Source organism: Dendronephthya gigantea, unplaced genomic scaffold (genome assembly GCF_004324835.1).
Source record: "Dendronephthya gigantea isolate DGI-Jeju-01 unplaced genomic scaffold, DenGig_1.0 000002F, whole genome shotgun sequence".
Lineage (NCBI taxonomy): Eukaryota > Metazoa > Cnidaria > Anthozoa > Malacalcyonacea > Nephtheidae > Dendronephthya > Dendronephthya gigantea.
The window spans coordinates 4,059,788-4,131,876 of NW_021163012.1; the positions used below are offsets into that span (position 1 = coordinate 4,059,788).

Consider the following 72,089-nt stretch of genomic DNA (forward strand, 5'->3'; position numbering starts at 1 on the left):
AAGCAATCACACAATTATGACAGAAAATAACATTAGTTTTCATAAAGTTTTAGAGTTTCTGGTAGTCACTCATCTGAATTGGTGCAGTAGATGTAGACACATTATCATCATGATAAAAACGATTGGAAGGTGCACGAGGAGCTGATGATTCAAGTTGCATCCAATGTTGCCTTGGTTGTGGTAAATTCTACAAAATTCTGCTGTTGTTTTTGCTGCTGGTGTTCTTGTTGAAGAGTTAGTGATGAGTTCTGGGCGTATGGATATGGTCCTTGAGACTGACCAGCTAGAAGCTTCAGTAGCTCGATCTCACTTTGCCTGGATTTCTCAGCATCTTCCTTCATGAATGCGAGAAGTTCCTTGGTTGGATCGTTTTTCACCATCGCCTCCAAAACATTCACAACTTTTGTGACTTGCTCCACCACGTCGTTCTTTCTTTTGCGTTTTTTGGTTGGAACAAACAGATTTGCCCTAGATCGATCTTTCTCCTCTATGTCATCTTTCTCAGAATCGTTTTCTTCTACATCCTCCTCTGGAGTGTTCTGGAAACATGAGGATGTGGTTATGCTGCTTGTGGCCGATGGCTCAATAGCTTGATCTGGTTGGCACGAATCCCTACTTTTAATCAATGGGAATAGAGCATGGAACCATTTTCCAAAACCTTTATCTTCTATGAATCGCTGTATGCCAGATTTTGTTTGGATAGTCAGCGCCACTTTCTTGCATGTACCAACACACCATTTAAACTTGTTTCGTACCTGCTTGATGTTGAATGGAAATGAGGCCTGTCTCTCCTTTATCTTTTGCAAAACGAGCTGATAAACATCTGTGTTCTTGGCCGTCTTGATATTTGTAAATATCAGCTTTCGCTTAAACTGTTCGCTGTTGGTAATTATGTCAACCATGTCATCCAAATGTTCAGATGTCCACATTGGTCTTCTCCCGTTATTGATCTTTCCACTTTCGCTTTTACGTTTGAGGGTTCGCGAATGTTGCAACGAATCATCTTCGCTTTCAACTTCAACTTCGTCTTCATCTTTGTCCCCGTCAATTTGTTTGATCGGTTGTTGTTGTAGTGTGAGAAAACAATCGCTGCAGTACGATACGCGAGCCTGTTCAATCCAACCGTCAGTTTCCTCGTCTAGTTCTGGCACAGAACACTCTGAACGATTACAGACTACGTCCTTACAGTCAATACATCTGTATTTTGTAGCTAGGCCACAAGATTTACAAAATTCGCCTTTGCTCGCCATGTTGAGTTTATATCGTTATGAGCGAAATACGTGTTTAGGCATTTCCATACTGATTAAAGCAAGTTCTATCCCGTTGGGCCCTCAGATCACAAAAAACAATATGCGACAGCCCTAAAAACGTCATCTGAACGCATAACTTAAGCTTCGTGGAGTCCACGAAGCAACAATGGTTGGATCATAATGGATAATTTGGTACAAAAAACAAATTTATGTATTTTATACGACTCAGTTTTATTTGACGTCTAAACTGGTGTCGCGCTTAGGTCGAATTATGCGACAGAGCTTGTCGCAAAATTCGACAGCGTCGAATTTAATGTGCCGCGTCGATTAAAAACAGTTTAGACGTCGCATTCCCGTCGAAAAAAAGGCGTCGCACTTCAGTGCATTAAATGCGACGAGTTAAATTCGACTAAAATGCGACGTCTAATCTAGGCCTTAAGCCACCAGAACAGGCTATTAAGCCACCAGAACAGGCTATTAAGCCACCAGAACAGACTATTAAGCCACCAGAACAGACTATTAAGTCACCAAAACAGGCTATTAAGCCACCAGAACAGACAATTCAGCCACCAGAAAAGGCTATTAAGCCATCAGAACAGGTTACTAAGCCACCAGAAAAGGCTATTAAATCACCAGAACAGGCTATTAAGCCACCAGAAGAGGCTATTAAGCCACCAGAACAGGCTATTAAGCCACCAGAACAGACTATTAAGCCACCAGAACAAGCTATTAAGCAACCAGAAAAGGCTATTAAGTCACCAAGACAGGCTATTAAGCCACTAGAACAGGCTATTAAGTCACCAGAAAAGGCTATTAAGCCACCAGAAAAGGCTATTAAGTCACCAAAACAGGCTATTAAGCCACCAGAACAGACTATGCAGCCACCAGAAAAGGCTATTAAGCCACCAGAACAGGCTATTAAGCCACCAGAACAGGCTATTAAGCCACCAGAACAGACTATTAAGCCACCAGAACAGACTATTAAGTCACCAAAACAGGCTATTAAGCCACCAGAACAGACAATTCAGCCACCAGAAAAGGCTATTAAGCCATCAGAACAGGTTACTAAGCCACCAGAAAAGGCTATTAAATCACCAGAACAGGCTATTAAGCCACCAGAAGAGGCTATTAAGCCACCAGAAAAGGCTATTAAGCCACCAGAACAGACTATTAAGCCACCAGAACAGACTATTAAGCCACCAGAAACGACTATTAAACCACCAGAACAGACTATTAAGCCACCAGAACAGGCAATTAAGCCACCAGAACAGACTATTAAGCCACAAGAACAGACTATTAAGCCACCGGATCAGACTATGAAGCCACCAGAACAGGCTATTAACCCTCTCAACTCCACCACACGGCAAAAATATTGTCTCAATACCGATCTATTCCGAGGATATACGTGGAGAGACGACAAATCAACAATGGGACATAGTAAATCCACCGAGGGTCAATTAACTTTTACGACCTCGATCCGTTACGACCTCGTGGTCACCATTCTGAGAGTTTAACGACTTCCTGAAAGAGAATTTCGGAAAGAAATTATCTTTTGATCACATTTGTGATATTTTAGAGGACCAAGCTATTCCCCAAGTCGATGCACTTTTTAACCCTAATCTAGATCCTCCAATGTTATCTCATATTTCCTATCAGAACAAAAAGTTCGTTTGGGAGGGAGATAAAGAGCTCGCAGTGGTCCAACGCGCCATGTTAAACATCACAGGTGCATTATGCACATTGCATGACCGTTTAGAGAATAACATTCCTGTTACCCCTACATATCTCAAATTACTTGTTAAGCAATCACTATGTCTCGTAGGTTCGGCTAACACGCAATTATCCATACTGCGTCGCAAGAAGGTATTAACGTCAACTAACAAATCAAAAATGGATTTGGCAAACCAAATGCCAAAAGGTTGCTTTTTGGACCTGACTTTCCCACTATTCCATCTAAAGAAGCCGAATTATCGTGGGCTTGGCAAAAAACCAGGTATCTACGCCCCCCGATTATATAACCAAGACTTTAAACATTCAAGTAGAAGTTTTCCCTTGTCAGGAAAATATACAAAACTTGAAACAAGCCGTGTCGGTTTTTTCGTCCTTCCCCAGTCTCGTTTCCAACGATCGCCAAATTAGCAAGCCGCTTCAAACAGTAGCAAAGTCTGACAGCAAACTGAAACCTATCAATTAAAATCTCTCCCTTTCAGCCTCAACAAAGCTCCAATGATTTTCACGAGATTAATGAAACCGGTTGCGAATTATTTTGGGAAACCAGGCTTTCTGCTAATAGTTTACCTCAACGATATGTTTATCATCGGGGCAACACTGGAGGAGACAAACCGATTCACAGTTATTGGATTCCCTGGGACTCATAGTAAATTTCGAGTCATTTCTCCGACTCAAGTAATCCATTTCCTGGGGTTCATAATCAACTCGAACATAATGATCATCTCCCTACCTGAGAAAAAGATAAACAAAATGCTAGGGCTTTGTCAACAATTGCTGAAAGCGGAGAAACATACATTAAGAAGCATAGCTCAACTGTTGAGTTTGCTAAAATCTTACCGCCCAGCAATTTGGAAAGCTCCTCTTCATTCTTCGTTTTTTTCAAGCTTTACTTATCCGCAACCTGCACAGCTCAAACCACAATTACGAAGTGAAAGTGTATCTTCCAGACAAACAAAGCACGGAAGCATCGTGGCTTCGAAACATAACGACTGTCAATGGCAGCTCAATTATGACACCATCCCCGGATGTGGTTTTTTCCCCGATGCCTCGAAACAGGCGTGGGGAGCAGTCAGCAGCACCAATCATACAAACGGGAAAGGGTCAGTCACAGAGAGGTTGTTATATATCAATATAATCGAGCTAAAGGCTGCTTTTCTCGGCCTGAAGTCCCTCTTGAAGAACAATCATGCATGGACGATGTCATTGAACATGGACAATTCTATCCCCGTTGCCTATATATACAACAAGGGCGGCACCCACTCGTTACAGTTACTAGAGCTGACATTACAACTTTGGGAAGTCGGAAAGACTTTTTGTCGTAGCCTGTCATTTTCCAGGAAAGACCAACATTCAATTAGACCCCCAGTCAAGACAATTTCTGGACAACAGCGACTGGATAACCGATCCAAAAATTTTGAGACCGTTCCTGAAAGTTCCACATCACCTCTCGACTAACACGACAACTGATAAATTACATAAGTTGGAGACCGGACCCAGAGGCCCAAAAATGGGATGCTTTCATGGTCAACGTGAAAGGACTTGCGGGATATGCCTTCCCACCGTTCAACTTAGTCCCTATTGTTCTCAAAAAAGTGTCGGACAAAACAGAGATCATCTTAATAGCGCCAAAGCTTACCTTTAGCTCGCACAAATTATGGTATCTTTAATATTAAATTTTCGGGCCCTAAAGTTTGGAATAATATTGATGTAGAGTTGAAAAAAATATTAAGTTTAAGCTTGTTCAAAAAGAAACTAAAGCAAAGTATAATTGAGTTATAATAATTTATTTATTTGGTTGCTTGCTTTAGAATTTCTGAATATATCTATGTTTAATTCTAAATACTAATTTTGCCATCTTGTGTACACTTTAGATTAATAACTGCTTACTGTAAATATACTAGTATAAAAATAACCACCTGTCTCGATTAGCCCTTAAGGTTACTTATAGGTGGTTATGCACATAATACTACTGTTATAAAAAAGCTTATTAATTCTGTAGAAAATTGTTGTATCTTTTGTGTGCAAAATATATTCTATTCTATTCTATTCTAAAAATTTGGCAACCCCAGCCTCAGCCTTCTCGTCGAACAACCGACTCTCCAACTAAACAACAAACCTGATAGATGCATCCAAGCCTCCTTCGATTCATCCGATGTGTCCACGTCTACATCTGGGCGTATTTCACATCTCGTTGCCTTGACTTTTCCAAAGAGAGTCTCGTCCCTCTCTGATTTGGACCTCAATCACTGCAAGCTTTCTCCAGAGGGTCTAGCTTTTACTTTATTTGCCACAAAGACTCGACCGGATGAGGACCTTAGGTTATGTCCAGTGGCATGTTCTAAACATTACATTTCAACGACGGTGGAATTTAGGGAAACTTCAAAAGACCAACCCAATAAGTTGTTCCTTTCATTTATTAAACCTCATAAACCAGTCAGTTCAGCAACGCTTGCACGCTGGATTCGTTCAATGGGTCAGGCTGGTATAGATACAAAAATCTCCAAAGCGCTTCAGGGGAGCAGCAACATTAGAAGCTGCCAACGGATCTGTTCCCTTAGATGAGATACTGAAGATGGCTGACTGAAATAAAGAGTCCACTTTTCGACAGTTATATTACAGACCTATGGTATCGACACCAAGTTTTGGTCGTGTTGTGTTAAATTGATCATAATAAAGTCTTAGACTGACATTTTTTGTAAGGAGAGTAATAAAGCAAGTTTAAATTAAGTACAATTTACTGTTGTAGTGTTGAACTCTACCGCTTGTATTCTCATATATTTCGACCGGAGTTCCCGAAGTATAATTCGAATTATACAAGGGCTGTTCCAGCCTGCGAGTACAACTTCGGTTATATGAGGGAAGGAAGGGAGGAATATATGATCCCTGCCTTTACCCCTAGCTCCCATTGTTCATGCAGGATTAAATAAGCCACAGCAGGTTCATGGGACAGGTCATTTTAGGGGGGTAATACCTATACTTTTCATGGTTTTTGTGTTAAAAAGTGATGTGAAGCACAGATTGGTATGCCATACCACTTGCATTCTCACATATTTCTCCCTTCGTTCCCTCATATAACCGAAATTATACTTGCTGGAATAGCTCTTGTGAAATTCGAATTTTATTGAAAACGCCTTTGCTTTGGATAGTTTGCAGATATCCCATGCATGTTATTTTGAGAACAACGAGGAATATTACACGACATAAATATATTGAAAGGACAATCTTGTGTGCTTTAATGAGAGCTCTAGTTGTTAGTGACGTGAAGTTTTTTGATGCATGTCCTTATTGAGAAAATAGAAACATCGTATATTTTCATGGAATTTTCAGCATTCTCTGAAAAAGCCTGTGTTTAGTATAGTTCCCATGTATATTATCGCATTTTTCATTCTATTGTATTGATAGGCATATTTTAGTATTGGACACTTTATATTTTTGCGAGATATATTGCAGAATAGTAGCATATGTAGTTCTCTGACATGGAATCTTACGCGTTTTTCCTAAGAACGAGGAATGTTACAGATAATATTTATATAGGGTTCATGAGTGATATAGGCTGCTGCATTAAAAACGTTGCATTTTTTGACGTTGGTAACGTTTTTGTGATATTTCATGCTTGTTTTGCACGAATGAGAGTTTTTATTGCATGCATATGTGGCCGTATTGTTTTTTCCTCTTGTATTTTGCATTTATATCTTGCTCATTCTGTTGAGAAGAAAGAAGTAAATAAAGTTTGACTGAATACGTTGCGAAAACAGTGTTTTTTGTGGCTCAGCTCTAATTGAATTAATCGCTGCCTAAGCAATTCCCCATAATTTTTCTGTGATGTTCAACAGGCCAAACAACAACATCGCAAGTCATATCTCGATTGTATCATAACAACTGCATTGTCAGATGCTTTGCCTTAGACAAGGAGCTATGGCTTAGATTCATTATAATAAATCTAAATTGTCGGATATCGATCGTGTATATAAAAACTACCAATATATAAATTGAGGGCTTTTCACTTAATAAAAGCTACGTAGTTATAAAACTGCAAAATGCTGCATGTGCGTTGAGAGCGAAATTACTATTTTTGGATGGAAGATTTATTTTAACGTCTGTTGGGTAGTTTCCTTACCGAAAAGCGAATTCAAGAAGTGAACCTCACACTAACATTTACCAGAATGTACGAACTTACCTTCAGGTTGTCGATCTTTGTCTACGACGAGAAGCTTTCTCGCGTGGAAGCCTTTTGGTAACGGAATATAACGAGATATATTTCTGCTGCTGACATTCATTTTTATGACAATGGATGAAATTCTTTCTTTCCAGTAAAGAAAATCTCCAACAACGTCTACTGACATCCATGGGTCTCCACCAGATGAACAATGATTATTTATCTGATTGCTGTTACGGCCATCGTAATCCATTCCAAATATCTCATTAACTCTTCTCCTTCTCTCGTACGCGTACACTCGCTTCCTGTTGTAATCCAGAGCCAGAGAGTTTGCATCGCTCACATATATTAGTTTTTCCTTTTTAGTAGCCAAGTATCTTCGCATTACCTCTCCTTGATCATGCCCAATCCAAAATAGATATCTACAGTGAACAACAATACAAAATTGTAATTACTCCGGCGTCAGCGACAGAGTTGAAAATCTGTCTCGGTTTTTTTTTTTTTTTTTTTCTTTTCTTTTTTCGTCGTCGCAAGTGTGTAATGGCGCGAAATATACTAGTATTTGAATAGTGTATTGTGACCGTATTTATCTACGTCACAGTTTTGTCTCCCAAGAGTTGTGGTGCACAGATTTGGCAAATTTTCCGATGCGCGATTCGATTTCACTCGTATGATACAGTAATTCCTCCAAGAGGAACAAATAAACCGTTCTTTTGATGCTGTTCGATAAAATTTAGATTGAATTGGGGTAAGAATATATTTAATACATGTAGATTCTGGTCCTATTTTGATAATATCGCTGCCATTTCGCCGTTTAACAAGATGTGGCCGTGTACGGGCGCGTTGACACGTCGCAGTTTGCATAGGATTGAAGATTTAATATAACTATATATAAGTGCAAATTCCAAAGGCAAAGTGTAAGACAAAGTGAACGTATCGTGCTGTTTATTTACATTTTTGAACAATTGCACTTCTATGCTTTTTAAAGTACGATGTGCTTCTGAATTTCGCGATCGAACAACATTTAGGTTTGCAAGGCATCTAAATGAGCATGAAGTTTATGTTCAGAAGCTTTATATTGAAGACTGGCACGTGCGCGGCATGCCGGAGTTAACGCCAGAACAGACGTCTTGTTATTATTAAAACTGGCTCTAAGTTAGCTATATAATCAGTAGGGATATTTTAATTTAAGGGAACAGAGTGATGGCAGCGGCTACAAATACAATAAATAATTTAGTTATTGAAAGACATACGCCTGTATTCTAAAAGTAAGAAAAGTATTCTGAACGAGTTGGAACGGGAAGAAGCATTTTAAAGAGAATGCCAGGGCATTTTTATTAAATCTCAAACACATGGTGACAAAATACAGAGAGACAGAGGAAAGAAAGCTTACAAGTGAATCAATCTGGGGAAGCTTTATTGTATAATAAAGAGAGAATAACAATGTCAAACCTGAGGCGGCTGCGGAAAAAACGCTGAAAATCGCCAAGAGGCAAAGTCGACCGGAAGTCATAACTGGCACGACTTGAGGAGATACAGCCACTGATAATAACCCATGAGCATTTAAGATGCAAAAACCAAAGCTGTTCAGGTTTGCGGGGGGGATGTGAGAGATCAGATTTTGGATCAGATTTCAAGCATGCCATCGAAGCTAAATATTGCAAGCGTGAGCATATAACATTTTCACGCATCGGTGCTAAATATGACGCGGCATGGGAGAATTTTGACTAGATACGGGGATCCGTAAAAATTTCGAGTGATTTTTAACCTTAAAAGAATTGATGAGGCTGTCACTCATCGCAAGTTCAAAATGGACACCTTGAAAACAGCTATCAAACTCATGAAACCTGGCTGTTTCATGACTGCTATTGATTTACGCCACGCTTACTATTCTGTGCCCATAATGCCATCCGATAGAAAATACTTTAAGTTATCTTGGAGAGGGAAACCTTATCAATTTACTGCTTTACCGATGCGACTATCGAACACACTGTGATCAAAATTTGGTCACTCTTGTCTCGGTTACATTCATGACTCCATTTACATTGAAGATTCTCTCCGGTTGCTGAAATATGCTACTTTTAATGCAACTCTGTTATTTGTCCAAATAGGGTTTGTACCAGATCATTCTAAGTTGGTATTTCAACCAACGCAAACTTTGGAGTTTTGGGGATTTTTATTAAACTCCACTACCATGACTGTTAACCCTAAGTTTTGGATACTGTAAATGTAAGTACATGCATTTTGTGATAATTTTTTTGTTCATGTTATGTTTACATTATGTAAAGCCAAAATAGTTTTTTTCCAGGAGATAATATTTCCAAATATAAGAATTTAAGAATTCAAATACTGTATCATTGTTTGTTAAGAAGTTGTAATTATAGTTCTTAAAGTTTCTATAATTTTTTCCCAGAGATAACAATGTAGCAGGCAGGGCCGTAGCTAGACCGCTTAATTGGGGGGGTGTATATTCATATATTCATGTTTGTATACCGTAGGAACAATAGCATACAAAAGAAATCATTCGGGCATAAGACGAATATATGAATATGCACCCCCCAATTAAGCTTCTAGCTACGGCCCTGGTAGCAGGATACCTCACAACGAAGATTGAAAAATGTGCATCCACAAGGATTCTGATTATGATATATTGGTTGACATTAATTCAATAATGCTGATGCATGACAGAAGGAATATTTATTTTTAAGTTATAAGTATGAACATTTTGAATAAAACAGTGACGTGTTGGCTGTCTGCATATTATAAATTTAATGCAGAATATATATAGAGAAGGTGGACTTAACACAGTGAGACTTGTTTCTAGTTGTGGAATATTTACTTCTATCCATTGGAAATGAACATTCTAATTGAGAATATTTCCTTGCATGAAATAATGGTGTATATTACATGCAATATACTTATATTTGATTAGTATTGTGAGATTTTTTATGGTTGCATGAAATTGAGATTTTTACAAAATTAAATTTTTTAGATTATTTGGCAAATTATTGTTTTTATTCAGGAGTTTTGGATGTTTCGTTTCAATATTGACAACTTACTTCTAGGACAACCTGCTTAAATTTCGTAGTATTAACTGATATTAATAAATTTTTGAAATCTGAAAATTCATTTTCACCAATTATTCATGTTTAAAATTACCAATTTATATGGTTGTCTCAGATGCATCCAAACAACCCTTTTTGGGTGGTTATTTTAACCCAAAAAGTATCAGTTAGAACTACAATTGCTCATGGGTCATTTTGACCCATCTGTTTTCAAAGTGTTTTTACAGCACTTCAATAGGAAAAGTTATGAGCTGAATCAAACTGCATACTAAATTATCATCTACATAGCATGCACTGAAGAACAGATACGAAGGATTTATTTTACCCGTTAAGGCAGGTTCGGGAATGTGAAAAAACATCTGACAAGTCCTAAAAATTGAACAAAAATCAAGAAGAACGAATTTATGTTCAAAACAAATCGAAAAAAACAAAATCCGAAAAATATAGTTATTTACGTCGCAAAAATCTTTCTTACAAATCTGACTTTAAGCCGATAATATTTTTCTTTAATTGACCTCAATAATTAGCTCTTGTTGCGATTACTTCTCAATTTATGAAATACTCACCCTTCGATGGGGTCAATTGCTATATCCCGAGGCCCAGGAGTTTTAATCAGCGTTATGCTGTCTTTACCGTCTAAAGTCGCCACGTTAATGCTAACCTTCTCACGATCACTCCAGAATATACGACGTCCTATCCATCAATTGTTAATGCCAGTGTCTTAGCATCCTTCACAACGATTTCTTCATAAGTTCCGTCATAATTTGCCCGACGAATCTCTTTCCTGGAGTCCGCAAAATATATTTTCTTATTTTTCATGTCAATGTCCAGCGCCCATATATCTCCTTTTCCATCTACGACGACTGTGGCATCCAGCGTCGTCAAATCAACAGCCAAGATTGCAGTGTCGTTCGCCAAAAACATATATTGCTCAGGATAAGGTCCTGCAAAAAGATTCCAGCTGAAGTCAAATACTGCGTATTAATGTACAGGTTTGCATAGATATAAACGGAAAAAACTAATGCAGAAATGTGGTGCTTTCTGCGATTGTTCGCAGGATAAATTTTAAAATTCGATCCAAATTTATTTGTCAAAAACATTGGGGCGAGCGCGCGGTCAGCGTGATTTTCCATACAAATCTATAGAGTGAGGGAAATTTACATTTGCGCATTTTGCTCGATTTATCCAAAACAATTAAAGTATTTGTGAATCAGAGACCGGTAAGTGTTAAAATTTGCCTCTTTGTTGAGGTTTTTTTGCGAGCTTTTTGCACTCTAGGATTTACATAAACACCATCTATTAACTCGATTTTTGTGTCGATAAAGCACTAAAATTGGAAAATTTTAACCAAAATACGATGATCTATGATATGGGAGAGATAATATGTAACTTGATAGCTCGTGCGGTGGATAAACACTGTTAAAATCTCCTTCGCGTGGTGTCATATGTCAGTTCATAGCTGGTTACGGCGTATTTACTACGACGTTGAAGTTATATTTGTCGGGAAGCCTTTTTTAATATACTCAAGAGGATATACAGCCAAATAAGTTTAAGGTTACAATCCTATGTGCTTGCGATTGTTTAGACAGACTCTGGTTCTGACTAAACCATTCGTTCAGTATTAATACCATTAGGCATTAATTAGTATTAGCCTATTGTTATCGCCTAATGCTTGATTTTAATCATATATAGTTGAGGCAAGCTTATTTTAAATTCTAAGGTAAAAAGCACAGCTGTACAATTTTAACCATGCATACTTAATACCAATAAAATAATGAACACTTATTTACTGCGAACGAAGGAAACATAATGTTTTGTGGACCCGATACATGTCAATATCATAGCAAACACATAATTTTAAAACAGCAATTCTGTTGAATACCTGTTGACACTGATAGATATCAAGCCAACACATAATTTTAAAACAGCTATTCTGTTGAATTTAAATAGTTGTACGTCTCACAATGTCTCTAAAGTGTTCTGATATTTGATATTCATTTACATGTAAAAAAAGGATAACATTCTCCCCAATCTGCAAAAAAAGTGATTTGAAGCTGTCTGGTGATTATTTGTTTGTTTTCATTCTATTAAAGGCAGAGTCATGATAGTATTGTTTATTGCTACTTCAATGGTAGTGATGTTTATTGTTACCAAATGTTCCAAATTAATAATATCTTCTGTGCAATACCATGCTGACATTGTAGTTTCAACTTGAAGTTGGAAATAAAGCAATGCTTGTGTTGCAAAAATATTTCTGTTCATCGGCTCTAAATACGTAGGCTACATCTTTGACAGTGAAGTAGGAACCTTGATAACTATAATGTCTTGTCCATGCCTTATATTGCAGTACATAATTTGCAGCAAATATACCATTTGTGTGTTATTAAAGTCAATTTTAATTGAAGTGTAGCTAAACTATGGTCTGGATTTATTCAGGGGTTAGTTAAACTATGATCTGGATTTATTCAAAGGTTAATTAAACTATGATCTGGATTTATTCAGGGGTTAGTTAAACTATGGTCTTGAATTATTCAAGGGTGGTTAAAGTATGGTCTGCAATTATTCAAAAAGTAGTTAAACTATGGTCTGCAATTATTCAAGGGGTAGTTAAACTATGGTGTGGAATTATTCAAGGGGTAGTTAAACTATGGTCTGCAATTATTCAAGGGGTAGTCAAACTATGGTGTGGAATTATTCAAGGGGTAGTTAAACTATGGTCTGCAATTATTCAAGAGGTAGTTAAACTATGGTGTGGAATTATTCAAGGGGTAGTTAAACTATGGTGTGGAATTATTCAAGGGGTAGTTAAACTATGGTGTGGAATTATTCAAGGGGTAGTTAAACTATGGTCTGCAATTATTCAAGGGGTAGTTAAACTATGGTGTGGAATTATTCAAGGGGTAGTTAAACTATGGTCTGGAACTCAAAACAAATAATTAAATATTGATGTGAAGATGTGTGGCTTTTAAATGACTGTTAATCTGAGCAACCGGGGTCCTCAACAGTGGGATACCATTTGAATGATCTATTTGAATGATCTATTTCTATTTGTGTTGTAATGTTGTATTATATTTTGTGTGTATTTTGTACTTTGGTCGTTATCATATCTTGTGTGTATATAATTTGTTTTTATTGCGTGTGTACTAAATTTTGTGTATATTAATTTTCTCTTTTGTGTGTGTATCCTATTTTATATGTGTTTTATATTACGTATATAAATATAATTTAATTTGTATTGCTCACGATTGCATAGGTACATAAACTTCATTTCTAAGATCACTAAATTAATATCTCGCTCATATTATATTCGACAAGGCTGTCTGTATTTTTGTTTTATGGAGACATCTTTGATGCAATATATTAGCTAACAGTAACACCACGCTATAGCATATCAAACAAACATATTCTTCAAAATAACATGCAGTATTTCTGCTCCCTTGAATGAAAATTTACATATCATATTTAAAACTCCCTCTTTGGTCGCCTCAACGCCAACGGTAAGGAGTGAAATGATAATTTTAATAAGAGTAATATTAAACCAGGCGTTTCTTCGAAGTTTATTGGTTCGCTACCTTTGCTACCCTGGTTACTAAACAAACTTATTGAAGATGCTACACTACCGTACCGAATTAAATATCCTTTTTTATGTGGTACTGTTGGCACACAACCTCCCATTTGCAATAAAGAACGATTTCCCAATTAATAAATCGTTCGAAGAATAAAACATCTAAAATAGACTTTTCAACAAATCAGTGTAACTTCGCCGATGCAGTAAATTTACGTTGAGCAGAGAAGAACAAGTGATAGCTACCACGCGAAAGAGACTACGAGCAATTCAACAGTGTTGGTCCAATGCACGAGCTATTAAGTTACATAATATTTCTCACATATGATGGATCTTCTCCTCCTGGTTAAATCAGTTTCCCGTTTTAGCGCTTTATCATCACAAAAATCGTGTTAAGTATTGTTAATGATAATTCATTCTGCTAATTTATAAATGTTTGCCAGCAATATTTTTTTTCGCTTTTCTTAGCAAACTAAAATTCTCATTCCCCTTACTCTCGTGCAGGATAACTGAAAAAATAATAAAGGTAACTTGACAAAATTTTCATGGTTGACTTTAAAGACAATTGGCTCGGAGTTGTTGTATTCCATTCAGTCTAAGTAAAATAGCGACTGCTTATTTCAGATATATCGTAGAAGTTTTATATTGGAGCCTGCAAAACGTTTAATACTGGAAAAGTTTTATTTATTCTAGTTCAGCTCCGAGGCAAAAATATTTGGAATTAAATAAAACCAATTCCGTCGTTCTAGAATTAAAACCTAGTTTGTTATTGTATTTACAAAAATCGTCTATTTTCTAACATTAAGTGTGTCTGGTCTACTATATATAAGTTTTTCAGCCAGAGCAAATTGGTATGCAATATGGCATGAAAAGACTTTAATTTAAAAAAGTTTAAAAGAAAAAATTTAAAAAAATTTGTAGTGGACCAACTTAATAGATTGTGTTTGTGTATATCCGGGGTACAAACAGCTCGCAAAAACCTCGACACAGCCGCAAAATTTCAACACTTACCGGCCCGTGCATGATTAACGTTTATCAACCGCATATCAACAAAGATCCATTTATCCCAATAATCTTTGCAATTGAGCAATTAATTAATCGTTTTGGACAAATCGAGCAAAATGCGAAAATGTAAATTTCCATCACTCATTATAGATTTGTATGGGAAATCACGCTGGCCGCGCGCTCGCCCCAATGTTCTTGCGCCCCCTGGGCAATGGCGTCCGAACGCTTGAGTGTTTTCGCTGAGATTTATGTCCAGACTTCCTGACCAGTTCATGAGCAGCAAATATTGAGCCAGAAGAAATTTTATTGATTTACGCTCTTTGACGCCAGTACAAAAAGGACAGATGCATGAAAGTACACATCATATACAGTCCACTTTAAAGACCGTAATCAGGAATTAAAACTGTGATTTAGCGACTCCCGTAAAGCATTCAGAACACTACACAGTCATTAACTGCAAGCTTCGCTTCATCTATAATTTTACATTTGCTATAAACTGTTTATGCTGTATAAACCATTTACTTGTGTTGGTGCTTAATAAGAGACAAACGAAAAAGAAAGAGACAAACGAAACAAATGAAAATAACAAGTTTTTAAAAAACTTGTCAAATTCTCAGTTCACTTTTGAGTCCGCTTAAAAATCTATGTTGAAATGTTATGCTTTAAGACGTTTTAAAACTATAAGTTTTGTTGGGTTCCTAAGTTTAAAAAGTTTGCATGAAGGACATTTTTTGCATGTGTCACTATTGTTGGGTTCAGAAATATTATTTGTTACTTTTTATATACTGTTTGTTTTTTCACCTCCCCCCCGAATAAAGCCCCCTCTTCTATAAGCCCATCATATTACTAACGTTCACGCTATTCCAAATATAACCCACCCTTCCAAATATATGCCCACCCGTATATAAGCCCACTATATTGGTATATTATAACTTCATAAAAACCATTCACATAGTTTTAACAGATTGTTCATATCCGTTGGATAGTAACTTTAGTATATATACTTGGACGATATATATATATATATATATATATATATATATATATATATATATATATATATATCGTCCAAGTATATATATATATAATTATATATATATATATATATATATATATATATATATATATATATATATATCGTCCAAGTATATATATATATACATATATATATAATTATATATATATATATATATATATATATATATATATATATATATATACACTAAAGTAAGCCACCCCCCCCCAGTATATAAGCTCGCCCGTGTATAAGCCCATCATAAAACCCGTACGAAATTATATAAGTCCTGGCCTTATAGTCGGAGGTTTACGCTATTGCCAAAAGTTTATTTCCGTGTGTGAGGCAGCACTTCTCTTGCGATGGTAATTACTATAGTATTAAATATACATTCGCAATTGCATCACCATAAACGATGGGGACTGCAGTGCAGAAAATAAATTTCCCAGCGAAATATATGAAAGAAGATTGGTTGGATAACTTGGCCGCCATTTTTTTAAGCTGAGTTACTGGGCGCCATGTATATAGGTTAGTAGCTGGAAACACAGCTATTTAATAAAGCAAAAACTATTTGCTAATGTTTGAAAGCAGTTGAAGTAACAACTAAAAGCATAAATTGGAAAAATTCGGGAAAAAATCGCGATTATTAATTGTCAAAGCAATAAAACACCAAAGCCATGCAATTTTGCAAATTGACCAAAAACTAATCCGAAGTCATTTTGGTAATGACATGCAGGAGCAACGTTAATGCCCGAAAAAAAACTTCGCCTAACACCATATGCACAATATGCATAAAATTGCTTTGGTGGCTTTTGCTATATGACAAATTTTTTTTTTTAAATTTCATAGCGGTATTTTTCGCGTTAGGCAAATATATTTTTTTGTATTTAGCATTTTGTTCCAGATGTTTGCAGTTAATAGCTCTGGGACAAATGTAAAAACTGTTGTAAAAATCCGCTATTGCATGTGTTCTTAATTCATATACTTAAAAACCCAGATCCACTACGTCCTCTGATGCCAGTGAACAAACAACTCCCGCTCCAAGCAATGTCGTTCATCCCAGCTTATACAACTGCATGAATTGTGTTTTTTTTATGAGGTTACGTGTGACCATGCAATGTTAACATATTGGGAGCCAGAGGGGGCGCGGGCGAACCTAAGAACGAGTTATCGAGGACATAGCAGCATGCGCGTGCTGGATCATAGCCATTAGCAATTGCACTACAACGTTGCACTGCCATGTGAGAAAGCATCTGAGTGAATCTGTGAAAAATTTCGGGTTTATTTGTTTCATTTTGCTTTACTATCCGCCGAACTTCAGATGCGTTGTAATAAGGTGCAGACGTTCGGTGGCCAGGTCTTTGCTCGGTATACGCATGTTACCAGAGGCGCCGTGGGTGTGCTAATGTACGGGTGGCCAAAGGCAACATTATTCCGACAAGCACGTTTTTTTTCCGACATCTTTATAATAAAAAAGTAACGAATATTGACAAAACTGACAGGGAGTTTTGGGCAAGGACGCGCATGCATTTGCTATGACAAAGATCACGAGCTACGTCTACTAATTTAAATTGACGCTTCATGCACAATGAATATGACCGATAAATATTCACGTTTTACATACGCTTTTCAATTGAGTAGTTGAATAATTTTTGATACAGTTAACTGTTTTTGGGAAAACTGTATTACAGAGATTTCTAATCCACATGCATTAACAAATAACGCGATACGTTATTTCACGATACTCTATTATAACTTTGTAATCTTAGTGGATGAGCATACAGCGTATTCTATACGCAACATTTGTTTATAACCAAAATATAAACATATTCGCAAATGCTTCCATCCTCTCATCAGTTTACTTCTTCCGTTGCACTATCGTGGTACCTTATCTTTTATAAACTTCAGGAACCGTTTGACTAAAAGTATACTATAAACTTGAAAAGGATTTGCTGTAGCTCCAGCATTCTGATACGGGACATGCTGGTGTTTCTTTAGACGGTCACCATATCAATGCAATAAACTGTATAAACTCACTGAACAATAAATGCGGTCAAAGATACATGGCCATTCATCGCGATTTTATCGCGCCAATCTCCGACATTTCGAAAATTACATTCCTTGCGTAATGTTATATTAATAGAAACTATGCATGTTTATCGGAAACTGGAAACGTTCGGAAGAAACAGCTAGTTTAGCCTGCGCGACAACAGTATAATAAAAATGTGGGGTAGTGTCGTACCGTATAATATTAGAAATAACCGCGTCTATTTTCTGATAGTTCAAATACTTTTGGGTTGTTCAGCATAACACAGCCACAAATGCAAAAATAGCTTAGTCTCTGTTATGATTGATAAACTCCGACAACATGCAATGTTCGTAAATTTCCGACAAGTTTGAATCCTGGGGGGGGCCATGGCCCCCCCTGGCCCCCCCGGCCACGGCGCCCCTGCATGTTACACAGACCTGGATCCAAGTCACTCGATTCAAATATCGTCATGCCCGAGGTCTGCACCTAACCATCCGCATGGGTAAGTATATAGGCGCATTACCCAGCTTCACGATCCCCCGCGATCGACTTATGTTAATGAGGCCCTCATTGTATAGTTTGTAGCATGACTCTTATTTTCTGGCAATGGGTAATTGTAATCTAGTCACTGATCATGCGGTTCTACCCGTTTCAACTTAATTGCGTTTCAATCATGCGCCATGGCCATTATTTTGAAATGAAGGACTATGAGTTTAAATCAATCATACCATTACGTACTTTCACGGAACATGCAGCATATGCCAAAAGAAAATGTAGTTATAATACTTTAAAAATCACGAAAAATTAAACAGGCTTATGCATATTTTCTAAGTCTCAAAAAGAGGTGATAAAAAGGAAGTAACGACAAATATCTTACATACCATCAACGAAGTGCCTGGGAAGCCAAAATAATTATGTTTCCACCTAATTTGATTTTAAATATCCTATTATTTTCACGACAAACTCTTTAAACGTTTTTCTGTGATAATTATAGCGATATATTTTAGCGGATTGGTAAACACATTGGACAGGCAAATCTTCGGAATGTTGGGAAAATGGAAAGTCGAAACTATCAGATTCTTTGCATGTTAAATGGTTGCTACGATCTAACGCATGCAAAAACAACACTAAACCGTTTGCGGATTGCTAACATCTGACTGACTCCTTGGCTTAACATGTTGTGGCCTGGCAATAAAGCAGGTCTTGTGTTTGAAAGCGGTCGTTCTTCACTTGAGGACCGACGCCACAGGACATGTCCAGGTCAGTGCAGATCAAATTTAATTTTCTAATTCCTAGCCCCATATCCGACGAGACATATACATGTAGGACGGCAGATGTTGTAGTTTCGATCTAATTCATGGGCCTATGTCGCATCCTTTTTCAGAAAAAGAAACGTACTCTTATAATCCCAAAATACTGGAAAACCCATTTAGTAGGATTCTCGATCTCCCGCCTTCTGCGGTCCCGAAATGGTAGAGCTGGAACCACCCTTGCTTCCCAAACACATTTTGTTTATAAATGTAAGACCTTTATTGAGTAAGGAAAAATTATCCTACCGTATGCAGTACGTCTGCATACGAAATATTCTCTAAGGATTCTTTTAACCCGTTCTCGAGGTTGTAAAATTAAATAACCTAGCTTTTGGAACATATTTACTTTTTGACGTCGGACATTTATTCGTGATGTTTGTTGTTTGGTGATGCTGTAAAAACACCGATAACTGATGCCTGGCCCAGCTAAAAGTGAGACCAGAGTTGCAGCGAAACAGTTGAAATTTCACGATCTTCGGAAATATCATCAAACCACAACAATTATATGAACTGTCGATATAAGCCTTTAGTGGAACTTACGGTACTAATGCAGTACTGCTAATTCTTCATACCCGGAGCCAACAAGCCTCTAACATTTACACCAACTGTGTTATAAGTTGAACTTAGTTGCCTGACACCGTTACTGGCACAATTTCAAAATGTTAATCCTCGAGCCGGGCGCCATGGACGAACAGTGTAACCCCCAGCCTTGGTAAGTTAAACTGTGCGTTGTATTACGATGCTCGTGTTTATTTTTTAACATAAAAAAGAGAATGGATTATTGTTTTATAAATTTATATATGATCGAGCAAAAGAATCTGATTTTCATAAAATGGGAAATAACATTCATTTATTGCGCTTTCCACATGTCTCGAATTTCTAGCAATCCCAAGGAACCTTTATGCAGTTTGAAGCATATATAATTATGTAGGTTAAACAATTTGCCACACAGAAAATGAGCTGATACGGATTAGTTTAAAGAAGAGGCGATGAAGAAAGAAGTAGCAAAAAGTACCCTATACATTAAAACGCAAAGACTGGAATGCGTAAACATTTAAACGTCATTAGATTATAACGTTTTTTTATTAATGGGTAGCCATGTGTAACAAACACACCTGCAGAATTTAAATTATCATTATATAATAACATTAAGAATTACAGCATTTTTTGGTTGAGAGCCATGGTCTATAAGAGGACATGTGCAGACATGCGTTTGATCGAATTTGATCAGATATCGCTCGTTATTTTTTCAGCCTTGATACATTTTAGTATGTGTCTTTGTCCCGCAATGCCATTTCTTTTAACCATTATATCATGTACGTGTGATATGTGCAAAATGTTAGGAAGTTTTTCGATATTATTATATAAAACAAATTGATAACCTAACATTTTATAAATAAATTAGCTTGTAGATAAACCACGTAAGTACGGACACCGGGCCTTCATGACTGACCGAAGTGGTGTGCCTACAAGCTATTTTACTTATAAATGCTATTCATTTTTTTTAGATAATAAAAATAAAAAAGTCTCAATTTTTTTTGATGAAAATTGAAAAGTTGACAATCATTACATGTCCCCACCAAAAATTACAAGAATATTGTTGGAAAATGACGGGGATCACTGAGTATTTCAAGAAAATATGAAACAATAGAAACTATTTCATATATTATTAGATAACGTTTAACCATTGTATGTTCAAGGGTAAATCAATTATGATTTTTGGCACTTCACTCGATGCAGGAATATTCTAAAGGTTTAAAGGGTCTTAATTTCGAGTGGTATTATGCACACTTCAAATTCAAGCCAGGAACAGTTGATGGAAAAATGAGTCAACAATAGGTCCTCCGACAGGAATCGAACCTACGCTTTTGCGATGCCCACGGGCATCGCAAAAGCGTAAGTTCGATTCGAAATTAAGACACATTGTATGTTTAGTTATACAGATACATGGTATGACGTCATTTGTGATAAGTAGGAACCAGAAAGCTCCATATATATCTGGAGTAAGAACTTAAGACTTCCGTCAGGCCAAAATGTGAACCCAAAGATGGAGGATATTGATGCACTATAGTACGTCAGTTTCAGTCTTCTATGCGCGCGGTCAACTAAATTCGTATTTTTTAACTTTATTTTTTCCTATTTTCGAGTAAAAATGAGCGGGATTTCAATGAAAAGTATAATACTAATGCTTTGTATTGAGATACTTTTATATTTCAATTAAATTAACAAAGAAATAAGCGATATCTTACGCGAAAAGCTAAGGAGTGGCGGATTGTGGATATTTTCGGCTTTTCGCAAATCACAACATTTTCTCACAGAATATGCTTCCCAAAAAAACATAAATAAAATTTTACTCAATTTAATTCTATATAAGGCTTTCATTCATGTAAGAAAGTTAATGGGAAAGAAAATTATGCTGAAAAACATACGAGTTTGAAATAATACTATTAAATATATTATTATGAAATTTATAACTCAGAATGCACGTATAAAAGAAACCTTAAAAAGAGCCCTATGCTAGGAAAACTGGCCAAAAAATAAAGGACAACTAGTTTTAAAGGGTTTCGAAACCAAGAAAGGAAACAAGAAACTCAAAAAATAAGGTGGAAATATATGAAAATAACTCAAAATTTAATAATTCTGAAATGCGTAGTTGAATTTATGGCGAAAAATGCATATTAACTCACACGTACAGTCGGAAAATGCGGCACCCACATCGGGTAGATGCCGAGAAACAGATTCTCAGTAAAATGAATAATTTTTTTCCATACTTTGTGCTCTCAAAATGATCAAAAACACGAAAATCTGAGGGTTTGGGGAGCATCACTCCCGGTCAAAAACAATGAGAAATATTTGGCTGCGCGAGTTAAGAGACTGAAGCTGACGTACTATAGCGCTTCAATTTCTGCCATCTTTGGCTTCACTTTTTGCACCCAAAGTTCTTACTCCAGATATATGTGGAACTTACTGGTAGAAACACTCCCCCCGTGTTCACTTTTGATCCTATAACAAATGACACCATACCGTATATCCATAACTGAACAGCTAACTTAAATATTATCTATTAGTCGATAAAGAAAATAAAAATTGAGGGAACGAAGATATTCAACGTGGTTAATCATACACAGAGCAAATACGGTTTTTATACTATAACTACACTCATGCACACTCGTGACATACAATAGGACATTATTTGAAAAGGTAAATAAGTCCAAAATAAAAAAAAATAGAACGTGTCACTGCAAGTTGAACAAGTTAAATTTTAACACAACTGAATAGTTGCATGGCAGATAAAAACTGATTGACTGATCGCAGTAAACGTTTTTAGCATAATACGCAGAAGAAATTTACATCTATAATACCAAAATCGCTTAGCTTACCGTCATAGAAGCACATCTCTGAGTGCATACGCATTCTCTCCTGGAGATATTCTTTTTCTGCCGCGCAACCAGCGGAATTATCCTCACGTCGACGCTCATTGGGAGATCCTTGACTTTCAGTAAAATATCGTTCAATTTCATCATCCCAGTTTCGCAGTCTTTGTTTCACACGTCTCTTTTCCCAGTTTTCCACGTCTTCTTTCAGTTGTTTTAATTGCTTGCCACAAATAGGAATATCTTCATTGCAATTGATCAGATTTCCACCAAAGTATATCAAGATCGTTAAAGCAAACAACATTTTGGTTGAAACGAAAGCCATTTTAGTCATTTCTGTTTATTTTTCCAGTAAAGTAGACAGATTATCTGTAAAGGAATATATTGAACATGAAATTTTATTGTTAACAAAATTAACGAAAGCTGCAATTCAACAAGCACCATTATACATACGACGCCCAGTGGTCGACAGATTCTTCCTTTTAAAATCTTATTAAACCCTGACCAGACATTCAATTGTACTGTGTGGTTACTCTGAGTAAGTTACACAGGGCAAGGCAAAGTATTTAATAGGTGTATTTGCATGGTGTTGTTCGTATTTTCCTTTAAACAACATTGTTCTAAAATTACGCGAAGACAACGATTTAGGCGAGACAGTCAAATTGGCGCACTTCGCGAGCCGCGACAAAATAGGCGCGACTCGACCAAAAAAGGACCGAATCTTGAAGAAAACAAAAACGCAAGCACACGCGAATAATTATAATAACACATAATTTTTAAGAAGATTTATAGTGTACCTTTACTCAGTGGCGTAGCCAGCCCGACAATTTGGTCATGCTATGCTAATATTTTGGTGTTCATTAACTGAGAAAACAATGAATTTCTAAAGAAATGAATAATGGTAATAACAGAAAATTTGCATAGCATGACTAAATCGTCAGGCTGGCTACGCCACTGCCTTTACTTTCAATTTTGTGCCATAGAGAAGAACAAAAAACACAACAAAAATCCAAACAAGCACAAAGACTATATAAAATGATATATAAAATTATATATATATATATATATATATATATATATATATATATATATATATATATATATATATATATATTCTACAGTCGTTATCAAAAAGGTTGTCCCTATCAATATATATAGAAATATATAAATATCAATCACGTAATTGACAAAAATGAACATTGTTTATTTCGCTCATTTTTGTCTTGTTTCTTTATTATTATCAATATTGATAACCTTACTATTATATATATGAAATATTTAAAAAAGATTTTCATGGATTTCCCATTATATTAACGTATGCAGTAAAATCACGTGACGTATATTTACGTATTTATATATATTTCAATATGACAACCTTTTTGATAACGACTGTATTTATATACATATATATATATATATATATATATATATATATATATATATATATATATATTTATTTATATATATATATATATAACAATTATAAATATACCCTCGACCTTAAAATTGGTAACCGCGTAAATGTTATGGCTGAAAAAGATGCTTTCATCACATTAAAAGACCACAAGGACAACTTTGATTCAAAACCTAAATGTCGACTAATCAACCCCGCTAAAAGTGAACTTGGAAAGGTGAGCAAAGTTATATTGGACTGCATCAACAATGAAATAAGATCGATCATCGCTGTAAACCAGTGGAAAAATTCACAAGCAGTCATTAATTGGTTCAATAACATCGAACATAAATCTAGGTATAGTTTTGTCTCCTTTGATGTTGTTGACTTTTACCCATCAATCAGTGAAGATCTTCTCGACCAAGCTATTTCATGGGCCAAAACTATGGTCAATATTTCTGACGAAAATATCAACATCATTAAGCATGCTCGCAAATCCGTCCTATTCAATGAAAGCAAACCATGGATAAAAAGAAATAGCAACTCAACATTTGACGTTACTATGGGCAGTTATGACGGAGCAGAAATTTGCGAATTAGTTGGTCTTTTTGCACTAAATTCCCTCAGTTCAAAATTCGGAAAGAATAATATCGGATTATACAGAGATGACGGGCTAGCTTTAATTAAAAGCAACAATGGACGTCTAGCAGATAAAGCAAGAAAGGATCTCTGCGCGGCCTTCCAAGAATTCGGACTTAAAATCACTGCCGAAGTCAACCACCAAACCGTTAATTTTCTCGACGTTACTCTGAACCTCAAAACTGAGTGTTTCAAGCCCTTCCGAAAGCCAAACAACGACCCGCTGTATATCCATAAAAAGTCGAATCATCCCCCGTGTATTACCAAACAACTACCTTCATCCATCAGTCGAAGGATTTCATCACTGTCATCCAACCAACAAGCATTTAACTCGGTTGCCGCTATCTACAACAAAGCTCTGAAGGAAAGCAACTATAATGTCGACGTTCGTTACCACAAAGAATCAACACAACCATATGCACCATTATCAACACCAAAAAGATGCAAGCGAGGTAGAAACATCATCTGGTTCAATCCTCCATTCAGCAAAAACGTACGTACGAATGTTGGGAAAGATTTCCTTAAGCTCATCGATAAACATTTTCCTCCAACATCAATCCTTCACAAAATTTTCAACCGCAACTCCGTTAAAGTTAGCTACTGCTGTCTAAACAACGTGAAAAGCATGATTTCGAGACATAACAAACACGTTTTGCGAAAAAATCGGACTGAAGAAAAGAATAACCGGAACCAAAAGAAATGTAACTGCAGAAATCCTGATCAATGCCCATTAGAAAACAAGTGTCTTATGAATAATATTGTGTATAAAGCTGATGTGATTACGGCGGAGAGCCAACAAACTAAAAGTTATATCGGAATGACCTCGACAACTTTCAAAGAACGCTTCCGAAACCACAAGAAGTCATTTAACGACATCAGATACGAGAACAGCACTGAATTGTCAAAATACGTTTGGAAGCTGAAACATGCAAAGTGGCAAAGACTACGACATCAAATGGTCCATCCTATCTCAAGCACACGCCATAAAAGCAGGTGGAAAGTACTGCGCTCTATGCACAGAGGAAAAACTGCAAATTGTGAATTACAATAAACAGTTTTTACTTAACAAACGCTGTGAGCTTTTCACAAAATGCGTGCACGCACGCAAATTCCTCGCGGGATATTTCAAACGTTGAAACGCGTCAACAAACTAATAGCTCGCGCAATTTAACCGTGTTTTCATTAGTACGTTGCCTGATGATTGCTTAAGTGCATGAAACTTAAAGTAGCAACTAATTAAAAGAATTGTATTTATAATTGTTATAACACGCTCTGCATTCTATGTATTGAGCACTCTGTGTTCTACAAAAGTCTATTTGGAATAGATTTATATATATATATATATATATATATATATATATATATATATAATATATATAATTATATATATATATACAGTCGTTATCATTAAGGTTGTCCATGTCAATATATACCCAAATATATAAATATCAATCACGTGACCATTAAACATGGCTTATTTTGCTCACTTACCTCTTGTTTCTTTATTATTATCAATATTGTTCACTTTAGCATGACATTTGAGAAATTTGGAATATAGATTTTCAACGATTTCCCATAAAATTAACGTATGCAGTACAATCACGTGATCGATATTTACGTATTTATATACATTTCCAGGTGACAACCTTAATGATAAAGACTGTATATATATATATATATATATATATATATATAATTATATATATATATAAACAGAATTCGGATATTAAAAAAAAAGTTCCGAATAGACAAGACATCTTGACTGTCAATAATATAGGATTAAAAAGGTTGAGACTGTAAATTTTCTACTTTATTTCACAGTTATCTTCCTTAATTTTGTCTGAAGATTACTTTGAAATAAATTCGAAAATTTACAGTCTCTGAGTCTCACTGACCTGTGTCTAACTGTCTTTTTTATAATATTCTTGTATGTTTGCATGGTGACAGTCGATAAGTAATTTAGCTTGTAGATACACCACGTAAGTATTTAATACTGCAATATTATACATGCAGTCTTAAATACTTACGTGGTGTACCTACAAGCTAAATTATTGTCTTTTTTCAATCACATATTATTGATCTCAAGATGTCTTGTCCATTCGGAGTTTGTTTTTTAATATTCGAAATGTAATAATGCAAAGACTCAGGTATGTATATATAATGTATATATATGTGATGTTGCTTCTCTGAGTCACCAACCAGGAAAGCTGAAAAATTAGCTTGACCACGGTGGGAATCGAACCGCGACCTTTGGTGTTTGCTAGTCCAATGCTCTTGCAACTGAGCAACTAAGGTAAAGACGGTTCGAGTAGTTGATATTTCGGAACTCAGTCTAGTCCCTTCCATATCTGTGCGTCTTAATATTTCCCTATACGGACCTCCAATCTGGCAAATAACATATATTATATATATATATATATATATATATATATATATATATATATATAATATATATATATATATATATATATATAATTATATATATATATAGATATATATGGTAGGTGGTTTCCTTTGTCATAAAAGTGCTCAACAAAAGGAGCTATATACAACGTTTAAGAAAGCTATTTACACTTAGTTCAAATTTCTGCGGATTTCTATTGTTGTCAATAGGGTTTTATTTCGGTTAGAATCTTAAAGCAAGGGGAGGGATTTGATATCTCCTCAGGGAAAAGCGGGGTTCATGAATAGAATTGAATTGATGATTAAATATTCACCGGGTTTTATCTATATAAAACCCGGCTTTCTGGGTTTTATACAGATAAACCCCAGAAAAGTAAGGTTTTATATAGATAAAACCCGATGCAAAAAAAACAACACCCTACACCTTTTTACGCACGCTAAAATTAAATCACGACAAAAAATTAATTACTACAACTAATCTGTTGATATAGCAGTTGTTCCACACTATCATACTTTCTCAGTCAATCTTTCTCAACACACAAAGTCAAACACGTTAATTCAAAAAAAGTTAAAAATACACTTATCAAAACAACTTCTCTCCCCGTTTTCCATCCGTGCCTTCTTTCTTTCCATATCTTCAAGCTGCTCCTCTTGCTCTGTAGTATTCCTCTTCAAAAGAACATCCTGCACTCGGTCTTCATTCATACTATTCACTTTCGTTTTCTCGCCTGTTCTGACGCCACAATCCATAGATTTGGAAATTGCGATTTTTGTTTAAATATCTGGTCTTTCGTATTTCTGCAACGACCTTACATCCCGATGTCCAGTCCTCTCCATGATAAACTTTTCTGGTACACCTCTTATAAGACCTCTTGTTGCTGTCGTTGCCCTTAAACTATGGTTTGTGAAATGACCTTCAATACCCGCAGTTTGGCACAATCTACGAACTGTGTTGCCTAACACGTTATGTCCCACTGGATTGCGTGTAAACCATTCTGCAGCAAAGACAAAGTAAAAGCTTGTTACTAAATAAATTCAACAGATTTTGATAAGTTACACTACTTGTAAATAAATAGATTCGAAAACCTACCTTTATCCTCCGTGTTAATCTTCCGTTTCGGAGCTAGGTAGAAACATCCTGAAACATCCGTGGGACATTTTGCAACGTACGTTTTATATAAACTGACCAAGCATCTTTGTGGCACATCGGAGTTGCTGTAATGTTCAATTCTCTTTCTCTTCATTGACCTATGTTTCAGACCACCTTGGTTGTTCTTCTCACCAAACGAATTAAACACAAGTTTCTCGGGTTCCGTTTCATTAGCTTCAATTAATGTAAATTGTTCAAATCGTAGATTTCTGTGCTCTTTTCCACTTCGTAATGCAAAACTCCTCCCAATCAAAAAAATCATCGTATCAAGAAGCACTTGGGGAGACTGGCCACCGAGTAATTTCATATCCCATAATTTGTTTTCTTGCTCTTCTGTAAACGCCTGTGCTTCTCTAACGTTAACACCGTAGCCTTGGCCAGTCAACCTTTTCATCTCGGCGTCTAACGAATCTTGAAACGTTTTGAAGCACGGGTTGTCAAATAAATTTAACTCTGGTCGGCCATTCTCTCTAAAGTGACGTTGTATGCCACAGCACAATTGGTACAACGTGTTTGGAGGGTATGGTTCACCGCAAGGTTTTTGTTTCGTATTTCCACTACAAATTTTGCGAGCCAGTAATTAAGTTCATTGTTGTTGTTCAAATTTACAATGTCCGGTTCAACAAACCCGTACAAATCTTGGCTGCTTCTTGTGCCTTCGCTATTTCGTATTTGTGCCCACTCTTGCCAAGCACGAACAGCCCAGTTAGTGTTGTGCCTTGTGGCTGCTGGTATACGCTCAGCATTTCTTTTTTGTAGCATCGGAAACTATGACTCTCTTCGTTATCTTTGCATCAGCTATGGGCACTCGCGAAAGTTTGTTTTGTTCATCTAAGCTCTCGTCCCCAAAAAGAATTCCGTTTAATAAATCTATATCTTCATCTGATTTTGCCTCCCTAAAAGCACTTTGCGTGATATAGAAATCTAGATCTTCGTCGCTGTTTCTGTCGCTCATAGTTCATCCAACCATCAACATATGCCGCTCACTCTACCATGCATGCTATCAGAAAATTATCCTTATCTACACGTCTAACCTAATTTTTGTATAAATTTAGAGTACTATTAAAACAAAAGCCAAATTAACAATTGTCCTGTCTAATTGACAAAATATTCCCAGAAGTGTTTAACATATGCAGATACACAGATAGATAATCTGCGGTCGAACAAAAAGATATTCACAAAGCGTGACTTGTAATTTTCTTTAAATTTCTTTTCCGTAGCCTTAACCGATGCTTGAAGTTTTTTCTCCCACCACTTACTGCATTTCTTTGTTTCGCCTTGTCGATTTACTTTACGCTTACATTTATCATTGAGTCGCTAATTAGTAAGGCTCAATCAACTACACGTAGCAAAGGAGCAATCATTCTTAGTAAAATCCTTACAAGTTTGAACTAAATTAGTTAATTACCTCGAACATCGGTTTCTTAGCGAGATACATCCCTCGGGAGCGTAGCCCTCATAAATCATCCCTCGGGCCTTCGGCCCTCGGGATGATTTATTCGGGTCACGCCCCTCGGGTTGTATCTCGCTAAGAAACCTCGTTCTCGGTAATTAACTCTTACGAAATGAACTTGCTAACAAATGCCGTCACGGAGGAAAGCTTTTATTAAAGAACGTGTAGCGAAGGAGTATAAATAAGACCGAAGTTAGCTGGCACACTTTAGACCTGACGAGAGAGCACTCACTTTAGAGTGCTTTCGAAACAAATTTGTAGTTTTTATGTGTAAATAGCTTTCTTAAACGTTGTATATAGCTCCTTTTGTTGAGCACTTTTATGACAAAGGAAACCACCTACCAATATTATCTTCGCTCCGTAAGTCGAGCACTGTTCAGTTCCGTATGTCAACATGGAGAAGACCAATTTTAGTTATTCCACTAAAAACATTCCGATTCCAGCTAACCAAGAATACTCCAAGCGACTGATTGAAATGACGGAAAAATTAATCAAAAGAATGCGGTGGCGAGCGCACTTTTTCCTCAACCCAAAAGATAAACCACCTTCAAAGAGCAACTATGGCTTTAATTCGAAAGCATCTCCACCACAAGTACCTCAACTTAGAGAGTTCGAATACAAAATGGCTACGTTAATACACAACATTGAGTTCAGAAAGATGCACCCGACTGAGTTTGAAAACTCTTTGGCGAAGCATATACGTGACATAAGAAGAGATGACACCAACTTATTTATACCGGCAGATAAATCGACGAACTATTATAAAATGAATACTAGCGAGTATGAAGGTTTATTGAAGAAAAGTATCGAGAAGGAATACAAAAAGGTCCCTCAGAATGCAGAAAAATCCATCAATGCTAAAGCTAAGCAAATCGCATGCAAGTTGGGCATAGCTGATAGAGTCGAAGTACTCCCCCGTAGGAACGCATTCATTACCCTAAAAGACCATAAGGATAATTTCCTAAGCAACCCATCATGTCGTTTGATAAATCCCACAAAGTCGGAGCTGGGAAGAGTTAGTAAACACATATTGGACAGGATAAACCGTGCGGTGATTGAACAAACTGGTGTACAGCAGTGGAAGAGCACTAAAGCAACTTTGAACTGGTTCAACGCTATCACAAACAAAAGCCAGTATTCTTTCGTCTCGTTTGACATCGTGAATTTTTATCCATCTATCACTTGTGAACTCCTTCACAAAGCCCTTGATTTCGCTGCATCGTTTACCAACATAACACCTGACGAGAAAGGCATTATTATGCACACTAAGCAATCGCTATTGTTTAATAATGAAGATGCTTGGTCTAAAAAAAACTCCGCGGACTCATTTGATGTGACAATGGGATCCTACGATGGCGCAGAGGTTTGCGAGTTAGTTGGGACGTATTTGCTATGTCAACTCCCAAAAACAATCCGCAGGGATAGTATTGGTTTGTACAGAGACGATGGTTAGGCCGCGTTCCGCACAACAGCGAGAAAGATAGAGGAAATTAAGAAAACAATTTGTAAAGTATTTGCAAATAACCAACTCCAGATCACAATTGAAGCAAATAAAAAAATCGTTAATTTCCTTGACGTGACGTTGAACCTCGCCAACGGATCATACACGCCATACGTGAAGCCAAACAACATACCGCTTTATGTCCACCGCGAAAGCAACCACCCACCTGCAATCCTAAAGAATATCCCGATAGCAATCAACCAACGCCTTAATGAGACGTCGTCATGCCAGCAGTCTTTCGACGCAGTTGCACCCACTTACCAACAGGCCTTGCATAAAAGCGGATATAATTATACCCTCAAGTATGATAAACATCTGAGAGAAGGAATGCAAAAAACGAAAAATCGAGCTCGTAATGTAACATGGTATAACCCACCTTTTAGCAAGCACGTAGCAACTAATGTGGGGCAAAAGTTTTTATCGATTGTCAGAGGAACATTCGCAAATGGCCACCCACTCAGGCAAATTTTTAATAAGAATACTTTAAAGCTAAGCTACTCATGCATGCCCAACCTACAAGCTAAGATCAGTAACCACAACAAGGCGTTATTACGGAAGACCAATGGGAAAGAGGAAGAAAATCAATCATGTAATTGCAGGGATAGGTCATCGTGTCCCCTGGACGGAGAATGCTTAACAACAAATGTAATTTACCAAGCAACAGTGGAGACGGGCACAAAAAAAGAAACATACATTGGATTGACGCAGAACAAGTTTAAAACCAGATACGCCAACCACTTAGCATCGTTTAGGGACAAAAACAAAAGGAATGCGACGCAACTGAGCAAGCATATTTGGGAACAAAAGGACAAAGGTGTCAGCTATAAGTTGTCATGGAAAATTATCGCCAGAGCACAACCGCATACAAATGTAAGCAAGCGATGTAATTTATGCATTACTGAGAAATTTTTTATCATTTGCAAACCCCACATGGGTACATTAAACAGTAGAAATGAACTTGCTAACAAATGCCGTCACGGAGGAAAGCTTTTATTAAAGAACGTGTAGCGAAAGAGTATAAATAAGACCGAAGTTAGCTGGCACACTTTAGACCTGACGAGAGAGCACTCACTTTAGAGTTTTTTCGAAACAAATTTGTAGTTTTTATGTGTAAATAGCTTTCTTAAACGTTGTATATATATATATATATATATATATATATATATATATATATATATATATATATTATAATGTAATATTCTCGCTTTTAAGAATAGAAAGTGCTCAATACAAGACAATTTTGTAGAGCATTTAATTTAATGTTTTCATTACAATTTTTGAATGAATAAGTTGCTACTTCAATCAAGTTGCTAATCAAGTTGTTAATTAGTTGCTACTTCATCTTAACCGTAATTAGTATGTTGCCTGATGATTGCTTGTTGCATGAAACTTGAAGTAGCAACTTATTCATTCAAAAATTGTAATGAAAACATTAAATTATATATATATATATATATATATATATATATATATATATATTATATATATATATATATATATATATATATATATATATATATATATATATATATATTATATATATATATATATATATATATACACCCATTTGCAAAAACGTTGGCCGCAGATAGATAGATAGATAGATACTCGAAGTCTAATTAGAATTGCATATGATTACATTTGCATGGGATTTCAATCATATTACACAACATATGCAATTCTAATTAGATTTCGAGTATCTATCTATCTATCTATCTATCTATCTATCTGCGGCCAACGTTTTTGCAAATGGGTGTATATATATATATATATATATATATATATATATATATATATATATATATATATATGTATAAGTTATCACATGAGGGGCGAGGTGATATCAGTTTTATCGCTTGAGGGACGATATCATAAATGTCACGAGTGAGCACAGCGAACGAGGGACATTTATGATATCATCCTGAAAGCGATAAAACTGATATCACCTCGTCCCGATTGTGATAACCTGTTTATCACATACTTGTGCCTTTATCAGGATCAGAGTTAATAATATATAGCTATAATTAATTATTAATTATATTAATAATTATTAATGCCCCAATACAATAATTCTAAAAAAAATTGTTTTAATAAGTAATTTTCAATATTCATTAACAAATAAAATACAAAATATTAAATAGAACATTAACATCTAACAGTTCTCCAATATTTAAAAAAATATATGAGTACATGCAAACAGGTATTTAAAAGTCAACACTGTCAGATAGTACTTAAATTAACAAATTAAAAACAAACTTAAAATGTAAAGTCAATCATCCTCTGAATCCGATTCAAGTATCACTCTTTTTCGCTTTGCTGCTTGAATGTTGGTTGTCGAGGACCAAGTTGGTGACAATGTAGATGACTGACAGGCATTAACAGTGATGTTGAAGGTCCCACCAGAAATAGTAGAACCTGACAGAAGACCTGATACACCACTATTGGGAGAAATAGGGCCAGTTGCTTTTTTGTTTTCACCACCAGAAAGTATACCACTCATTCTTCTCATGCGATCATTTGAAAGCTCATCATATGTGTTCAGACTCATCAAATTCTTATGACCGGTCACCTTAAATATGAGAACTTCACTTAGTTTCTTGACTATAGTAACTCAGTAATATATCATTTTGAATTGGAGAGAGATATTAGTAGTTTCTCAGTGCATGAACAACATAAATGCTATATATTTATATAATTTGGGATATGGATGGGCCCAAACTTTGGGTTGTTTGTACACTGATAAAACACCAAAATAAATTATTAAATATTGTACCTGTATAATCTCAGTATCAGGAATTTGGTTTTCCTTCAATTTCTTAACCATTGTTTTACGTGCTGAGTGATTACTGAGTTTGTGCTCTTCATCAATTATTCCAGCATTCATACACATAGTTTTCAGATCAAGTTGTTGATTGTTGACAGAATCCTTTCTAAGGTTTACGTCTCTCCAGCATAAAGATCTCGATTTTCTCGGCAACCTCGCAAACCAAACTGAGTAATGTTATTCCACGAAAGCATGTTGACAAGTGCACGGGCACTGTGGGTACCAAATTCACCACTCTCATTCCCAAAGCTTTTGATCTCTTTTTGTTTGGCTTTAAGAGCTTCTCTTGACTTATTAAACAAAGGCGAGTCTGTTAACTGTTCCGGGTAACGTTTTTCCTTTGAATAGCGGCAAAAGGAGGCGAAGAAACTACGCAGCGATAACGGTTCATACTGTCTGCCATTTGGCTTTCGCACACCAACAAAAAATTCGGCCATGTACGCATCCAATCTTTCCGGTTCTATTGTTTCCAAGTCCTCCTCGGTATCATGTACTTGTTTTAAGTATTGTCTAAATAATCTTAGGTCGCTTTCTGTTTTCCGTTTAGTGTTGTCGTTCTTTTTCTCTTCTATAAAGCAATCGACATCGACTGAAACAAACCTCGAACTGCTCGAGTCAGCCATCTTGGTTTTGACAGCGGCAAATGCAGCGGGACAAAAAGCGATATCAGTGACAAAAAGCGATATCAGTGACAAAAAGCGATATCAGTGACGATATCGTTTTTATGTCACCCTGTTATATCGCCCTGATAAAGGCACAAGTATGTGATAAAAAAAAAAAAAAAAAATATATATATATATATATATATATATATATATATATATATATATATATATATATATATGTATATATATATATTATATATATGTATATATATATATATATATATATATATATATATATATATATATCATGATGATCGCCTGATGATCGTACACGGTAGAAGTACGTGAAACACAGTGTAGCGAAATAAAATTTTAAAAAAAATTTTAAGATTGTAATTTGTTGATTTATTTGCTCTACTATTGTATTGGTATTGAGCACTCTGATTTACTACGCACAGATCCAAATTTGCGTATATATATATATATATATATATATATATATATATATATATATATATATATATAACAAGTATGTGTTTAAAAAAAAAAAAAAAAAAAATATATATATATATATATATATATATATATATATGTGTATATATATATAATATATATATATATATATATATATATATATATATATATATATATATATATATATATATATATATATATATATATATATATATACTGTAAATTCAAAAGGGTAGTTTTGACCCCTAGGGGTCATTTCCGTCCTTTTTTCAATAGGATAGTTTTGACTCGACTGAAGGGTTGTTTCAACTCTAAGGGTAGTTTTGACTCTATGGTGGGGTCAAAACGACTCTACAATAGAGCCTTGTTACTCTACCAAAAGGTAAAGTTACTCTTTGAAGGAGTCAATTTGACTCTAATTGCAAAGAGTAACCGAACTACGAAAATTACCGTTTCGTCTAATTTATAATTATGCAAACGTTGTTCTGTTGATATACTGGTTGCGCCCAATCACACTGATCATGCAGTGATCACACACGGCAATCATTTTCAATTTCACTGAGGCAAACAGTTATACAGTATTTATATAATCATGCATGCATGCACACAGCAAAATAAAGAATTCTTACCTAGAATAAAGTTCTTGAGAAATTCTTTTTTTAAGCAAAATTTTGCTCAAAATAAGTAAAAGGGGATAAATTATTCTTATATCAAGAATTAATTTTACTTGAATAAGTAAACTTTTTCTAAGCAAGAATAACAGTTTCTTAAAACAAGTAAATGTTCTAGTTGTATTCTAACTAAGAATTTTGGTATTCTTAAAACAAGCAAAGCGTCTTTGTGGATTCTTGGCAAGAAACATTTTTAAAACCGGCAATCAAAAACGCTTGTTGCCAATTCACTTGCCAAGAATACTAATTTCAAACAACCAATTTATTTCAAACAACCAAGAATATTTTTACATTCTTACTAAATAACATTTAATAACCGAACAAAGATTCGCAAGTTTCGTTTCATATGCAGACGAAATGAAGGTTTTAATGCCTATTTAAACATTCTGAATGGACGTAGTTTGTTTCTTATGAAAATATATATTTTAAACTAACTGCCAACTGGCGGAAAGAACTGTGGATTATTGTGGATTACTGTGGATAGGATTGCACCGCGCTCTTGATGCGTGTCGGGATAGCGTCGCTTGTCGCTTCGCAGTTCGCACGTTGTTGTTTGTTCCTTTGCGAAGTATAAATCGAAATAATCGACAAGTATTTTGAATAGTTTATTCGAATTTATATTAAATTTACTGGACATTATGTCGCAAAATTTCCTGGAGAAGATTGCGGAGATTGTTTTAAAAGAGGCTGGGAATCTCAGTCTTCTAAGAGGTAAGGATTTAAAATTATACGCGCAAACAGACGAAAGCTATTTTTGAATTTGCCGCGTAAACAGTAAACGTATTTATAAACAAAAAACAGATATATTCACAGATTTAATACTCATCATTCCCGATAAATGAACGACGTTTATATAAACATATTAAAAAGTGGTTATACTATCTATAGGCACTATGCCATATAAAGTGTGATATTGACGTTGGCTATAAAACCATGGTCAAATTTTAGCTGAAACATTTGTACTCAATCTTAGGATCATGATATACTGAATCTTGGTTACTGGATATACATAAGTTTTGATTAAGAATTAGGATGAAATAACTGTTATATTGCCTTTTAAAATTTTTTATATGCATTCTTAGATGGTGGATTAACATTAAGTGGTGATGTTTAAGTCTAAACCTGTAATGAAAGAAGTCTCATTGGAAAGTAATATCTGTGGTAAGTAATGCATTATAAGGAATTGTGCAATGCTGTTAGATTATTCACCTAAGCATATGGCTTAGTTTTTAATGTGTAATATAATATATACCGGTAATTATATACTTATTGACCAATTGATTATATACTTATTTATCATGTAATAGATAAAAGGAAAAATCATTGACAGCTTGCCAGATGACTACCCTTTATGCCTAATTTTATATCTGTCAGAGCATGCAAAACTGTGCATAGCATCGCCAATCATATATTTCACACATATTATGCACTGCTTAGTTTCTTTAAAATTTGTTATTTAATTTTAACTCTGATTTCTCAAGTATGCTTGCTTTTTTGTTTTATTAGGAACATGGATTGAGGTAGTGAGCAAGAAATTCAGTGGAAAATTTGCTATACCAATGGTTAATTGGACCAACAGTGTTGCAGCACTTAATTTTCAAGGACAAAAATACTCCAGGTTATCTTATAAATATTTTCATGTTTGGGATGATATACAAAATTTAAGAACAGCTGGTCAATAATCAAAAGGAAACATTGCTCAGGAATGAATGACTTTAGCTTATGTGTAATAATTGAAGACATGCAGTGAGTTTGCATAGATGTGTTTGTCTTCTTGCATGAATATTTTTATTCAACTACTTCTGGGTTCATACAAGGGCTTAATTTCATTATCTGCGCTCTATCGGATACTTTCCTAAACTTGCCAATTGGCAATTTTTAATTAAGTCCTTGAAAGACTTGTTTATTTGAGCATGGTATTGCACAAACCTAGCAGTACTTTGAAAAAACTATCAGATGTAAATGTATGGCATTTATATATTTGGTATGGCCACTAAACAAGTAGTTTTAATATTTTGAACTAAAATAATGTATAAGAATAATTTATCTGTGATGTTTCAAAGCCTGCTAATAAACTTCATTACTAGAAATGTTTTCTTTTGTCTAAAAATTTTGTACTTTTTATAAGCTGCTGAAATTACTCTTCAAATGGGTTATTTTTACTCTCGTTTGATTTGTAAATCAAAAGGAAAAAGTCAATATATATATTGACTTTTATACCGTTATAGGTGCAAGTCGAAAAATTCTTTTGAACCTGTCAGCCGAGAGCGTCATTATGGGGATTAGGTATATATATATATATATATATATATATATATATATATATATATATATATATATATATATATATATATATTTTTTTTTTAAGTTACCACCAGAGCTGCCTCGATTTATTTGATAGGTTATTTCTACATTCATCTTATGCACTAACAATAAACCTCGCTTCAAAGAAAGTTCATAGTTAATTGGTTCACTGAAGATATACTGCAATAATCATCAACTTGTTATTGTAATCAACCCCTATAAAACGATTATTGTTTCTTATATTTTGGATTATAGAATCTTCTGTTTTTAACTGAATACATACAATACAATGCTACTATTCATGAAATTTTCTAAACAATTTTTCAAGCAAAGTTTGCAATCGATAAAGCAGAAATTCCATGTGTTTCACAAGAATAAGTTCACGAACTCGACTTGAACATATATGACTTTTTTCCTTTTGATTTACAAATCAAACGAGACCGTTATAGGTGCAAGTCGAAAAATTATTTTTAACCTGTGAGCCGAGAGCGCCATATATGAGGATTAGGTACAAGAATGAACAAATACCGTGGGACGAACGTCGCAAGACAGGCTTTTCTACCTACGCTCCACAACCCGCGCTTCGGCGAAAACCTGGCTCAAGCTGATCACGTGATTCTTTTGCTACGCTTCTCCCGTGTAGGGATGGGTGGAACACAAGTAGCGAATAAATCGATATCACAGCCGTTTAAAACAGCGTGTTTCCTGGGGAGTAAATATCGAAAGCAAAACAGACTGTTTCTACGCAATATAACACTAACGAGGAACTAAAGTTTTGTTTTTTTCTTGTTTGTTTACATTTCGCTATCATGCAGAAAAAGTTTACATTCTGATATTAACCAAAGCAAGTTTTTTCATTTGGGAATTTTTTTGCCACGGATGTCCTGAAGGTTCTCCAGCTGCATGGTTTTAGGAAATGGCTATTATATCAGGTTCTACCATTGCTGTTGTACTGCAATGCGATATAAACAGTGTCGTTATTGTTATTTGCCCTTTAATCTCTCTCATCAACGCCCAAATTCTGAAGATAGTTACGACAGGCCTTCGAATGTCTGTATTGAATGTGAACAGAACTTGTGACGATACTAAAACCGATTCTATTGACAATGATACAGTTTACACAAGCACTTTGAATCTAAATTCGATTTATCTACCTAGTGTACAAGTTTAACTTTACCGGCTTTTGAATACCAGGTGTATTCTGAGTTAGAGTATAGTTACTTGTCATTAAGTCTATACTCAACCGCTTTCCTAACAATAAATGCGCTGGGATAATATCACAAATATTTTTATTTTTTGTAAAATACCTCATCCTAAAAAAATTAGATGAAATGTTGAAAATCCAAACTGCGGAGAACCCCAATAGAAATATTCTTCATCTCAAAATATATAGCTATATATGTTATTTACCAGTTTAGAGGTCCGTATAGGGAAATATTTACCCGAGGGACGTTTTTGAGACCGAGGGAAATATTTCCCTATACGGACCGACTAAACTGGGAAATAATAGATTTTTTTTTCTTGCGGCTGAATTCGTATTTTAGCGTTGGAACTGTGCTTTTAAATCTCGCGCGGTGCGTACGGCCTCATACGGACCGCTCGCGTGGCCAATCAGATTGCAAGAGACGCTAAAATATTAATTCGGACAGCACGAAAAATAATAAAGTGCATTAAGAATTATATGTCATGAACAATGCGATATTTTTAATATTAAAATTTGCCTGGTATTTAAATTAAACGACAGTGTTTTGGGTTTCACAGATCATAGGTATCCTCACAGAACATTACAAACAAGTTGAGAAACAATTTCCTCTACCCCAGCTGCATGGCGTGAGGGATGTGCGTGGAGTTACTTGTCATTAAGTCTATACTTAGCAGCTTTATAAATGCGCTTGAATAATATCACAAGTATTTTGTTCTTCCCTGTAAAACGCTTCATGGGAAATAAACTCAGAAGTAATGTTTGAAATCCAAAATGCAAAGAATTTGGGACAGGAATATTCTTCATCTCAAAACATAGAACATTAAAAAATATATGTCCTGAACCGCGCGATTTCTTTACCAGTCTTGACATATATTCACAAAATTCCCTCGTTTCTATAAGCTAAACGACATTGTTTTGGGTTTCACCATAGACAATCCAAAAGACAGGGACTGAAAACGCTATTGTTTTCGCGTGCGCTCTCCGTGATACGGCCTGCACATTTTGCGGGCTCATGTAGAACTCCATTTTCGAGAACAATAATGGAGACACTTCTCAGCAAAAAGACAACGCACGCAGTTACTTTGTGATTTGTAGCTTCAATAACGCAAAGAATATGTTGGCAAAAGCAAGTTAACAGTTTATTGTTTTTTGTTTAAACTTTCTTCAAATGGGGCTCTAAAACTTGCCTAAAGTAAATTTAATAGGCACATATTGCGAGAAAAACAATGGCGACACTCAGTTTAGCAAAAAATACAACGCATGCAGTTTTTTTATGATAATTTAACTTTTTTAATATAAGACGATATTGGAAAATGCGATAAGTGCACAGTTAGTTGATTTATTGTGTCAAATATATAAAAATGACCCTCTGAAATTGGGTCAAAGTGATTTTATAGGGTCCCAACTAGGTGCATATTTTACCAGAACAAAAAGTGACATTTTAACATCAAAACACGATGTGTGCAGTTATTGGCGATTCTTAGCTTTTCAAGCGCAAAAAGAGGCTGAAAAAGGTAATAGATGTATACCTTGTATTATTTTGTTTACACTATGCAAGACAAAGTTGCTCAATTTATCAAAATTGTAGTTACAGTGTACAAATTAATAGTGCATACATGGCGATCCTTTTATGGTTGGAACTGGAAAAGGTTCTTACTGTCGGGCTGACACACTAGTCTGCATGTAGTTACAAGTTGCAGTCGCTGTCCTAATGCATTCTTGCGTAATATAAGGTGCTATTTGTAGAAATATCAGGTAGAAATATAATATTTATATTTAAAAAATCCTTCAAAATATGCAAACTTTTGCTGGATCTACCTTGCATTATTTTTCCTATTAAAGAGCCCGGTTGCGTAGCAACTTAAAAATTGACGTGCATGATAAAGCCATATCACAGATGGCGCGTCAGCATCATAAGTGTTTTAGCTTGCGTTTCCAGTCCCTGTCTTTTGGATTGTCTATGGTTTCACAAATCCTGGGTATTCTTATAGAACATTACAAATAAATTCAAAAGTCAGTTTCCACTACCCAAGCTGCCGTCAGAGTTGTGCGTGGTGCATGTTACTTGACATTAAGCCTATACTTAGCCGCTTTCCCAAGAGTGAATGCGCCTGAATAATATCACAAGTATTTTGTTTTTGTAACACGCTTCATCTGTGAAAATTTAGACGAAATGTTGGAAATCCAAACTTCAGAGAATTTGCGATAGGAATATTTTTCATCTCAGAATATAGCAATTTAAGAAATATATGTCCTGAACCGCGCGATTTTTTTACCAGAGATGACATATTCAGAAAAATTGCAGTGCTATAATATATATGTATTTAAATTAAACGATAGTGTTTTGGATTTCACAAATCCTAGGTTAAATTATAGAACATTAAAGGCAACGCACATATAGTTCAAACAATTTTCTCTACCTCAGCCGGCGCCAGAGATGTGCGTGCAGTTATACTTGTCTATATAAGCATATATACTTAGTGACTTTGTTAAGGGTGAATGCATTTCAATATAATATCACAAGTATTTTGTTTATATGCAAAACACGAAAACGCACGAAATATTCAAACGGAATATGAAAAATACGAATGTTTTCACGATTAAACAGAAATAAAATTATATTCTTTCCTTCTAACGTAATTTACGCAACAACCTTTAAAAAAGTTATTCGGAACAGACTGGCCCAGTTTTCTTTAACCACCAGACTCTGAGTTCTTTTAAAGATCAAAGTTATTGCCCGAAAGCAGGTTGACGTTTTCAACGTATGTTCTGCTTGAATTAATTATGAAAGCAACGAGCAGAGAAAACCGCCCAAATGTAGTAAAACCGTAATATACTATATTATGCGCAAACCCAGATGTTTTTCAGGACATAGCGAACGCAATTCAAAGACGCAAGGTTCGCTTTAAATTCACAGCAAAAAATATTGCTAATTTAGTTGACGAGTTGCATTCTTTGTGCAATATAGCGCAGAGTATCGTAGCTACTGAATATTTGATAATGAACCCCGCTATGATATTATGTATGAAACGTGCATTGTTTTGCTCGGAATGAAAAACACATGTAGTTGTTTAGCAATAATTTTATTCTTAATTGACATATCGGGCAGGCTGACTGTACGAAGTTAATTTATTTATCAACCAATTCAGGGAAGGAATAAATTTAAATTCAATGCTATTTTTTTAACTAAAGGCAATTGGCATATATAGTAGTCAAGTAGTACATTTATACATCTGCCCAACACGATATAAACGAAGCGAGTTTCGTACCACAAGCTCATGAAGAACATATCTAAGTTTTATCCGCTGCACAATAGTTTTAAACGTGCGCGAGACATGCATGCGCGCGGGATGATTAATTATAAATGATTTTATAAATATGACTGCATGCACGTCTATATTCAACACTATACTAAGCAATTTTAAAATAAAGACACGTTTCCTCCCCATTTTATCATTAATGACTTTATTTATTATATAATGAATATATTCCATTTCATATAGGAATCATATTTAGAAACTAACAAATGAAACGCAAATCATGCAATGTTGACATAAACTTCAACATAATATTTTTGACAGCCGAAGTAAAATGTTGTCGATTCTTTGGATTCTGATAAATATAAAAATATTTGATTTTAAAAGTTCAAAAATATTTCCTACCTTAGCTGTCTCTGTTATTTCTTTGAAACTCTTGGAATTATAATTCTCTTTCACAAGCGATAATATGTCCTGTAGACATAAACACCAGGTGCATGTATTACTGTGCGAAGTTCATACGTGCATTTTAATACTTGTCATTAAGCTTATACTGTACTTAGTGTACTAGACCCAGTCTTAAGAGCGAATGAGCTGGGACAATTATTATTACAATCATGTCATTGCTTATCACTGAATATTATTACAATAATTTTTATGTCCTAAATATCTCCTATCTTCGCTCCCTGTATTTTATGCTTTATTTACTCTTTAGAAGAAAAATATCTCAGTAGACAAACTCACAAATTTATTTTGCATTAGAGATGTGCATGGAGTTACATGCATGTGAACGAAAACTGGAAAATAGGACGGTCTTTGCGATTAAAATTATATAAAATATTAATTTCTCGATAAGAAATAATTACGCAAGAAGAACAAATATGAAACGTAAGAGAACCGACAACATGCAAATTAGGACAATGAAAGCCGCCTAATATTTACACCTGTCGCAACAGCAAGAGCGGCCTTCTTCTAACCGGATTAGGATCCATTTAAACTTAAAACACACCTTTTTGAAATTAAAAGAAAAAATATATCGGATAAACGAACAAATCAGGTGTATTTTTGCATTAGAGATGTGCGTGCAGTTACTTGTCACATGAGCCTACACTTAGTCGCTTTTGTATGAGCGAATATTGCACCTGAATAATATCACAAGTATTTTGTTTTTCCAACACACTTGAAGCAAAAATTTCAAACGAAAATTGAAAAATATTAATGTCTTTGCGATTAAAATTATATAAAATAATAAATTCTGAGAAAGAAATAATTATGCAAAGAGAACAAATATGAAAATTAACAGAAGCGACAACATCCACAGCAGAACAATGAAAGCCGCCTAATATTTACACCTGTCGCAACAGCGAGAGCGGCCTTTTTCTAACCTGGCTGGATTGGGATCCTTTTTCACGTAAAAAAATCCTTTCTGAAATTAAAAGGAAAAGTATCTCGGATAAACGGACAAATCAGGTGTATTTTTTCGTTAGAGATGTGCGTGCAGTTACTTGTCACATGAGCCTACACTTAGTCGCTTTTGTATGAGTGAATATTGCGCCTGAATAATATCACAAGTATTTTATTTTTCCAACCACTTTTTAGAAAAATTTCAAACGACAACTGGCAAATAGGAATTTTTTAATATAAAATATTAATTTCTCAAAAATAAATGATTACGCAACTAAGAACACATATAAAAATTAAGAGAAGCGACAACATCCACAGCAGGACAATGAAAGCCGCCTAATATTTACACATGTGGCAACAGCAAGAGGGGCCGTTTTCTAACCTGGGGGACTAGGATCCTTTTAGACGTAAGGAATACCTTTGTAAATTAAAAGGAAAAATATCTCGAATAAACGGACAGATCAGGTGCATTTTTGCATTAGAGATGTGCGTGCAGTTACTTGTCACATGAGCCTACACTTAGTCGCTTTTGTATGAGCAAATATTGCGCCTGAATAATATTACAAGTATTTTGTTTTTCCAACACACTTAAAGCGAAAATTTCAAACGAAAATTGAAAAATATTAATGCCTTTGCGATTAAAATTATATAAAATATTAATTTCTCAAAAAGAAATAATCACGCAAGAAGAACAAATATAAAATTTAAGAGAAGCGACGACTTCAACAGAAGGAGAGTGAAAGGCGCTAATAATATTTACACCTGTCACAACAGCAGCCGTGCCCTTCTTCTAACCTTGCGAAATATGATCTATTCAACGAAAAGTCGGTAAAGTTTTTCGCTTTTAAAACATAGAAGAAACCACGTTTGCAAGTAGAGATCATCTCTTAACAAAGATTAAGGTAAATATTACACTCAACTACCTGCAATATATCCTAAATACTCATTTTAAGCGGACTTTGTGATCGAGAATAAAATAATGCAAGATTGTTGCACGAATCGTGCTTTGTCATTGCATGCAATATAAACTGTCACAATATATTGTGCAGAAAATGTAAAAATTTAACTACAAGTCTGATGTTCTGTCAGAAGGTGCAGATATGTTTCCTCGACTAAAACCCAGGGGCAACAGAATTGATAGTACTAATGTTTAAAAATGTGTGCGCAGTGCGCATATAGTGAAACACCAAATTGCACACAGGGTGTCATCGCCTAGCACAGAATACAAAACCCGTAGGCAAGCATATTTGGCATCCCTAATGTGTCATCTAGAATACAATGAAAGATAGCTGTTAACGTTCTCGCAAAAAACAAGGATTAGAATTCATTCCATATAGTCTTTATAGCATTCATGGTTATGAACATCTTTTTATAGCGCTCATTTAAATTTAATTCCAAATGTATATTATGGATTGCATTTTATATATTGTATGTACATATATCATGCAAATGTGATTGAAAGTTTATAGGTCTTCTTCATCTAAAATTTCCCTATGTGTAGCGCTATTGCGCGAGAAATTGTCAATTGTCATAGTGCTCTACTACGCAAGTTACTCCAATTTACATCTTGATCAAAGTTACATCTTGATCAAAGGTCATCCTCTCCATGGGAGGCTCCTAGTTTATAAGTCAATTTTTATCACTAGCAAATGGCTATGAGCTATGAGCGAGAGACAAGAAACTGAAAACCAGGAGAGTTTAGAAGAAAGCGTACAATCATTTCTCGAAGTTAACTGCGGTTGCACCGGTGGTCAAACTGGAAATCCTTGTTCCAAATCTTTTTCAAAAGAAACATTGCTTTCCAACCTTAATAATTGCTTGGAATTGAGTAGAGAAGAACTTGACTTAGTAATTTTGGCAAACATACAAGCCTCGACACACGAGTATAGTTAAAAAGTTGGTGAAAAACGAATTAGAGGCCCCCGATGCTGTTTTACGTATAAATCGATACCGATATGCAAGAAAATGTTCCTGCGGTTTTATGGCATAAGCGATACTCGTTTTCTTTCACTCAAAAAACACTATGATACCTTCGGCATTCACCCTAGAACCCATGGAAACAAGAAGAGAGTGCCAAGTAACACAATACCCTATTCGACTATATCAGATATAAAGACATTTATTTCGAATTATGCCGAGGAAAATGGGGTATTGTTGCCCGGTAGAATACCTGGCTACAAAAATGACGACATCAAACTGCTACCATCATGTGAAAGCAAAATGAGCGTATGGAGATGTTATAAGGAAAGCTGCGTAATCCATGCTCTCTTAAAACGAAAATGCACTATTCGTTTGACTATGCTCAGCAAGTCCACATACCAAGTAATCCGATGCAACCTGGCCCCATCTATTTCAAGACACCTAGAAAATGCGGGATTTTCGGTGTAACATGTGAAGCTGTTCCCCGCCAAATAAATTTTTTAATAGACGAGGCTGTGTCAGTTGGAAAAGGAGCCAATCCAACCATTAGCTACCTACATTATTTCTTGGAGCATCACGGCTTTGGAGAGACTGACGTGCATTTTCACGCGGACAATTGTGGTGGGCAAAATAAAAACAATTTCTTTTTGTGGTACTTTGCCTGGAGAGTTATAAACAAGCTCCACAGCACAATTATCTATTCGTTTCTCCTTGCTGGTCACACAAAGTTCAGCCCCGATCGTGGTTTCGGCTTGTTGAAAAAAGCATTTAGAAACTCGTATGTGTCCTCAATATACGAGTTTGGTTCACTGGTTGATCTGTTAAGCTCAATTGGACTTAACAAAGCGCAGCTTGTGGGAAGCCACGATGGTAAAGTTATCGTCCCAGTTTATGACTGGTCGACATTTTTGGGTAAGTACTTCAGAAAGATCCCAAACATTACAACGTATCACCATTTCCGTTTTGCTTTTGACCAACCGGGAATTGTTGCTTACAAAGAGTTTGTGAATTCAGTTGAGAAGAAATTCAATTTATTAAAAGATGCGACGCAATTGCCACCTTTCAACATGCCAGCAACGATCGAACCAGATGGCTTAGATCTGGGGAGACAAAGATACCTTTTTAAGGAAATAAGACAATTTTGTAAGCGGGGCACTGAATATCTTGTTGCTCCGGCTCCAGTTTTAGACTAGATGCACGTACATATTCAAATTGCTATGATATTCATGCAGTGGCATAACGAACGGAAGATGGGGTCTTGAGGTATACTTGGTACTGCGGGTCCCTTAATTCGCTGTCTGTCATAAATCACGTTTTGCTTATACTATGATGTTTCGTTATCTATCCTGGCCCCCAATAAATGGGGATCCCTTAGTTCTCGTCGTAACCCTACCGAACGCGCGTTAGGTCACTGTATTTATGTCTTCAAATATTAGCTAGGGTATTTTGATTGTTGTATAATTTGTAGCTATGTCAGACTGCATTAAAGACAACGAATTTCAAGCTGAAATGTCCGCCCTAGGATGCGGTCCTTAATTTTAAATAGATTTTAATCAGTTGCTGCTTCGTACGGAGGCCCAGCTATAAGTTTATCAGATGTAAATAAATTAGCTATACACATGGTTTAAAAGTACGATATTAATATGTAACACGCAAAATCTCTCAATTCATTTTAAAATCTGGTTTTGTCTGTTTACACTTTACATACATTTAGAGACTTCCGACAATTATTCAACTTAATTAGCACCTAGCCAAGGCATATTATGGCTCGTAATGCTGTAATATATATGGCTTGCGACCTTGTTTGTGTGCGGTGAAATTTGGCTTATGGAAGCTACAGAAGTATAGTAAAGCCCAAATTCTAACCATTTAGTGCATTATACCGAAATTCAAAAAACGATAAATTTTTGAAAGAAAGCTTACGACGTGAAATTTGACGCTGATGAAATAATTGCATGGACTGAATATTAATAGCCTTCATGTCTGCATGACGCTAAGCATAAACAATAACATGAAGCGCACAAAATAGCATTCGATTGGGCTAAAATGATATAACCCCACTATTTCCTTTACAAGCTTTCTACTAAGGAGCTGAATACGTTTCTGGGAGTATTTCTGTGTAACACATTCTGCGCTTCTTCTATAAAGTTGTAACATTGCAAATGTTTAATCTAATAATATGTTGAACCAAATCCAATGCGATTGAACGAAATTCCGGCAAACGTTTCAACGAACGGTAAGTCAAACGGTTGAACGCTTTTGGACCAATTTTCAAACGTTTTTTGCCAAGCGTTCGAACGGGCAATTTCGAACCATGAACGATCTCGAAAATCGTTTCAACGAACGCTTCAAGCGTTTGAACGGCAAACGAACGGATAACGAACGATATTTTCGAACGAACGAAATAGCGTTAACGTATGTTTTCCTGTGGAAGGTCACAAATATGCAATAGACGATTCCCCTTATTAAGAATTAGCAGCGCTTTGCATTATGGTTATGGTGTTATCACTGACATTCAAGACAGTTTGAATGAGAATATTGAATGTTTTCCTCACGATTTTGCTGTTGGTCATTCCTTATACACCTGCCCTAACTTTCCCAAACGCTCTTGCACAGGTGAAGACAAATCAAAGACAATCAAAGATACCACTATAATCATGATGCAAAGCGCTACTAAATCTCAATAAAGGGAATCGTCTATTACATAGAGATGTCAGGGACGGCGGAACATAATATATTTTGGGGGGTTAATTTCACGAGGCGCCACCATGGTTGGCGCCGAGCGAATTTTTTTGGAATTTCAATGCTCTAGATCTTCGGAAATGGCCATTTCAGAGTCTTACTTGCTGCTTTCATCGTAGTTTTTCATGGCCAAACACCGCCAACTGAAACGGCACATGCAGCGCGTGTTGTGATATCTTCTGCTTTTAAAAAATCATCTCTCAAATTCCCAAAATAATTTCCAAACAAAATGGCGGTCCGAAAATAATAGCAATAATTATACAACCACGAATAATCTGCTGTAAAAGACAACTACGAAAGATCAAAGAAAGTCAATTTACATTCACTTGATCCGTACCACAATATAGGATATCTTATTAGCATTTGATACGCCGGCGAGCATTAATTTGACGATTTCGTGGTAACGTAATTTGTATATTTAATCTCCCATTCTGGCATTCTTCATGAAATTTTTGGGGGGACTAAAGCCGCCCCCTAGCCCCCCCCCCTGTTCCGCCGCCCCTGACAGATGTCTCACGTAAATGCCGTAATTACATACGTATTTATTTCTTTGAACAAATTTTAAGGCCCATATGTTACAACTAATAAATTACCAACCCTTTACAGTGACAAAAGGGCCCATTCTATCAGGAAATCAAGATTCACTACTGGGGCAGGCACAGGGCCTACTGGGGTAAATGCCCCAGTAGTTATACAGTTAAAAAATGCCCTGTGTTGTTCTTTTTCAGACATTGATGAATGTTTGTCATCGCCGTGTAATCTTACAATTTTTGCCTCGTGCAACAACACTGCGGGTTCTTATAAATGCTTGTGTAAAAAGGGTTTCAGTTATGATGGAAAAGCATGTGTTGGTATGTATATAGAATTTTTGTTTCAATAAATTTTTTCTCCTTCTATATTTGCATTTTCCTCTGATTCAGAACGCCTGTTACCTTTTTTCAATATACTTGACGACTAAAATAAATTTTCAGTCTTAAGCCCATGTTATACACGGTGCAATTTTTCTTGCAACTTGCAATGCAATTCTACTTCTAAAAGATGTAAATCTAAAAATACTTCTAAAATTTAATTAAAATTATTCATATTTAGGATAGAAACTAAATATATGTAGTGATATACATGATACTGTTTTCATTAAAACACCTAAACTTACCATCCTATAGGCTCAGTATAACAATGTTTTAGTTTTTACAATTCAACATAAATAAGTTCCGGCTAGTATCAGCTAGAAAATCTGTTGCAATCACTGCAACATTAAAAATTTGGGTAGTATGTCAGCAAACTATATATTGACCTAGTACTAGTTCATCAGGGCAGCTAGCTAGCCCAATCATATCAACAAACACCAGGTAATACAGAAATGTGAGACTTATCTCATGTGCAAGTTGATAATCCAGATCCATCTCTGACAGCTCCACATTGCTTAGCCTTCTGTATGCTTTTTCATAGTAGCCCAAAAACGAGTGCCTAACGATTACCATATTTGAAGTTTTGGCTTTAAAATTAGAGGCCTAACAGTCCAGCTTCCTGAAGTAATGTTTCAAGGGATGTCGGTGGTGTAGAGGTTGGACAGCAGATTGACATATGGCTGAAACACAGTGTTTAAGTGTTTCCCTAGAAACATTAAAAGCATCTACGTTAAAAATATCCACTAAACTCCTATACCTGGTTAAATGTCTTGTGCCAACTTACAAGTGCTTCACGAATCAACTTCTTGACCTTATCTTTAGGGATTTCATTCTTAAACCTGGGTCCTGCCTAAGCATTTCATCACACAGCTTTTGAATATCAAAAACTTGGTTAAACCCTGCCTATATATCTATAGTACGTTACACTGTATGATTTCATTTAATGCATCTTGAGGTATTACATCTCATTTGTAAGGGAGTGTCATATCTACTTTATATTTCTAATATTTCCTGCACACAAATTAAGACAGGCATAAAAGTGGAGTTAACAACGTCGAAGTTAAGTAAATATTATTATTGTTAAAGTTAAACTTTAGGTCATCAAAACTTTTCACGTTATGTCCAAAGAGGGACGTCAGTTATCGAAATGAAATCGATCACATAAAATTCAGACGACTTTGGATTCCGCTATGTTTTGTCACAATACCCGGGTGTATGTTCTAATATTCAGAAGAATTATTGAAAGTTCATTTTTCGAACCTTGTTTTCGTACGAAAGAGCCGCATTAATCATATTTTTACGATATTCATTATACATATGATTCTTCAAATCGTTCTTTCAGATATTAATGAATGCCAATCACATCCAAATTGTGGCTGTCATTTAAATCCAGAAAAATGCGTCAACACGGAAGGATCTTACAAATGCGCTTGCGCTGAAGAGATTCCTTCAAATGAAACTGAATGTATTAGTAAGTACAATATTGGTTATATTTTTTTATCATAATATCAGACATTTTTGTTCGTTCTAGCGAAGAAATTGATGGATCACTAGGCCATCACTATAACTTTCGTGAGGTAGCTACGTAGCTAGCGTTAGTTGTTGTTAAAATCTAGTTAAAGTTAACTGTAATCAAAGGCATAGTTGACTAATCTATAGCAGCGGTCAATAATCTTTTGATACTTCATGCTATTTCTCTGTTTAACACCCTACGCAAGCTCCACGCAAGTTAGCTATGTAAGTCACTGATCTGAAATAAGACTGGATAACGCTGGTAAGACTGACTGGATTTTAGAATTTACGAACTTCTAAGAGCCAATGAAATGATGCATTCGTGATTCAAACCAAAAGCCGGTATCAGGAAACATGCATGTAACTTGCAAAAAAAAGAGGATTGAATCCTGATGATATTTCCAATGGGTCATTCCATAATTTACTGGAATACTTTTTGGGGTTGTTGGTTGGTCTGTTAAAAATTTTTCCTTTTGCAATAACTCGAGGCCGGGAAGATCGATGAGACAGTGAACATGTACTTGCAAAACTACCTTGGGCGTCGTGGAATCCGTGGATGACCTGTTGCGATATACCGTGGATGTTCCTTAAGAGGGTTCACTGACGTTACCAGATAACTCTCTTGAAGAATGTGGTTGTCATTATGGGTCATGTGCTCAGGTTCATTATTAACTTTCGGTCCTAAAACTTTAGCCATCTGCTCTGGCTCCAAGTCTGGCTCTGCAGGCGAAAGCGCTGCATGCGGCTGAGGCTTTTTGGTCCCCAAGAATGTGATAATTTGATAATTTATTATAATAAACGTTGTAACCGTAGGTTAAATTACATCGGTTTTTTGCACAAAAAGAAATAGCTAAAAAATTATTTACAGGAAAAATTGGCTATCTAATATCAACTATGACAATTAAATCCGCATATTCCGTATCTGAATCAGTATCTCGGTTATTGAATTGACCTGTTCCGTGTGTACTGTGAAATATCGGAGTTTTTTTGCGCGATCCTCGCTTCTACGTCGCTCGATCTCCACTAAAAAGCATCGGTCTGATATTTCACAGTACAGACCACATGCTCGATCAATAATTAGTTATTATTTTCGCAAGATCAATTTACGATTGGTTGAATGACAATGGCACTAATTTGGTTGGTTGAGCAAAGTGAAGCAACTTCTCGTCTGTAAATTACAGCGAACTACGCTTTTTTTATATAATTTGAAATTATTAATAAACGTTGCGAATTAGCAAACATCATCGTGCAGACGTCAACCGAAACTCTGTCTTTGCTCGAAGAACATACACAGCTTTTTGCTATTTTCTGTTTTGCGGATGATCCATTCATTATCCATTTTTATGTATACAATGTACACAAATCGATCTTCAGACGAATTATTTTTCTTTGCCCAAGCTCGTCAAGACTGACATGCAGTTTGACGCTACTAATTATTGAGCTATTCGTTTACTAAACAGTTCCGAAACTCCGTGCCCACTCTATCTTTTCGCCATTTCAAATTTAAAAATACCGACGTTAATCTTTTGTTATGCATGTAGCGCAAGGTAAGGTAGCAGGCAGGGATGATAATGCAAGTAACAAAATGTTCGAATATTGGTTGTGATTTATATCTTATTTTAACAGTATATAGCCCAAACGAAGTTATATAGTAGCGAAAGAGTGATTGTATTAATGCTGGCTTTCTTTCTCACCAACTAAACAGAAAATTTTTAACATAAAGAATCGGCGACGTGCGTTGAATTTTTGCAAATTTTATTGTCTCTTAGCTATAACCAAAATTGTTTCTGTTTCACGAGCAATGAGAGCGTTAGACGTACTAAAAGTGCACTCATTTGAATACTCGCGGTTAAGGTGGCTCGATAAAGTTTTCAACAATTCCATTGTTCATCACTTTGACACGTTCAAACAACGCATTTTTGTGATTTATTCCAGAGATATTGGGGTTTTATATATTTTGATGTCTCTAGTTTTGAATCATATTAGTTTTAGTAACAGATCGTCCGTTGCTGTGGCAACATACGTGTACAAAATTCACTCGAAAATGACCAATTGCCTCGGATAGTTGGAAAACAAGCACGGTGACCCCCAATTTTTTTTGTGTATCAACCCAATGTGGATAGAATAAATCACAAAAATGCGTTGTTTGAACGTATCAAAGTGATGAACGATGGAATTTTTGAAAACTGTATCAAGCCACCTTAATAGAATATACATGGTTGGGAGACCACATAAAACTACAGTATAACTCACTAACCATGTTGAGGTAGATTTATGAAAAATTTGTTCCTTTCTCATCACATGTCTATTCTATTTTGCGAACATAAACCAATGGCAATCTTATAATTAACATATTTTTCAAGTCAAGGTCGAGGAGCTTTGCAAGGCGAATGCCTTTGGTACGTCTGGCTAAAATACAATAGACACGTGACGAGAAAGGAACCATTTTTTCATAAACCTGGACAATAACATAATTAATGCATGAGTTGTATTGTACTTTTATTTAGTCTCCAAACCATGTATTATCTATTAACTGTGATATACCGTAGTACGTATTTGCCCGAGAGAAAAGAGACACACGAGGACTGAAAATCAACTGAAGTTGTTTTTCCTTAATGAACATGTGCAATTGTTTATGTTATAGCCAACTCTGAACTGAAAATCAGATTGAATGGTTCAAGTAACAATATGAGTGGAAGAGTGGAAATCTATCATCCAACACTTGGCTGGGGCACAGTGTGTCAATGGGGCAGATTCACAATTCGAGCTGTTACCCGATCCGTAACAAGTTTGAGTATTGCTGAAGGTAACGTCACCTGTCGTCAGTTGGGTTTCTCTGGGGCAAAGAAGATCAGATACGACGCTTACTATGGCAAAGGAAATGGTCCTGTATTGCTTTCTCTTGTTCGATGCTCTGGTGATGAATCATTCATCTGGGATTGTCGTCATAATGGATGGAATAATCCTCCCTGGGTCTGCGACCATCGTCATGATGTTGGTGTGGATTGCTACTGAGATCACAATCATTCAAGGAAACTGGGTTAGATAATAGACTAGATTTTTTTTCTTGCTGCTTACATAGTTAATAATATATTGTCTGTAATTTGACTAAACGGCCGAGCTTCAATTGCTTTAATAAACAACGGCAACGTCTGAAATTAAAAATCGTTACCTGGTGACATTCGCTAATGCACACTAACACATCAGTTCCAAGACACCAATGACCGGTCGGTTTAGACGTAGTTAAGATAGAGATCTTCTTGAACCTGCTAAATGTTAGGTAATTCAAACGTATAGGCCTATTTCATATCGAATACGTAATATAAAGAAATCCTATGCAATTTTCCGTGCAACTTGCAATGTGATTCTACCCATGAGACATAAAAATTGGAAAATACCACATTTGATTATGCTCTGCTGACTTATCTTAACATTTCGAGCACTCTTCTAATTAACATCACTCAAAATTACAATTTCATTGCCAGTTGCAAGGGAAGCTGCATCGTGTAACAGCACCTTTAATCAGAAGCGTAATTTAATCAGCTGTCAGTTTCGTCCGCTGTAAAAGAAATACATGATAAAACTTGCCAACTACGAAAATTAAAGTTCTGATATGCTCTAGCTCAACTAAATTATACTAAACTGATACAGCACTCATTCGAATCTTTTACGCAATTGGCGATTCTAAATTCGATAAATATTTGTTTTGCCAAACCTTCGTTTTCCGCTGTACACGAGACGTAAAACGCCTTAAAACCAGCTTCCAGACCATATAATTATATGTTTCAGAGGCAGTGAAGCACAGCGGGAGACGGGGGTGAAATAGATCTCAAAATAAGTTTCCTATTTTGAATTTGTCTGCGAGACTGTTCGAAAGAATTATCTTCAAGCGTAACTGGTGAATTTCATTGGATTTCCGAGGCTGCAGCCTTTCGAAACACCGATCGATCTAGACCCCTATTACGTCTAATCACTATATTATCTTATAACATTATTTATATTTAATATATTCATATAACCATATGGCATTCTCCTCCGTCAGACTTACATGCATGAGTAAGCAAATAGTTACATGCATGAGTAAGCAAATAACTATTCACACTTTATCCCACAAATGCAGTTTTCGTATGTGCACAGATTATAGGAAACTTAATAACGTTACGAAGTCGGATACCTATCCCATACCACCAATCGATGATTGCGTTGATAAGATTGGAAAGGCGAAGTACGTCTCGAAGTTTGATTTATTAAAAGGTTTCTGGCAAATACCCCTGACTCAACGTGCTAAGGAAGCTTCTGCGTTCGTCACACCCAGAGGTCTCTATCAATATAAAGTGATGCCATTCGGCATGAAAAATTCGCCCGCACATTGCAATGGCTTATTAGCAATGTTATTGCGGGCAGTGGCGTAGCCAGGATTTATGTCCCGCGAAACCAGACATGAAAGGGGGGAGGGGCCCGAGGGGATTCTCCCCCGGGAAATTTTTTGTTGATATTGGAGTCACATTTCATTTGCGAGTCGAGCCAAAAACCCAAGTCCTTGGCTTCGCTGGATGCAGTTACATGGGAATCACCAATACGTAAAGTTAACTTTCACCAGTTGTTGTCGTGTTTCAATAATTAAGAACTCGCTCTTGAGTTGAGTTTATCATTCAACATCCATGCCTTGATGTCTTCGATACAATTTTCCATTGCATTAACCGCAGATAGTTGTTCAGATATTGAATCTGGTTGGAATGAGACATACAATTGATTATCATCCGCGTAAGCATGGGCATCTGGTAAGTGACTTTCCAAAATCTGAAACAATTTAGACACGTATACGACGAACAGTAGTGGTCCTAAACAAGATCTTTGGGGCACACTATTTTTGAGATAAAAACGCTTTGATGTGTCACCATTTACAGAAATAATGGTTTTTAATGTTAAAACAGGCGTTCAACCGGTCGAACAATATATGATGGTCCACAGTGTCAAATGCAGCACTTAAATCCAGGATTACAAGTAAGGTAACATGCTGGCGGTTCATATTCATTAAGATATCGCGTTTAACGCGTAACAGAGGCGTTTCCGTACTGTGATACTTACGGTAAGCGGATTGTGCCTTTGGATAAAGTTGGTATAAATTGAGATAATCATTTGTCTGATTAAAAGCAGCACGTTCTGTTAATTTGGACATAAATGTAAGGTTACTAATAGGGCGGAGATTCTCAAAGATCATTTCTGTTTTTGATGTTTTAAGTTGTGGCTGGACCAATGCTTCTTTCCAATCATCGCAAAAAACACCGGTTTCTAGTGATGAATTGACCATCTTTGTAATCACCGGAAGGAGAATATCTTGACATTTTAAGACCAGTGAAGTGGGCATTGGATCTAAAGAACACGATTTTCTACTTGATTTAGAGATCAAATCCTTGACGCTTTCTTCATTCAAAATATCGAAGGGATCAAATCTAGACGTCGGTTAAATGGATTCCAGGATGAGTGAATGGTTTCTTTGACGGGTAGAAGAGTCCAATTCAGCATGGATGCGCTGGATCTTGTGGACAAAAAATTCTGCTATATCATTGGCTAACTTATCAGAGCCAGCGTATTCAGAAAACATAAGATCAGACGTTCTCGTAAAAAGGATCTTAGCAGCTTGAAATAACTTCTTTTGATTGCCACTGTTTTCAGAAATAAAATTAGTATAAAACTATTTCCGAGCACGATTCATAACAAATGCTGCCTGTTTTTTTTTGGCTTTGCAGTCATTTAGGTCACTGATCGAATTTGTCCGTCTCCATTTCTTTTCTGCCCGCCTCCGTTGACGCTTGGCAATCCTAACTTGCTCATTAAACCATGGGACAGTAGGTCTTTTTTTAACCATCCTTGCTTTCAGAGGGGCATGGCGGCATGCTGGTTTAGAATTGAGTTTAATGTTTCATTATAACAGTTTACAAGCTCGTTCAGATCAAGTGAGTCGATATTTTTGCAGAGGATAGAATTAGACAAGTCCTTCCGCAACTAAGGCATCCAAGCTTATAGCCGCGACATTACGACACGAAACTTTTGTATAAATTTGAGGCCCTCGATGAAGTGTTAAATGACAGAATACAGACAATACTCTTCCACTGATGAGCAAAATCATCTGGCATAAAACACTAGGGTAAAATACTCGATTTGGAGTAATATTTATATATTGTAAGGTAGGCCACAGCTGGGTGCATTGAAAGCAAATGCATGGGTTAATGAGTTACCAAACTATCTGTCAGTGTCTCTTGTTAACCATTAGCTTGCAATATATGCATCCAGAAGTGGCCTATATTAGTATTTTACTTTAATGCCAGATGATTTACTCATCAGTGGAAGAGAACCGTCAGTTAATGAGTTATCAAAACTAATCTGCCAGTGCCTCTTGTTAACCCATTAGCTTTCAATTCACCCAGATGTGTCCTACTTTAATACTTTACTGTAATACCAGATGATTTTACGCATCAGTGGAAAAGTATTGTTAGGTAATGGGTTAAGAAGAGACACTGGCAGATAGTTTTGTTAACTCATTCACTGACAATACTCTTCAATTGATGAGTAAAATCATCTGGCATTACAGTGAAATACTAAAGTAGCACACATCTGGGTGCATTACAAGCTAATGGATTAACCAGAGACACTAACAGATAGAGTTTTTTTAACTAATTAACTGACAATACTCTTCAATTCATGAGTAAAATCATCTGGTATTACAGTAAAATACTAAAGTAGCACACATCTGGGTGCATTACAAGCTAATGGGTTAACCAGAGACACTAACAGATATAGTTTTTTTTACTAATTTACTGACAATACTCTTCAATTCATGAGTAAAATCATCTGGTATTACAGTAAAATACTAAAGTAGGAGACAACTGGATGCAATTTTGCAAGCTAATGGGTTAAAAACAGACATTGACAGATAGTTTTGTTAACTCATTAACTGACAGTACTCTTCCACCAATTAGGAAAATTATCTCTATTTGGGGTAAAATATTCTCAAGTAGGACACATTTAGGTGCATTACAAGCTAATGGGTTAACAAGAGACACTGACAGATAGCTTTTTTAACTCATTAACTTACAGCAATCTTCCATTGGTGCGTAATATCATCTGGTATTACGATAAAATACTAAAATAGGCATGAACAACTGGCTACATTTTAAAACTTGACAAACTTTTCATCACAGAATGATTGATACTCTCATCAGTAAGAAGATATTAATTTCATTAACAGGCTGCAAATAATATCTTAATACCTCGATTTGGCAATGTTATCAATAATAGTTGATTTGCCAATGTTATCAATTCCGAACATTAGAAGTTTGAAATCTCCACAAAACAGATGTTTTATTACGCTTTATTTTGCACAAGTTCAAATTAAGCGACAAAAATCAATATAACCTACCTCCTCCGCAGGCCCTTCTCTTTCAAATATGGCAAGAGGTGGTATTTTGCTGGGGAAAAATTTAGAAACGAAAGCGAGAGTATTACTGATTAAGTATAATAAATCAGTAATAATCGTTATTGTATGGCACGCGGTCTTGTGACTAAATGGCGTGCGCTGATTGGTTCTTTGCCGGTCTGGAATCCCCCAGTATTAGACCGTTGGTTCAACTCTCATATTTTTGAACAAAAACAAGCTTGCAGCACTTTTATTTTTGACACGAAAAATATCGATGAAGAATGGACGAAGAAAGGCATTATTTGGTACATGCGAATATTATATTTATTCATCTTTGATTTCTGTTTATATTACTGTGTCATTCTTATTTAACGTGTAAAAAGTTTTAGAAGCCACTTCACTGGGGCTTCAGTGCTTTGTTTGGCGACTGGCTGGCGAAAGAGCCGGCAAGAATGCTGCGGCGCATTGTATAAATAAACTAAATACTGTATGCCATATAATAAATCCCTTATTAAACGAATACGTTCGGTCCGTACTGAAAAAATATCAGACCTCGATCTTTTATGTATGAACCTCGCTATCGCTCGGTCCGTACTTTCAAGTCCTCGGTCTGATATTTTTCTAGTACGGACCTCAAATTCGGTTAATAAGTGGTATGTATAAATTAGGTTATAACTAATCAGTATTTCTGATTTTCCGAAATCAACCGAAATGCTCCATGGCGTCTGCGGGAGGAGGGGGGATGTTTGAAGCAATACAACCCTGTTCTTGGGCCAAGCTAAAATGTACACATTTTGTCAGTTTTGTCGTAAAAATCCCTCGTAAGCGCTCGAAATATCCCGAAATTTCGTAAAAATGCCCGATAATCCTTGCCCATAGTTCCCATGCAGTCCTCTTGTGATGATTTTAAAATCTGAATTCTGGGATTATATATGTTTTTCTGGGGTCGAGGTTATATTTTTTTCTGGGATTATGCATCAGTGTTTTTAAAACGCGCAAAATGCGACAAGAAATCAATTTATACAGCTGAAGAGAACTTCAAAATAAGTACGATTTGACGGAAACTAGAATTGTGATACATGTTTTTTTTGGTCAGGTTTATCGAAATATTGACTTTTAAGCTGTAATTAAAACTCCCGAAAATCCCGAGATTTGCACTTCAAAAAAGAATCCCAAAAGAATTCTAACTGTTAAAAAAAATTCCGAGATCTCGGGATAAAATCCCGAACTTGGCAACCGGCACTGTATATACTTTTCCTAACATTGCGGTTGCGGTTCGGTTGCGGTCGACCGATAGAGGACCGCGAGAGAAAAATACGATCGCGGTTACCGATCGCTTCCTAACGGAATGTTATGAATTGCTGAGAACGACATCACAAGAATGAAATCGAACACATCTTAAGTAATGCCTGTCAGACCGAGGTTTCACCTAGGTTAACTGCAGTTTTTGTTAGATTATTTATGCGTATCGTTCTCAGATCATTTTTTTGTATTACAACTGCATGCATTCTTACTGGTAATCGTTTTTACGCCAAATAAATTGAAGTTTATTGTGTAATCTGGGAAAGCCGAATTTAGGCACATTGTATAATAATTCAAAGTTGCGCCTGCACGCCTGCACGACTATGAGCAGCTGTCAGCAGTGAACTCAAATAAGGCTGGAACCACAGATCAGTGACTGGAACGCTCACGCCAAGCTGGCGAACACTGAAGCCTTTCTTGTGGGTATGATCCAGGCCTCCACGCGGAAACTTCGTAGGTAAAATGGCGGCAATTTTCATTTTTTTCCTTTGAAATTTCTGCGACAGAGGCCTGGATCATACCTACAAGAAAGGCTTCATGATCCGCAATCTTGGCTTCACTCATTAATGAGGGAAAGTCAGAGAGTGAGCGTTCCAGTCTTATTTGAGTTCACTGGCTGTCAGTCGGGTCTAGGGTTAATAATCCTGATTCTAAGCAGATTTGTTGATAATTTATGTGGGGAAAGAGGCACTAATCGTATTGTATGAATACGCCTTTACAAGTGCATGTACGAGATGAATTTCATTGCGACAGCTGCAAATTTTAAAATATTTTTATTTCTTTGCTACATTGTTAATAAAATCTTAATTTTCGAACATTATAGTAATTATCTTGTAACAAAATTAAATAATTTCATTTTTTCACGTGGTTTTATATCACTTTAATCTTTAACTACAAAAACAGCACACGTATTTCACATTCTCGTATGCTGGCGGTTAAAACGTTTAATTTCTTCCTTTGTACATACATTTAAGTGCGTTCCCAAAGCAATGTCATAAAACCCGGTAAATTTAATAAGAATATTTTCAAACACTCTTCATCTGAAGGACGTGTATATGTAGGTAAAATATATGTAGCAGCAGGTATATAGTTCCCTCAGAAATACAGCTGCTTTGCTACATCTTGATATCGGTTTTGAAGAAGACATTATTATATATTGTCTCTGAAAGAACAACCAAGCCAGTTAAGGTAGGAATTTTTTTCTATTATAGAATTATAGCTTGTTCAGTTTCATTGTGGTCAAAAACTGTTCCTTTTGTTCTATATATGCATGATATATTTTACAGATGTTGCTCGTTGCATTTGTTAGTTCAGTGAAATTATATATGAATTGTTTTATAAATGGATTGTATTCTATGGAATGAAAAATAAAATTAAGATTATATGGAGCTTCATGGCCTTGTTTATATTCATTTAATACATTCATTCATGCAGTTTTATTTATCGAAGCATCAATTTATATATTATTGTATAACACATTCATGTATACCTTGGGTAAAGTATAATTGTTTTCAAGCGACTGCGGTTGTTTTGTTTTGTTTCGTACGTTTTGTTTTCCACGCTTTCTTCACGGTATGTTAAAGCCTGATTGTTGCCCCAAGCTAGCGGCGTAGCGCTCTCGGTTTAGATTCGGCAGATTAGAACCCCACTGAATCACATTAAAAGGAAATTCATTTATTCAATTCCAATTTGGTAGCTTACCCGACTTTATTATATGTATATAAACTTAAATTTTTATCAATTATAGCCTTGGAAAACTATTATTAATTATTAGGAAAATTTTAAATGTTTACAAGTATTGCATTTTAAGTCTAGATATTCTGTTAAAAACACCTGCAAGGTGGAATAAACCAAAATGTATTATGAAACTGTAATCGTTTTATAGCTCGACTCTAATGATATCATACTTAATGTTAGATAATTATTGCAATATATCGTCCTTGCATGAGACAATGATAAGCTGCCTGTGAAGCGAGGTTTATTTGTAAGTGAGTGAGATGGCCAGAAATAAAACCTTCAATGAAATAAAACGAAGCAGACGCCATCGATGACTTCAAAAATATGAAGAATTGCGAGAGGTGTTGGGTAGCTTTTCTTTGCTCGTTAATAAAACCACTATTTAATACTAGTATTTTGTGTATAGACCTTTACAAAGGATGTAGTCAGTTCTCAAAAAGGGTGTGGTAGGGCTTGTGTAAATGCATGTATTCCACAATTAATTTTTGGTGGGAGCCGCAGGTTTCACGCTGCCCTCGTTTTGTCTTAACAATGCGATGACTGGAAATAACTCAGGATGAGATAAAATCAGGGAAAACTGGTGACTGCAATATGACTAAAAACCTTCATTGCGACAGGTGCATGCAAATGATAGAAAAAATTGTCCTTCGCTATACAGCTATAAAAGCGTAATTTTTCCATTTTTTTAGTTTCGTTACAAAAGTATCTGATTTTTTAATTATAGTATATAGGCTCGGATTTGAATTGCTTTAATCATGAAAACTATAAACGCAATTGTATTCGTATGCAGGAGGCTGAAACGTTTGAGTTTTCCTTTGTACACAGTTTACGTGTGTTACCAAAGCAATGCCATAAAAACGTGTTTAATATATTATTTCTGCGCCCTCGCTCTTAAGAACGTGTCTAAGTGGGGTTAAGGGAATATATAGTTGCCGGTATATCATTAACTAAAAAATACACCTGTTCTATACAACTTGGTCTAGATCTAGAGCCGATATCGCTTTTAATTCTATTCCTCGAAAGGAAACTAAACACTGACCCTGTAGCAGAATATGTTGAATATATCTGGCTTGTTTACGCTTTGCAGCGACAAGGGCTGACTTCAAGTAACTGCACGTACATGCATGGGCTGACTTCAAGTAACTGCACGTACATGCATCTCTATAATGCAAAAATACACAAGATTTGTTCTTCCATTTGAGAGGTAATTTTTTTACGTTAAGACAGGTTTAAATATTAGGCGGCCTTCATTGACCTATTACCCATTGGATATTGTCGTTACAAAGGCTGTGTTTTTGTTCCTCATACCATAAACATTAGATAGAAAAGTTGTGTAAATATCCATTTAGATGGGTTTTTGCGGTTTATAATTCATTTTTCCAATGTTTCTATCTTCGAAATAACACTGATTTTTTGGAGATGTACTGATGTAGCCACACTTGGTTGTTGTCTGCTTGAAATTGCTTTGGCTAATAATAACATTGAATATATATAAGCCTTCAAATCTTGTTTTCTTAGATCAGCATCAACATTGGCTTGGTGTTTCATCTCTTCCAAAAATTTTTCATCTGACTACTTTTGCGATTTTGTAAATTCTTCCATACACTTTTTAAATTCTTCTTCTTTTGACAATTTCTGTTTGGTTGTTTCTTCTTCCAACTTCTTGCAAATATCCCGTTTTTTCTTCAGTGTTAATCCATTAGCTGGAAGATCTGGTGGATCGTTGTCGGGAGTTGTTTCCCTGCTTGAAGATTTTAGACCTCAGACCACAGGTAGCCCGCTATTGGATTTGCTTTTAGTTAAATATTAAATACATTCTATGCAAAACGACATGAAGTGTCACCTTCCTTCATTCACTGCTGACATATTATCGCAGGCGCCAATTCGTGCGGTGCAGTGTAACCTTTATGTATATATTATTTTTTACGAATTACATACACAAACTTACACATGAAAATACTCGTACTTAATCACAAAAATATTCACAAAAAACTAAATCTATGTGGGAACTGACTCTCCTAAAACATTTCCGAAATATTTGTTTGTCTTTAAAGCCATTGCAAATATGTGAAATTTACGAAAATACAAACACTTTTTGGTTGAATTTTTTGAAAAGCCGTCGGGATCCATCACTCTGCCCTACGTCACAGCAAACACGATATATGATTGGCTTAGTTTTGAATTTTGAAATTTGTTTACGTAAACGGGACTCAACCAGCCAGTACGAGTATTTTCATGTGTAAGTTTGTGTATGTAATTCGTAAATGTAAAAATACGACAAAGAGTTGCCAACCTTATATTAATATATACATAAAGGTTACACTGCACCGCACAAATTGGCGCCTGCGATAATATGTCAGCAGTGAATGAAAGAAGGTGACACTTCATGTCGTTTTGCATAGTATGTATTTAATATTTAACTAAAAGCAAATTCAATAGCAGGCTACCTGTGCTCAGACACTAAATCTTTACCACTATCGTCTTCATCATTGTCATCTTCCCTTAAATCATCTTGGACATAATCTTCTATAATATTCATGTAATAGCTAAGAACTGATGTTTAAACTTTCTAACAGGCAAAATTTATATTAAAAAAAGTCTGCATATGATAATACAATCAAAAAGGACACCTGTATATTTGCAACCACAAGCAAAGCGCTCAAATTATTACCATCAGCAAACACACCCATGGACCCCTCATCACTGATGTGAGCTCCAAATGTTCAAATCTTGGAGACAGTAGCTACCACCGTTTATGCACTTTTTTCGCAACTCTTTTCCTTCACCATATTTTTTAAATAAATCTGATTCTAAAAATTAGTGAAGAGTTAGTTATTGAGTCCGACTGGCTTAGCTACCTGGCAGAAGAACCTAAAATTGAAGTTCCTTAAAAATGTTGGGCTCAGTATATTGTTCGCACACTAGTTGAAAGTAGGGTTAGGAGTGACAGTGACAGTCATTGTTATTTTAATTTATAAGATATGTTGAACTGTTTGTAAAAATGTTTGTTCGTTAAACTTTTTCATATCGCTTTAAAGTACTTTATGCCTCGCAGACATTTAAAACCATGACGTCATAGCTAGGTCTCCAGAAAATATTTTTGACTCGGGCCCCACAATTTCCCTCAGCGGCCCTGTAAATTACAGAGTCAGACTTACCAAGGTGAGATGTATCCTTATTTTCTGCTGTAATTGATGAAGATAAATTATTGATAGCTCCATCAACCCCAATAGCCTGGTAACACAAAAAAATGTCTAGCCGCTCGAAAAACTTTGGCTTTCACCCTTGTTGCTTCTGAACGAGTCAATGCATCCTTATACTTTTTATACGCGCCTTTTTAATGCGTAACCATGCGTAACGGTTCTTTACCTGTGTTTTTATGACTTGTTGCCAAAATCTTTAAAATTGATTCGGCTCGTTTCCCACCGTCCACATTTGGCCCAATTCGGCTCCAAATCGATCTCGGTCGATCTAAATGCTTAGGGTGAAAGGCCCCTTAGAGACAATTGGTAGATTCAAACGTCAATGCTTGTCATTTTACCTAATTTTGCATACACAGATGAAATTTTTAAATTTATATTTTCATAAATTCTACATTGTGTAAAAAGTTCAAGCTATACACTATGAAACCCAAAACTAAATCACTGCTGAACAAACGGTCTGAACTTTTCACACAATGTAGCTCGACACCTAATATCACGATGTAAAATATTACAGAAAACAACCAGACCTCCCATTAGCCTGATGATCGCTTCCTAGCGTGAAACTCCGAGTAGCTAAGCTAGTATTACAATAAATATATATAATAAATATATAATATATATATATAATATATGGAATCTTGGATTTGTGCGTAGTAAACGAGAGTGCTCAATACAAGTAAATATTAGAGCAAAAACACAAACAAATCAACAAAATATGATCATAAAATTGTATTTCATCGCTACACTGTGTTTCACGTACTAGTTTTAGTACGATCCTCAGGCGATAACTATTTTCGCACACGATCAATCACAGATGAGCTATATACAGATATGAAACTGAAGCCAAATCCAGTGACACGATTTTTCGCCCAACGTGCGCAAGTGTAACTTGCTTGGCAAGTGTCATGTTGAAATTTAATTAATGAGTAAATCGTTAGAAAAATCGAATTTTTGACAAAAAAATGCTGATTTAAACAAAACCTTTAGAGCGATGTCTCATTTGACTTGAAAATTTTAAAAAGATGGATGAAGTGGATCTTCTGAGCTAAAAACTAGCTAATGAAATTATTTAATGGTACCAAAAACAGGAAAAAATATCGCTGAGGAGTGCCGTATGGAAAGCTGTATGGCTGTGCAATAATTTAGCACTGGCTGAGCTATTTTTGAGTTTAGAAAACATGTAATATCTGCTTTAGATACAATATATCTCCAGAAGATAAGACGAAATGAATTAACAAATATATAGGAATAATAGAAATGTGAAAACGGATTAATAAGAGCTTAAAAAGGACTTTGTGCACTTCAGTGAAATGAACAAAAACAACATGCATGTAAATACGACGAGTAATTCAGCGTATTTAGCGATTTTAGGCCTTTGGCTATAAAAATTTGGGGTTTAAAATTAGCAATCAGACACTCTATGCTGTTTGATATTATTTAAAAAAACAGATTTAAAAGACGGTTAGAAACTTGAAAAATTCAAGATAAGTATAATATTCACATGTAAATATGGGACTTCATATTGCAAAGAATTCAGCCAGAGTGCATGTATTCCATAGTGCGAATGCAAATATCTTTCGGCATTAATTGGACCAGCATTTTTGATTTTCAAAAGTCAATTTTGAGCCATAGATATGATGAATTGCCTTTCCTCAATAAACCAAAGATACATATACCGATATTCTTTAAAAATTTATTCCAGAAATAGCCACAGAAGGCGCGGATATTTTAAAAAAGTTTTCGTCTTAAAAACGACGTTTTACTCATTAAATTTTCTCATGACACTTGCCAAGTCATCACGCGATGACTGCGCGCGGGACACAAACAATGAGCAAAAACACAGATCTAGACGTTTCATATCTTTATCACAGGGCAAGTAATAGATACAGAGATCTAACTAGCTTGCGCACAGTAACTAAAAGTGACGTTTTTATGTACCCACCTTTTTTGTGCGCGTGAGCTAAAAGTAAGCAACTGCGCATGCCCGGCAAGTGTCTGTCAATCACATGGAGTCAATAAGAGAGATAATTCCATTGATCTGTCGTCTATTCTGTGCTATCTATTATTATTTATTATCATTATCATCTCAGGCACTTGCCGAGCATGCGCACTGAAAAAGTGGGTGCACTAGTTAGATCTCTGTATCTATTATTTCCTCTGTGTCTGTATGTAGCTCATCCGTGATCAAGTTACAACGGTTTACGCGCACTCGTTTTTGATTGATTACGCGAGCGTCTTAACGTGCATGTTTGCGTGCGCTTAACATTACAAACCTTAAAACTATATCTATGCCAACATTCACTAAGCAGTTCTGTCCTTTCGTTTGGCGATTTGTTTTTGTTTGATGGCATGATTAATCTTTTTTCCTCGGTGCATAAATTACAAACTTTCATTTCTGGGCATGCGGCTTGCGACTTGAGCCCCCCAACATACTTCGGAAGCTCCGTTTCTCCAGAGTAGCGTTCGTGGTTAAAAGACTTTTTAAAGTCGACTTTAACGTGCTTGTCAAATTGCACTTTAAAGTGGTTGCCGTATCTGAGTTTGAAGCCACCTGATGCCATGCCAATATAATGGTTGACAACTTGAGTGAGTGAAAAAAGTGAGCTACTTTTGTATGAACAATGTCAAAACCTCAATCTCCAACCACAATCATGGAATCCTTGAACATCAAAACACCTCCCAACGTTCTTTTAAATCATGCAACTGCAGAGTTAAGGAGGAATGCCCAATTAACGGTAATTGTCTCGTGAAAAGCATTGTGTATAAAACAGAAGTTAGCTCGGATAATGGAGAAGTTGTCAAGCATTATATTGGTATAACATCAGGAGCTTCAAACTCAGATACAGCAACCACTTAAAGTCTTTTAACCACGAACGCTACTCTGGAGAAACGGAGCTCTCGAAGTATGTTCGGGGACTCAAGTCGCAAGATAAACCATTTGAAATAAAGTGGTGAGCTATAACTATTGGTATAACTATTTACTTACTGATGCATGTATATACGTAAGTCTCACTTTCCTAAGGTTCATCGAATACATAATAGTATAACAATAGAGTTGATGCTCGCGGCCATAAATGTGTTTTTGGCCCGACACTGACCTTGTTAAAATGTGTTCTGAGGAGGGCTAAAACACATTTATGCCCAAGAATATTTACTGTATTACTATTAAAATAACTTGAAAGGGCAATTTCTGTATAAAAATGATGTCATGGGTAAACACTTTGGTCATTCTTCTGATTGAGTTAGACCAGCGAGCTAAAACATATTTTAGCCCCCCAAATTTATCATTTTAGCCCGCAAAATACACCGCAATGCCCGCCAAATTTAATGTAAATATATTAAAAACTATATTAAAGTACTAAAATGTAACACGCTATATTATTATAATTACATGATATTTCCGTATCATGTAACAGCAAGTTAACCTTAGTTCAAGTTATTGAAGTCTTTATATAGTGGTTTTCGAAGTATAAATATTAAAGCCCAACATAGTGCTTTCAGTAAAGCCATAAGAGACAACGAAACCATTTGAGAATAATAAAAATATATTTGGTAGTAACGTTTCGTCTTAACTTAAGACATCTTCAGACTAAATGATAAATTACATGATAATTTGAATATGTAGACTAGTAATATATTTACAAGGTATCAATTTACAAAAGGTAATAACAAGGACAACGTAAGAACAAGCGGTACATGAGAGGACAAGGCACAGAGACGTCACGACACGATGACAATACGAAGTAAGGACTAAAATAAATTGAGAGGGATAGAGTTGCCTTGAACATTAAGAGAAGTTTGGTGATGAGGAGACTCTCATGTATCATTAGCTCATAAGAGTCAGATGAGGAAGAGAGGATTCTAAATTTTTCAAAGCTAGCCGGGTGTCCGCAAGCCTTTAGATGCGAATGTATACTGGACATAACAGGGCTTGAGGTGTGTTTACCAGTGATGGGTGATATTCCCAAGTGCTCTGATATTCTGGTGTGTAAATGACGCATGGTTTGACCCACATACGACGCGGAACAGCATCGACACTTAAATAAATAAACTACACCAGATCTCAGGTACTTAGGGACTTTATCGTATGTGGGTCAAACCACGCGTCATTTACACACCAGAATATCAGAGCACTTGGGAATATCACCCATCACTGGTAAACAGACCTCAAGCCCTGTTATGTCCAGTATACATTCGCATCTAAAGGCTTGCGGACACCCGGCTAGCTTTGACGAATTTCAGTAGAATCCTCTCTTCCTCATCTGACTCTTATGAGCTAATGATACATGAAAGTCTCCTCATCACCAAACTTAAGCCTTCTTTTAATGTTCAAGGCAACTCTATCCCTCTCAATTTATTTTAGTCCTTACTTCGTATTGTCATCGTGTCGTGACGTCTCTGTCCCTTGTCCTCTCATGTACCGCTTGTTCTTACGTTGTCCTTGTTATCACCTTTTGTAAATTGATACCTTGTAAATATATTACTAGTCTACATATTCAAATTATCATGTAATTTATCATTTAGTCTGAAGATGTCTTAAGTTAAGACGAAACGTTACTACCAAATATATTTTTATTATTCTCAAATGGTTTGATTGTCTCTTATGGCTTTACTGAAAGCACTATGTTGGGCTTTAATATTTATACTTCGAATACCCTTCCCGCCCGGCGCGTCTCTGGCAACAGTATAGTGGTTTTGATACCAAATTTTTCTGACTTTTATGCATAATTAAGTTCGGTACAAAATAATCATAATAGCTATTAGGTGAATATGAAGTATTAAAATTAATATAATCGGCTTTATTCTAGTCGACTTTTGAAACCTTTGCATGATATTTTTTACCAAACTCAAAGTCACAAAATCAAAATATTGCTAAAACAGTACGTTTTTTGTATATTGGCATAGGCAGCCCAATGGCGAATGGTTATATTTGAAGTAAAAATGTACATGTACTTTCATGAAATTCACATGCATATGTCATTTATTTACATGCTAATATACTTAAGTCTTAAATCCTGTCTTAAATCAACGGGCGACTTGCGTGTCTGACAAGGCAATGTAGGGAGCTATTATGCAGTATAATAAATCCTAAGGTAGGCAACTTTAATCACAATATTCACATGGACACATGCATGCAAACAATCCCAGAACAGTAGCGTAGCCAGCCTGGCGATTTTGTCCCGCTATGTAAATTTCATGTTATTATAATTTAACGTTCTAACGGATGGTAAGGCTCACATCAGTACAATAGCACACCAGCTCTTACACTATATTTTTGCCCGCTGCCGATCGGTAGGGATGGAGACGGTATCCGAGCGAAACGATCGGGCTAGGGGTGAAACGGTGTTTCTCGTGTGTTTGCTGTTTTCGGCGCAGATAATAACTCTACGAACCATGCTATTTTAATGGTACCTCCTCCAAGTATGTCTCCAAGCCAGATGAGGGGTTGGAGTTAGGTTGCCGTTAGGTTGAGTAGTTCCCCATCTTGAGTTTGCTGTTTTCGGCGCAGATAATAACTCTACGCCCCAATGCGAAAACTGTGAGATGAGTAGTTCCCCATCTTGAGTTTGCTGTTTTCGGCGCAGATAATAACTCTACGAACCATGCTATTTTAATGGTACCTCCTCCAGGTATGTCTCCAAGCCAGATGAGGGGTTGGAGTTAGGTTGCCGTTAACCTTCTCCACCAGTCTCCAGCCCTACAGCAGCGGGGCAACGTTGAAAAATGACTGCGGAGATGTGCGAACGTAGTGAAGGCAAGCTTGGCTAGTCCAACGTCCAAGAGCTTGAGTTAGATGATCCGGAATCCCAGCCGCAGCAGCGGAAGTAGCAGCCCCAATGCGAAAACTGTGAGATGAGTAGTTCCCCATTACGCCGGCCCGCCTCAAGATTTTGCGAAGGAAAAAATTGACTTGTTGATCAGTTAAGGGGAAGCCTTCCGACCACAGGAATAAAGGACCAGGGCCGCTGCCACGCATATCGAGGTAAGCCTGAAGCGCCATGACAGGGCAAAGATGATTGTTTGAAGACCCAATGTACAGGACCTGTCCGACGCCAAGAGGATCAGTCTTGGAACATTTGATGCGGAGACGAATGCCCACTGACGAACCAGAAGAGAAGTGTACATCAGCTAGTGCCAAATGACGGGACGGAGCGAAAGGGACAACCGAAGTGAATTCGCTGACACGCAGAAAACCAAAAAATGCCAAAGAGCACGCAGACCAAAACATAACTGCATCGTAGCCGCCAAGATCACCAGCCGTCAACGAATAAATAACATCCAGTAGATCGCAGGTTATCGGGCAACGTAACAAGGAAACGCCAGACCGAGACCGACGGATGCCCGGAAGCAGACGACGAAGCCGTGGTTTCTCTTTCGTGGGATCCGGGAAGCCAAGATCAATATGATAGGAACGGACAGCAGCCAGGTAAACATTGACGGTTGCAGGTGAGAGCGATTGCGCCAACCAGGAAGCGAACAACATCAACTGATTCTCGGAAGTAGGAATGGCAGGAGCAGAGGAGAACACGGCGGGAAAAAGGGAATAAAAAGCCCAAGACTTCTTCATGCTAGCAGAATACGTGCGCCGAGAGGAAGTTGCCAAACCAAGGGCAAGGAAGCCCGCAAACTGCATCTCTAGTTGACGCTGAGCAGCTCCGACACCAGAGACAACGGGACGTGGATCTGCGTTGGGATGAAAGCGACGAAACTCATGAAACCGAAAACGAGAAAGGCAATCAGCCGCCGAATTATGACGTCCAGGGATGTGGCGCGCGGAAATTGAAAAATGGAACCAGCAGGCTACCCACACCAGTCTGCGTAACAAGTGCATGGACAACTTGTCTCGGCAGGTCCCCGAATTGATTATTGCGACGACAGCGTCGTTGTCAGATAAGAACTCAATCTATAACCGATGCCACTGATAACCCCAAACATACACTGCAACGACAATGGGAAACAATTCCAAAGCAGTAATATTAGTTGAAGGCGCGAAGGAGGGCCACGAACCGGCAAACCAAGCGTTGGACCAAATAGCACCAAAGCCGATAGCTCCCGAGGAATCAGAGGCAACAAACAAATCGGGAAGCGAACGAACGGATGACGTGCGGAAGAAACTGATTCCATTCCAGGATTGCATGAATTCAAGCCACCAGCCGAGATCGAGACGAAACTCTGTATTGAGCCGAATAGGGTGGGTAGGCGAACGAAAAGCGCAGAGCAAATTAACCATACGCCGGAGGAACGTGCGACCGGGCGGAACAACTTTCGTAACGCGGTAAAGCGGGCCGATAAGGGATTCTAACTCTCGATGAGTGCACCAAGACTTACGATTCCATTTTTGGAGAAGCTCTACGATAGCCACAAATTTAGCGGATGGCAACCGAGCAGATTGGGTGAGAGAATTTAGTTCCACACCTAAAAAGACTAACGTAGTAGTAGGACCCTCGCACTTTGACGGATGGAGAGGCAAACCCGAACGGAGGAATAAGGACCTGGCGATGGATACATTACTAGCGCACTCGGTGGAATTGCCGGGGCCAAGGGTCGGGAAATCATCCAGGTAGT

At 36.3% G+C, this 72,089-nt stretch overlaps 1 protein-coding gene across 1 annotated transcript; it reads right to left on the minus strand.

Annotated features, from left to right (window-relative positions):
• Positions 1-27,493: 27,493 nt before the first annotated feature.
• On the minus strand, positions 27,494-28,847 carry LOC114533557 (zinc finger MYM-type protein 3-like). Its single transcript, XM_028555093.1, is given in 3 exon segments — positions 27,494-27,930; positions 28,026-28,617; positions 28,620-28,847. Coding segments are annotated over 3 exon segments (1,257 nt in total).
• Between the last annotated feature and the right edge of the window lie 43,242 nt (positions 28,848-72,089).